This window comes from Spinacia oleracea, chromosome 4 (genome assembly GCF_020520425.1).
Source record: "Spinacia oleracea cultivar Varoflay chromosome 4, BTI_SOV_V1, whole genome shotgun sequence".
Classification (NCBI taxonomy): Eukaryota; Viridiplantae; Streptophyta; class Magnoliopsida; order Caryophyllales; family Amaranthaceae; genus Spinacia; species Spinacia oleracea.
In genome coordinates, this window is record NC_079490.1 from 182,403,955 (window position 1) to 182,461,086 (window position 57,132).

Here is a 57,132-nt window from a genome sequence, read left to right on the forward strand (position 1 = left end):
CCTGAAATTGTTCATTTCAGGAATAAAATATTTCATTCCAAGTACACCAACATAGGATCTCTCGAGAAAGATCGATATAGAGACCACTGATATTTTTGTGAGAAAGTGGTGTTTAGATGTGAGTATCTTGCTAGGATTCAAGAGCAACCCAATTGTACTAAGTGATCATGAGAATGAAATGGATTATGAGTCTGACATTGATAGTTACACCAGCTTTGAACGCACAATGCGTCATATATTAAGAACAGGAGACCCTGATAGGGATGAGGAAACCCTTCGTGAATTTGACCGTGCTAGAGGGCATACTAGAGTTGATATCTATAATGTAGTGATCCTAAGCTAGAGGATGACCTCAGTCTCAGAACTACGAAGATCCACAAGGCAGAGAAAACTAGCTTAATATTTTAATACCGAGGATGAATTTAGATACGAGCCCTTTACTCCAGAAAGCTATAAGAAATCAAAGAACAAGATTGATAATGTTTCCCTCTAAGATTGTTTCATTATTTATTTATGTTGGGAATAATGTGGGACAAGTCGCCCAACGGTAGTTTAAATTTATTGCATAGTTCTTTTATTTTATTTTGGGACAAGTATGTTATTATGGTTTAGAAAATTATTATTAATATTCTTTTGAGGAATAAAAGTTTCTTTTGAGGAATACAAGTTTTTTTGAGGAATTAAAGTTAAATATTTAATTATCCAAGTGGTCAATGGTTTAGTTTGGCCACGCGAAGAGGAATAATTTCTTTTATTATTATTATTATTATTATTATTATTATTATTATTATTATTATTATTATTATTATTATTATTATTATTTGTGATGATTGAATTTGATTTGTTTTCCCTCGATCGGATGTCCTTTATGTGAATGTCGTTCACGAATGATCGATGATGATTATTTTGCAATGATTATTGCACCTTTGTAAATGATTGTTGCACCTTCGTAAATGATTTTATGTGAATATTGTTTATTGAGGCGATCTCTATGGTCAAATCAAATATTGCTTTATATAGAATGACATGTAAGTGAGGTTTAGAACATAAGATAGAGTATATTAATTTCAGGTCGTGTTATAGAATGACCAACAATAATGACTTAGTTGTTGCTATTCGCCTCTTGGCGGAAAAGCCGATCCAAGAGAGAACTGAGCGTTCCGATTCTGCCGGGGACATGTTCGAGAGACTAGCCAAAGTTAAGTCACCATACTTTAAGGGGAAAACTGATCTTACCTTTTTAGAGAACTGGGTTAGAGAGTTTGAGAAACGGTTTGGGGCTGTGAACTGTCTTGAGAACATGAGAGTGGGTCAAGTTGTACTGTACTTGAAAGATGAAGCTGATTTATGATTGAGAGAAAATGGGGCTAGACTTAGCGCTGTTGAGGGATTCGATTGAGATTCGTTTGTTACTGCCCTAAGGAAAAAGTTTTATCCTCCTTTAATGAGAAAGCAAAAGGCACAAGAATTCATAAACCTTAGGATGGAAGTATGACCATTGCCGATTACTATAGCAAACTTATAATATCGTCGAGGTTTGCACCTGAGATTGTAGCCACATAGGAGCTAAAGGCTCTGAGGTTTAAGCAAGGTTTGACTGAGGAGATCCAATTAGGATTAGGTAAGGAAACCTTTACATCTTTGGATATTGTGTATGGGAAAGCTGCTCACATTTATGGTTTGCTGTCTAGAAGGGACAAGAAAAATATCGTTGTTGGGGAGAAGAGAAAAGAGTATAATGTTGGGGAAAACCAAGGAAAACCAGGGTTTAACCAATCCGGAAATCGGAGTTCGAAGCCTATAGGGTCGCAGAATAACCTAGGGAACCACAGTAAATCTGCCAATGAGAACAACAACCATAATAAGGCACCAGGTAAACTATTCTTGATGAGTCGAAACGAAGCTGAACATTCTGCAGACGTAGTTCATGGTACTTTTTCTATTAACTCTGTGCTATTTAAAACATTATTTGATTCGGGAGCAACTTATTCTTTCGTTTTGTCATCTGTTATTAAGAGTCTGAAGTTAGTAGCTTTTGAATGATTGATTTACCTGCTATTATGTCTACTGGTGTAACCTTAAGGTGTACCAAGTTATTTAAGAACTTGTCTTTGAAGATAAAATATTGTGTTTTCCTTCTGATTGGATAGAGTTTAATCTGGGAAACCTAGATGTAATTCTAGGAATGGATTGGCTAAATTTGTACAAGGCTAAGGTAGACGGTGAAATTCAGAAAGTAAATTTAAGGAACCACATTGGAAGATTGACCTCGTATAGATGTTTTGAGAAGTCCAAGAACCTTTAGTTATTTCTGTAATGCAAGTGAGAACTTGATGAATAAGGAGTGTGAACTATTTTTTTCCGATAGTGTGTTAGAGGTTAGTAAAGAAGTTGGAGTGAAAATCGAGGATGTTACCTTTGTGAATGGATTCATTGATGTATTTCTGAGTGAAATTGCGAGCATGTCACCTGCTAGAGCCTTTGAGTTCATTATAGAGTTAAATCCTGAAACGACACCTATATCCAAGGAACCTTATAGCATGACACCTCCTGAAATGAGCTAATTAGGACACAGTTGCAAGAGTTGTTTGGCCAAGGAATATATTAGGCCTAGTGCATCACCGTGGGGAGCTCCTGTGTTGTTTGTTAAGGAGAAAGATAAGAGTATGGAATTATGCATTGATTTTAGGGAGCTAAACACCATCAAGAACAAGTATCCCTTGCCTAGAATAGATGACATATTGGACCAATCGAATTGGGCGAGTGTTCTCGAAGACTGATTTGGGTTTAAAGTACCACCGATTGAGAGTAGCTGATAAGAATATACTTAAGACCTCATTAGGATTCGTTATTGTCATTAAGGGTTTAGAGTAACGTCTTTTGGGTTAACCAATGCACCTGCATTAATGATGGATTTGATGAATGAGATTTTCTACGAATTCCGAATTAAGTTTGTTATTATGTTATTGATGATATCCCGATTTATTCAAGGAATGAGAAAGAGCATGAAAAAAACTTGAGGATTACTTGGAGACGCTTAGAAAGAATCTAGTTTTATTAAATGAAGTATACAACTCTTGAAGTCATGTGTGTATAAGTGACACCGACGGAAAAGTGAAGGACTAAATTGATAGAAAACTACGTTACGTAAGGGAATAAATTTAGGAGAAGATTTGAATGATCCAGGATCGTTAGAAATCATTTGTTGTCTTGAAAAGATGGGAGGAAATATATGAATTGGTGAAAGAGCTAAGATTTAAGCCCAAAATTTATACATCTATGAAAGACATAAGGAGGTTTGGTAAAAAGGAAAAGTTGACTAGAAAGAGTCTCTGTAGATCCTGCTAAGATTCAAGCTGTGAGTGAGTGACCTATTCCAAGAACGTGTCTGATATCTAAAGATTTCTAGGCCTAGATGACCATTATAGGAGGTTGTGAAAGACTTTTGGAAGAAAGTAAAACCAATGACCAACTTGTTGAAAAAGGAATCGAAATTCAAGTGAAGTGAGAAACGTGAGGAAGCTTTCTAGATTTAGCTGTTGTCGCGTCAATTGAAACCTTATAAGGCTAATTACCAAACCCATGACCTAGATTTAGCTGTTATGGTGTTATCTACGAATATTTGGAGACATTACCTTTATAGGGCAACATGTAAGATCCTTACCGAGAAAAAAAAAAAATCTGAAATTTTGGCAATAAGGTCCAGTTGAATCTTGGGGACAACATTGAAAATGATACTGCTTTCCACCCTTCAACCGATGGTCAGCCTGAGAACACTAACCAAGCCATGGGAGATATGTCGAGAGTGTACTATTGGCTTTAAAGAGAAGTTGGGAGATCATCTAGATTTGATTGAATTTTCGTACATCAATAGTTACCATGCGAGCATTACAATATCACATGTTGAGGCGTTGTGTGGAAAAAGTGTAGAAGTCCATTTGCTGGAACGATTTTAGTGGAAACATAGCATTGGGGAGATGATTCGATGAAGTAGAAATATCCAAAGTTATTCCCTGAGATGAGTTACGAGGGCGTAACTCGTTTTCTTTAAAGGGGGTAGAATGCGATAGAAATTCGCGCTTTTTACCTATTTTTATGGCATTTTTATGCATTTTATGCTTATTTTTAGCAACCTTTACATGTTGATGCAAGTAAATAGATTCTCCGCATAAGAAAATGTGGTCTTGAGCATTACAAGTAACGCTTAGTTGGCAAAAGAGTGCACAAGGGTGGCACAAAGTACTTCTACAATAAGAATAAGTTGAAAAGTTTGGAAAGATATGTGAATTTTCGTGTCAAGTTTCGGGACGAAACTTCTTTTAAGAGGGGTAGATTGTAATCCCTCGTAATTTTATACATTTTATTTATATATTTTAACATATAGTTAATTACATTTAAATAAGAATTTACGGATTTTAGAAATAAATATATATATTTAACGTATATTTATTTTATTACATTTATAAAAAATTTAACGATTTACGAAATCAAAATAATTTTAGAATTTTAAGTTGAAAAGAAATTAAATTACGAAAACTAATTGAATTTAGAAAATGATCCTATTCGGTTTTGATTCAAATCCTAAAACTAAATCCTAATGCTAGCCCAATTGGGTAAAGCCCAAATAATAAGACCCAAACTCCTCCCTTCTCAACCTCTATTCCACGTGAAAACAAACAAAACTCAAAACCCTCCTCCTTCACGTGAATTGCGTTCTCATACTCTCCTCCTTCACTTCGACGTTGCTTCCCTTACTGTTGCTGTTCACGGTCGCCGTCACCACCCACGGCGACCACCCTCACCGTTGTCCCTCCGCCGCCCGGTAACTCTCTTTCCTCCTCTCCTTCTTCTCTTCCCTTTTTGTTTCGTAGTTTCTTTTGTTTCTCTCATAATTGGTCATTTCCGTTGTTGCGACAGCCACCACCACCTAGTCGGCTCTCACCGCCGCCGTCCGTCGCCCACACCTGTTGTCGTCGCGTCCCAGTTAGGCCAGCGCCCTTCTCTTCTTCCCCCTCGTTCGTTCTATTCTTGCTTGCTGCACAAGTCCACCGCGACCACCACTGCCGCGCAACCGACGGCCACCACAGCCCTCGCTGCTGCTTTCCCCTCCGGCCGGCGTTCTCTCTCTCCCTCACTTTTTGGTTTACTCCTAACCCTAAGCTAATTTAATGTTTTAATTGTGTTTAATTAATTTAATTTATGTTTTCTTGAATTAAATTTTATAGTTTTATGATTTAATTATGAATTTCAGATTATATGTTTTGCATAATCAAATTATTAATTTTCAGATTATGTAATTGAATTGGAATTAGAATTTTAATTATTTAAAGCATGAAATTTTAAGGTTTTAATGATTTTAATAGTTTTGAAATCACGATAGGATGATTATAAATTATTAAAGTTATTGTTTCTATGATTTCAAAGTTTTGGGAGTAGTTTGAAAGTAGTTATATTGCTGAAAATTTAAAGTACGATGTTTGCAAAGAGTTTTCAACGAATTTCAATCACTAATTCAAGAATTGTTATGCTAGGAAATCAAATATTCAAGTTTTGTTATTGGAGAAAAGTTCTAAATATGTTTAGGATGTAGTTAGAATGTGTTATTATAGCTGTGAACGATTAGAAGTTGATTGGGAATCCTTGTTGGTTGTTTTTAGGCGGAGAATTCTCTGTAGGCGACTTTTGAGATTGTTAGTGGCATATCAATTTGTTTACACAAGGTACGTACATACCTGTGTGCTTGGAATGTGTGTTATTGGTTGAAACCATGTTGTTATATCTTTGAACTTGGTTATGTTATGCCTTTGAACTTGGTTGTGTTGAGATTTACATGTTTAATGTTGTTGGATGAACGTGTTGAACATGATTTTATTATGAGAATTATAACATGTTAGTATGGATGATTGATGCAAACATGTTGGTTGGGAACATTATATTATTTCACATATATTGGTTTAGATCGATTGATCGTTGTTCCCTTTTTAAGCATTTCATCACTACTTTATGAGGGCCGAGGACCTTGTTTAGTAAGTTGATCCTACACCTATATAAAGGTGGTTAACCATTGGTAAAGGAAAGGTTGAATTAATTGGAATGGGTTCTTGATTGATAACTTTGTGATCGCTTACTTAATTCCAAGATAAAAACAGTTGTGAACGAATGTGGATTGTATGCCTTATGTGATTGTTGAGTCATAACAGAGTCTCAATTTGTAAATCATGTAAAGTGAAACTGAGTAGCAATAGCTTTAGACTGTGCACGTCTAAAGTGACGGACAAACAGGAGTTGGGGTTCATGGTGGTAGCCCATGGCCTTTTCTGGAACCGGATTGATCACCGTGTTCTATTTTTATTAAAACGTTCCTCGATATCGCAGGTCACTGAGGTTACGGAGTCGCGCCCGTACCTCGTCTTCCTTAGTGAAGACTTCTGGATGGACAACTCGGTCCATTGTCTATTTCAACTAAAATAATATTATTGCTAAAAGTCTAGCCTAGTCTAGTCTGGTCAAGTATGGTCGTCAAACTATCATGTTTTGTCTGCCCTTATTTGTGTTCATTAGTATCATGTTAGGGTTGTTCGTTTAATAGAATCATGTTAGGATTATTATTGATTTAGTATGTAGTACTCAGCTTTGCTGATTACGTGCTTTTGTTTGTGCATGTTGATCATGGCTATGCCTTATTGATACTGTGATGACCCAATCTTTGGTGAGCAGTCTCTAAGGATCAATAAGCATTGTCCATCTGCAGGTTTGAAGATATTGCATCATTGGGATCGGGAATAGAGAGCTTGTATTTAGTTTTGATTTGCTAATTTGACTTGGGTTTGTTTAATTGGACTTTAAACTTGTCATACTATTTATATTTCCTTATTTCTGTTGGTTGATTTTTGGGACTAAACCTGTAATCGATTATTTATAAACCTAAAGTTAGTTTTATGTTTTCCGCTGCAAAATTCTGAATAAGCCGTTACGTTTTCACACGGGCGATAATGCCTTGATAATTCTCTACGTTTATATTAAAAGGTTATTTTAGAAAAGAGAGAATTGTCGGGGTGTTACAGGAGTCATCTTCAAAATCCTCGCGTGGAACGCGGGGACGGGATGCCACATTCTTCCTTCTTCTAGGAGAATGAGCCGTTCTAATGGCCCCGTCTCCTGTATTATGGGAGGAACGGACTCCACTCCTACTTCCTTGGGACAGGTTCGAAAAAGGAACCCTATCGTCCCCCTCTCGCGGTAAACCCATGCACGCAGGTTAGCTGTCTGTCTAATTCGAGCCATGCCGTCCTGCATAAGGGACAGGACGTCTGACTTTAGCAAAAGAATGAAAGGGATAGGTGTCATAACCCCCAAGACGCCTCCACAGAATACTATAAACAATAAACAAGAGAGGTCCCACAAGCATACAAAAAACAAGGTTTTGATAGAAAGCTTACCAGAAAATGATCAAACTGATGAGAAGTCTTGGCAAATCCTCTAAACCCTCAAGAACACTGGACAACAAATCCAAGAACACTCAAGCGCAAGCACCAGCAGATCTTTGGCAGGACGAAATTTACTTTCTCTCTCTAAAGAAAAAATCGCTCTGAAGTAACAAAAGAAAAATGAAAGAGGAATTGAAGCTTTTAAAGGAAAAACCAAGCTCTGAAAAGCCCTCACACGTGGCGCTCCCTCCGATCAAGCAGCCTACCCCACAGTGACAAGGGGCATCCTCCTTGAGGGGCAAATGATGTGGCCTAAAAAATGCCACCTGACCGTACTATCAAAGCCCAGAAGAAAGAGCCCAAAAGCTTGCCTACGGGCATTTCTCAAACTTCACAGGGCCCAGGCCCAAGCGATTAAGAGGTCCACCTTGGTCCTAAGCAAGCCTCCAAAACCAATGCGGGACACGTGTCCCAATCTTGCGTAAACACTTAATCATGCAGGACCAGTTCCCGGGAAACCCTAGCACTATAAATAGTGCATATCCCTAGGTAGAAGGGCAATCAATTCATTCCCTCCAACCTAAAGCTATCTTTGCTCTGCCTTCTCTCTACAAATTACTTGTCTCTCTAGCTTATACTTACTTAAGCATCGGAGAGAATATTCCTACGGGAATATTCTTGTTTTGCAGGTTGTCAGAAGTTTGTACCAGGTCATACTTGATACCTCCGAGGAGCGCGTGCCACGTCAGCACCGTAAAAGATCCCACAACAGTTACCAAATCCAACATATTCAAGTTCATACTTTAAAACCATTTTACCAGTTTGGTCAAGTACCAAAGCACAAGTAAAGTGTCCATTATTTGGGCTTCATTTATTAATAGTGTAAGGTGCTCCTAATGTGCAAATAAAAAAGGGCAAGTTTTTTCCTTGTTAAATTTGCCCTTATTGATCGAAGTGGTGGTTGTGAATATTTTAGTTGAGCTTGGACTATTTCCGTTTGGATACTTCTCAAACAGTTTGTCTAAGAAGCAACGACACAGCTCGTTTCATATATACAACCGATCCGGATCAAAAAATATACATGCGCGGCACCAGACTCGTGAATTCAGGTCTAGTCCGGCCCCGGTCTTAACAAATTAGCGATTCTGAATTTTCGGTCATCTCCGGACAAACCCGTTTTGGCTGGTCCTGACAGGTAACCCGTCTATATTTTTATACTTAATTACCGAAAATTATTGAGTATTCCGCACAATATAAGCTACTTAAACTAAGTTGAACCTTCATATAACATTTTTATAAATATTATGAAATTTATGGATATATATTAACATTATGCACTCAGATTTCAACTAGTTATTGATAAACTTTACGTATAATTAAATCCCGTAATAAACAAGCATATAATTAAAATCGCTATATATTATGAAATTTATGGATATACTTCCTCCGTCCCGGAATACTCACAACGGTTTGACTGGACATGTTTGCCAATGCACAACTTTGACCATCAATATCTTCAATTATATATTATAAAAACTTATAAAGTATTAATATTATGAAAATATATATTAAGATGAAGTCAACAATATATTATATGCTAACACTTATTTTCATATACATAAATAAAACGATTTTTTCATGAAATGCCCCTGAGGTTTCACGAAATTCACCAAATACCCCTGCGTGTTTCAAAATACATAATATACCCCTATTTTTCCGTACAGTTCATAAAATACACTTGGATTTAACGTCCGTTAGTCTTCCGTTAGCAGGATTTTACGTTTTTGCCCTTATATGGCTTTCTTCCCCATTCATCTGCAAACGTTCTCTCTCCTCCCACTCAACCCACCTACCAAAACTCTCTCTCTCCTCCCACTGAACCAACACCACTCCTCACCTCACCGCCGTCACCATCTTCAACCCCGCTTCTGTCGCCTACCACTCCTCACGGCCTTTGCCTACCTCGCCGGAGCTAATGAGAGAGAAGTAGAACAAATTGGGTAACGTAGAAAGAGGAGTGACCGTCGTTGGGCGGAGATGACGGAGGAGGGACAACACCCGAAACTTCCGTTGTTGACGCGGGCAGAGGTCATGGTGGGCGAATTCGACGGCGATTTCGGAGGGAGAAATTAGGGCTTTGAGAGCGGTTTGATCTTGTTGTGGTTGTTGGTGGAGGGGGAGGTGATTGGACTGATTGAGCTCATATATCAATTGCTACATCCCTTGATATAATTACTTTAATTCACTATGAAGTGAGGAACTGCTAGAATTACTTGTAAAACAATCTCGGAAATCGAAGATTGAGGTCAGCTTGAATGACCAATGTGCCATGGAGAGGGTGATTTTGATCTTAAACCAATTTGAGAACGAGTTTGAGCCCGAAAAGGGACTGATAAAACGCGTTCTTGATTATGTGTTAAAAATTTAACAATTTTGGTTGCTAACATTAGGACTTGCGATTTTGTGCGTTTATTTTTTAAAAAAAATTCCTGATTTTGCTTGAATTTTTTGCGTTTTATTTTGTATGTTAAAGGAGTGAAATTCTTTATTTGTTTAATTTTGTCGATTGAAGTATATCCAGCTTATTCAATTTTTCGAATTGATTTAGCTCAAATTGATTTTGTACATAATCTTCAATGTGTATAATGAATTTGATTTATTTTTCGTTAGTTCTTTTGGTCTGACTGGTTTTTCTGGAGGAAACTTTCTGACATAAACAATTAAGCTCGAAGTGTTTAGAAGACAGTGGTTTGGCTTTGAATTATCACTCCGTACTCGATAAACTACAATAGTTTCCTTCAATGTTGATTGGCTGTAAATAAAAAATAACACTGTTTCTTTCATTCTGATCATTTTGTAAAAGAAAAAGTCTGTAATTGGGCCTATTCATCACATTGGCCACGAGCCTTCAATAAAAATGCAGCCAAACTTATCAAAAAAAATTCACTTAGGAAATGGGGAATGAGTGTTAGACTATTAGTTGCAGGAGTGAGAAGAAATAGACCTAGATATGACGCATAGGAAAGGCGATGCGAAGGCCTTGGGTTTAGAATTTTGTTGTCGGAATCATTGTTGAAGGATTCAAGTTTTTGATTCGGTTTGGGATGACAATAGATATGACTCTTACATATGATCAATTAGGGATGAAAGATGATTCGTTTTTTGAATTAGAACTCATGTCTAATTAGGAAATGAAAGGGTAAACATGCAGCAATTCGAGTGAACACTAGCCTTACTTATAAGCAGCAAGAACATAACGGCTATATTGTAATAAAACTAGCCGTTAGATTCAAATTCTGCAGTTTAATAGGAGTTTGGGTATTTGGTGCAATTTTTTTTATAAATAGATGTATAATATGCAAAAATTTTATATATAGGTGTATTTGGTGAATTATAAACATGACTTAACGGAGGACTAACGGAAAACCATAATAGGGGTATTTGGTGAACAGTACGGAAAAAATAGGGGTATTCTATGAATTTTGAAACGCGCAGGGGTATTTGGTGCATTATTGCAAACCTCAGGGGCATTTCATGAAAAAACCGTAAATAAAATATAGTCAAAATGAATTATGTGAATAGTGCAAAAAGTTAAACCGTTATAAGTATTCTGGGACAGATGGAGTATATATTAATATTAGGCACTCAGATTTCGACTAGTTAATGATAAACTTTACATATAATAAATCCCGCCAAAAAAAATGCGTATAATTAAAATCGCACCGTTCTCTTCGCCTTCTTCAATTTTAATACCGCAAATACAACAAGTAAACAAGTTTGTACTCCCTCCGTCCCGAAATACATGCGTCGGTTTGAATTTTTGCACTATTCACATAATTCACTTTGACCCTATTTTATTTCTAGTATATGAAAACAAAATTTAGCATAATATATTTTTGGCTTCATCTTAACATATATTTTCAAAATATTAATATTTCATAAGTTTTATAATATGTAGTTAAAGATATTGGTGGTCAAAGTTGTGCATTGACAAGCGTGTCGACTCGAACTGGTGCGAGTATTCTGGGACAGAGGGAGTAGTATGTAGCATGGGTTGGTAGTTTAATCTTGCAGAAGACGTGGGTAACCACTAACCAGCAACATTACGCCGTTCGCAATCCACTAACTATTAAAAAAATACGCCACTATCAACTAACACTCATTACATTAATAAGTCAATTCAAATGCCTTAAACTCCGCATTGGTCAAACTGGTGCGATATTAAGAAACGGAGGGAGTAATTCGTAGGAAATATGCTTAACCTACAGCCTACAGGCACAAAGGTTCCCCATGTACACAAAAGCAAAAATCAGGATTTTTTGTCAATTAAGAAAAATTTCAATCATTTACCTGTTTGCCATTGATATGTACAACTTTGTATATTGAAATACTTCGTATTCCTTAGAAATTTCTCCATAACATGCTCACCAAAAAAAACACATTTAAAGAGAGGAAAAAAAGGACTTACCTTACTGCTTATAATACCAAACTGTTTACTTGTAGGAAATAACGTGACAAAACCAAAACATCAACCAAATTAAATATAATCAAATAGTTAAAACATCACCTTGTCAATCCAATACTAGCAAAACCTGGAAATGAAAATGTTTCTTAAGACATTGTTAATCACTAATTACCAACCAACAATTAATAATTATTTTCCTAAAGATCAGATTTTTCACTATATAAATCCTCTATATAGCCTCATAAATCAAATTAAACCATCCAAAAAATATCGTAAGTCACAAAATAGAGTGAAATATATTCACAAAAATATGGGAATTTATTGCATTGTTGTTGTCATCGTTTTACTGCTAAGTATTGCGGTAAATGGACAACCAATTGTACCGGCATTGTTCATATTTGGAGATTCAATAGTTGATGTGGGTAACAACAATGATCTTGATACAATTGTTAAGTCTAATTTTGTTCCATATGGTAGAGATTTTTCCAACCATGAGTCTACTGGAAGGTTTTGCAATGGCAAACTTGCAACGGATTTCACTGGTGTGTATATAATTATATATATGTTCTTTTGTTTATCTTGTTTAATATCCGATTTAGTTTTAGTTTCATACTGCCTCTTTTTCATTAAGTTCTTTAATTACGCTTTGAAAAATGTGTCAAACGATCAAAATTTTGACCATAAATTCTCACTATTATATCTATTAAAAATTATCATGAGATACCTTGTTAGATTCATCTCGAAATGTATTTTATAAATATCAATATTTTATATATTTTTTTCCATACAGAATTGAATATATTAACGATCAAACATTGCACTGGAATCCGTGCAAATAGTAAGTGTAAAGAACTTATTGAAACGGAGGTAATACACTGGATATTATGAATCAAACAATATGAAAGTAAACGCAAATGATTATCGCAAAAAAAAAGAAGTAAAAGCAAATTTATTCCCAATTTACGTTAGTTTAAAAACTAATTTCAATGGTACCGTTCATGTAAGTTCAGGCACGGGCTTTGGTTTTATTTTTTATTTAGTTCAGTTAAGAAAGGCCAACATGCATCTGGAACTGTTCTAGCTACATATAAAGTAGGATGTTTATTAAGTTTTTTTTCCGTATTAAATGAAAACCGCTAATAGGTATTTGCACTTTAACCGATAAAACCACTATCTGTGTTAGTTATTTTATATTTTAAAGCAATACATTAGCGGTTATGTGCTCAATAATTAAATAAGAAAAGAAATTCGTATCCAAACCTACGTATATGGTAGCATACTAGATATCATGGTGTCATGTGAAGTAGTTTTTAAACCAATGCAAATTGGGAATAAATTTTGATTTTAACCATTTCTAGAAAAATCAAAAGTTACACAAGGTTGATTGTTGATATTCTTTTGATTTATGAACTACTACCTCCGTTTCAAAAAGATCTTTACAGTTACTATTTGCACGGACTCCAATGCAATATTTAACTACTAATATATCCAATTTCGTAAGTCAAAAAATCATAAAAATTTGATATTCTGAAAATACATCCCGAGACCAATGTAACAAGATCGTACATGTAACGTTTTGATGTATATAATGGTGAGAATTTACGATCAAAGTTTTTATACTTTGGACACATTTTCCAAAGCGTAAAGAATTTTCTGAAACGGAGGTAGTAGCTTTTTAAATCATTTGAAAGAAAAATAAGTATTCCTATTTCCTAGAAGAAGGTTTTTCATGCTTTGTAATGTGCTATATATACTCCGTATTATATATACTCCGTCAACATCTATACCTAGTATTTAAAAAGCAAAATCATAGCTAATAATATGACATGTGTCATGCCTCCCTCAACTCATCCATCATTTTGGTTCTTTTGATTTTTTTTTTTTTTGTTTTTTATATTTCTAACGCCTCTTCTACTCATATTTCTCATCCATCATGTATATTCATTCAATCTTTTCCACTTCATCTCAATCAATATCAATATTCCATTTAATTTGTATATATTATTTCAACCTTCAGATTCCACCTATAATATTTAAAATTTCCACCTATAATATTTAAATCATATTTTCCTACTAAAATTACAAACTTCCAATAGCATTAGGACTTTAAAAGGCCAATAAACAACTACTATTATATAACGGCCCGTTCTTTGAACGGGCTCAAGAGCTAGTTATAATTAACTAGCAACCTGAAATGTTGTCATGAACTCATGAAGGCAGGACACTAATTAATGATTTATTCCATGATAAATTATATGACCAATAATGTCTTTCAAAGTTTATGCTTATTAAACAAGAAAACTAACATTAATTTGTTTTTATTTGGTGGTAAATGACAGCTGAAACTATAGGATTTACGTCTTACCAAGCAGCATACCTTAGCATAGAGGCAACAGGTAAAAACCTGCTGATTGGAGCTAATTTCGCCTCTGCTTCTTCAGGCTATCATGCCAGTACACCCAAAATATATGTAAGTCTCTACTAATTAAGGATATCATCATCCTTTTTTTATTTTTATACAACAAAAACATAAATATTTTTGGTAACAATGATTTTATTGGTTGAAGAGCGCAATTCCTTTGAGCCAGCAGCTGGAACATTACATGGACTATCAGAAAAAATTGGAGTTAATTGCAGGAAAAACCAATGCAACGTCAATAATCACAGATGGAATTTACCTGATTAGTGCTGGAAGCAGTGATTTCCTTCAGAACTATTACATTAACCCTCTTCTGTACAAGCTTTACTCTCCTGAGGCGTTCTCTAACGTACTTGTTCAACAATTTGCTCAACTTGTTCGTGTATGTTTTCGTTCACTTCTTTACTTGTCTTTTTTACTTCTGCTAAGAGGAAAATAACGGGTTTGGGCACAACATTTTGGCCCGAATCTTGTCCCGGCCCGGTCCGCCATTTGATCAGGTCTAGAAAATACATTTATATTAATTTGGAAAATTCTGGTGTTTTGATTTATGGGGTGCAGAAATTATACTGGGTTGGAGCAAGGAAAGTAGGAGTGACCTCGTTACCGCCCCTAGGATGCTTACCAGCTGCAATTACCATATTTGGAGAAGACAGCAATGAGTGTGTTGAACACATAAACAAAGATGCAATTACATTCAATAATATGCTTAATTCAACTGCAGAGTTGCTGCAGACACAGCTCACTAATCTGACTTTGGTGGTCTTTGATATTTACCAGCCACTTTACCAGTTAGTCACAAAGCCTCAAGACAATGGTACTTCCTAATTAACCTCTCTATTATACTTAATTTAGCATAAACTACTAGAAATGATCATATTACTTACAACAAGGCTGCGGTTCTGACATCTGATTTCAGATCATATATTTTGATGAGATTGGAAATGAAATGCAGGGTTTATTGAAGGAAGAAAAGCATGCTGTGGAACAGGATTGCTAGAGACATCATACTTGTGTAATGCAAAGTCACCAGGAACCTGTAACAACGCGTCCGAGTATGTGTTCTGGGATGGTTTTCACCCAACAGAAGCCACCAACAGAATTTTGTCTGATGATCTTGTTGCCGCTGCCATTTCCCTCATCTCTTAGAACTTTCATTACAAATTACATTTACAATATTTTTCTATAAAAGATCTATCACAATTATTGTGTACTTTTCATTTCATTTTTAAGTGTGCAGAACTGTTAAATTTAATTCCACATTATAAAGGGTTTATTTTGATGAAATCAGAAATGAATTATAATCAATTTCGGACTTAATTGATTACTTAGCATTTTATGTACTTGTTTTTTTCCATAAGCCTCCCTTTTCTCGGACACTATGTTAGTATTTAGGTAACACACCCTATTTATTAGGGGTGAGCACAACAGGATACCTCTTAAAATTTCATAAACTGGAATCTTAATTTGTTGCAACCGGTTCCTGGAAATGGAAACCGGAACCTGTTGCAACAGGTTCCAGTTCACGGTACCCCGTTAGTTTAAAATTTTGAATTTTTTTTTTCTACTTTAATTATAAAAATCTAATTTATGGTTTGGGCTTTAATTGTTTTATAGTTGGGGCTTACATTATACTTATATATTTATATTTTGCAACAATTAGCTTGGATTTTTTTTTGGTATACGAATCATTTCCTGATTTTGAGTCTTCCATATTAGAACTGATGTATATAGGGTACCCAACAGGGTACCTATTCCGGAAATTTGAGAACCGGAATCGAAACCGGAACCTATTGCAACAAGTTCCCAATTTTGTTACCCGGAACCAGAACCTGAACAACAGGATAGCAAATAAATAAAAATATAATTAGAGATTTTTTTGGGGGAAATTTTTGCACCAGGAAGTGACACGTGTCATTCATGGTGTCTATTTTAGTAGACTGTAATAGATAGATAAGAAATAACACATACTTTATAAAAATTACGGGAGCTTAAGCCTTTCAAAACTCAAACTATTACATCTCAATTAGACAATTACTATCCATTTGCAACGGTACAACTGAAAAGTATAAAATGTCATAAAAAAAACTAAAAGATAACACACAAGAAAACATGCATTTTCCAAAGACAAAATTGGAAATCTTATAAATTATGCTATCTGACGATTAAGATTAAGGATCTGTGTACAATACGTCACAACCCCTCTCCCTATTTGTATTTGAATTGTCATTAGAGCTCATTTTGACCCAAATAAAATAAAAAATATTTGAAAATCCTACATTGTTGCAATAAAATAAAAAATATTTCATCGTTGATAAAAATTTGGCGCCAACGCCAGCCCGCGAGATTCCATATAAAAGTTTTACCATTAATCAGAACTAGCAAAAAGTAGAATTAGGAGAGAGAAAGAGGAGGATGGATTTCAGTTTAGCAGCGCTGAAGTTGATGTGTGCACAACTGAAGCAAGCCAAACAGATTCCTTCACAATCTTCTTCATCTTACACTTACAGTGGCATCCTCTTCCAACGCGCATGGGTACAAGGCCTTCTTATCTCCGTTTCCGACTCTAATGAGATCGCCGAAGACGATAACTGCTCTCGCTTTCTTCTCGATGACGGTACAGGCGTTGTTGAATTGTCACTCTCACAGGAATACCTCAACCAAAATCATTGGCGTACTGGTATACCCTACTATTATCCTTCCAATTTTCCTTTTTATTCTCAATTTGCTTCTCTTTTTAATTTGCCTATTTTTATAAGAAATCAGATTTACTTACTTGCTCTCTATTATCGTTTCAACTATTAAGGGATGTATGTAATGGTGATCGGAGGTTATGTTGTTCGTGCCGGCGAAGTTCCACTTATAAAGGTATACTATTCATCCCATCTGCGAATCGCCCACCACCTGTTTGTTATAATTCCTCTAATTCAATTTCATTGTATATTTGTATTATCATATTCTGTTGAGTATAAATTACTCACAGGCCAAACAATTATAGGTAAAACTCATATCTTTAGAAATGACCTAATTCAAATGGGGATGGGGACTTAGTTAAATGTGAACCTTATTTAATTGTTTTTACATTTTTGTATAAAAATTTTCGTCCATATTCTAATTTGCAGGTTCACAAGATAGTTGATCTTTCAGTGAATCCTAATAGAGAGGCAATGTGGTATCTTGAAGTCATCGAAGCCTTCAAATTGTTCTACCACCCTATTAGTGAAGATTGATCGTGAAATGAACTTTACAAGTCTCAAACTTCAGCTATCAAAGTTGATGTTTCTCTGATTTCTACAGCTTAACAGAATGTTATGATAACAATTGCCCCTTTCCCCTTTTGTTGTTTGCTTCACGCTGGCTGTCTTAGTAGCATCACCGGCTGTTAATTTAGCCAGTTATTGATCTCCCTGTTAGTTCATTACTGGATTTAGCAATGCATAAATTTGATCCTAATGTGTATAAACAGCAACTGAGCTCAAGTTTACAGTGCAGAAAGGTGGGAATGCCATTGTTCTTCGTGCGACCGTACATTGCTCTGTTCTCAATTAAACATGGCAACAATATTCCTCTACATGTTTCTCTTTTGTATTAATCTACAGATTCTACACCATACGTTACACATTGAGGCTTAGATAGACTTCTATTGCTGTACAACAAAACTGTTATAAAATTTTTCAAAAATTCCAAGTATACATGCTCCTAGCAGAAATTTCAGACTCAAGGCCGCTTTTCTCCTGGCCAAAATTATCTTGAGGTTTACTATTTCGAAGTGGAAGATCCATGAGTTCCTCGATGATGCAACTTGTAAACAGCCACAAAATCCCAGTAAAAGCAATACAGGCAGATTCTGCAGACAAGTAAGATTTGTATTTCAAATATCATTTCAACCAAAGACAGCTGTGTGAAGGACCATGAAGTTCATTACATAAGACAAGGACAGCAAAAACTCACTGAAAGCCTTTTGGTGTACAAAATTTCCAGTTCTGTGGTAAAAGTATACACTGAACCTGCATTGTTAATCCTGAAACATGCAGTGAGGTCAGTATTAGTTTCATGATTGCATATCTTTGGGATGCCTGGATTTTATATTCTGCCATGCGCGACAGACAAAGTAGATGCTCTTTCAAGGGAATATTTCACCATTGTTGTCATTTACCATGTAGCCCAACTTGGTCACATCACAAGGGCTTTAACTAGTAGCCAATGTACCGGTACGTGCATACATTCACAAAAAATGACAAACCACTAGGCCTTTGATGTGTTCCCACCAATTGAATCATGAATGGAAAAAAACAGAGCAAACATGCTGGACATACATTGTGGACTGCTAAGGTGGCAAGTTTGTAATTGGCACACCAAACAACAACAATCCAACAACTATATTAAGTTGAAATTTGGGAACAGTTATGATATGCAATTGAATAATTGATTGCAGTGAATCAAAATCTTACGGTGGGCATACAAAATTACACTGCAATTGATTGCAGGTTTGTGGTGAATCAAAATCTTACAGTGGGCATAACAAATTACACTGCATTAAGTAGGTACAGTGCAGTGGGAACTGGGAACTTATCATATAAAGGATGGTTAAACACAAAATTTAACAAAATAAAAGAAAAAAAGTAATATCTGGATTGAATGACTAACATGCACTGACACCATATTTGGGAGGAAATAGAAGTATGCATCTTGAACTCGGGTGGCATCTGAGGGATAAACATCTCAGTAAGGGTCAAAACGAGCTTTGGTTACAGTTACAGAACATCATACAGGCAAAATTGCATGGCATGGGATAAAACAAGTCATGAACATTTTAAATAAAGACCAGTCGCACTCTGAGCAGGACATTATTATAATTTTAGACCAGGACCTAGGGCTCAGTCATTTAGTTGGTTTTCCAACAACCTGAGCATGGCAATAAAATGCAAATGCTACAGCTACTTCCTTTGGTGTCAGGTAACCATGAAACTATTAGCAGTTCTGCTGTGAATTGAGTGTCTGAAGTGACTAATCGTCAATCGACTCTGGATACTTCCCATAATGATGAAGGCATCTGATCCTCTATGTGTAAAGTTGCCAAATCTTCCTTTTTGTTAACGTGAAGACTCTTTGAGTTAGATACTTAAACGGGATGTCAATAAAGCAGTAGTCAAACAAAAAGTGATGCAAGTGCTACAGCTACTTCCTTTGGGGTCAGGAAACCATGAAACAATTAGAAGTTCTGCTGTGAATTGAGTGTCTGATGTTATTAATCGTCGATTGACTCTGGTTACTTCCCAGAATGATGAAGGCACCTGGTCCTCTGTGTGGAAACTTGCCAAATCACCCCTTTCGTTGGAGTGAAGACTCCTTGAGTCAGATGGAAAGCCTTCTGGGTTACTCTATTCGTGGAGGAATGCTCTGCAAGGCATCTTTGCATTTCTTTTGCAAGAATGCTCACAGAAGTGGACATTGCAAAGCCCTTAAGGAAATAACAAATGAAGATGCCAAAGGCAGAATGCTAATTAGACTCCTCCATTTGTAATCTTTTGCATTATTTTTGTTTTTAAAGGTTGTTAATATTCTGTTGTTTCCTGCCGAAACAAGTTGTAATGATTCTTGGTTTCGGACTGTTCTTACTTCTTTCTGTGAACTTGCAGGTCTTGGGCCTCTTTTGGGAACCATATGAAGCATCTCCCTTGGGAGGCCACTTGCCTGGGAACTAATAAGTTGGAAACTTGGCGTCCCGAACGAAATTAAGGAAAGGAAAGCTAGAAGTGGAAGAAACATACAGAGAGCCTTAAAAGATGGTCATCAATTAAGTATTACTGAAAGGAGAGAGAGGAGAGGGGGGGGGGGGGGGGGGGGGTTCAATCAACAGTTAACCTCACATGAAGAGGAAAAATAAACTTTTCCAGAGAAGAGACTGGAAAATCAACAACAGCAAAAATAAAATGGTACTTACCTAGCTTGCGTGTTTGAGACAGCAGTCAAGTAATTTCTGAACATCTCTATCATCAGGATAACTTTTCCTTACACTGTCCTCATCAGTGCACACTACAGATACCTCGTCCTTCACCAGATTCCACTGATTCAGAATTTTAACAATGCATTTAATCTTCTCCATTAAGGAAAATAAGACAACAGCAATGCACTCATGCAACAGTTTGGTTTAGGGCATTTTCTTTTATGATGGAACCAGTAAAGAACACTTATTATGCTATGAAATTCAGATATAAAATATAGGATACAGCTGCAGTACTTGAGTCAAACTTGGCTTCTGATGTGGTAAGGTTATCACGTTTAGGAGATTTTTCCCAATCGCTCTCAAGGAGGGCATCTTCTAACATATCTGATCTGTCTACAAGCATCAACACAAATTGGCTGAACCTTGAAGAGCTCATCTCTGCTTCTTGGGCACGAACCAGAAGTCTGGCCAAAATACTCCATAATGCATTTCTTGCCTCAAATTCTTCTGAGGTAAAAGGAAATAAATCAAGGAGAGACTGCAATAAAAGGAAATCTGCATGTACATATCACCAAATATGTTACATGGGCCTTAACCAATGGTCAAATACTCAAGTCGTCTGAGGAAATTACGTTTTTAAGGAAAAACCACCCATTTAAATGTCTCTTATGTGATTTTTCTTGAATGGACGCAAACCCAAGAGTAGAATAGGACATTTTGAATTATGAGTTTGGTCCTCCTCTGAAGTTTGGCCCTAACCAACTGAGTACAATCCCTGATTTGATAATTACATTCCTTTTTAACTTTTAGAGAGCCAGGGGTAGATAGGGATGGAAAGAGCCTGATGGGGTAAACAATACCAAATAATAAACACGGACAACTAAAACAAAAATACAATAGGAATGAAACGTTCACCTTCTGACAATTTGAAAGCCATATCAGGAGAATCAGCCAGAATGTTTGCTAGCAAAACTGATGCAGTTACACAGGAACTGGAGATCTGCAATTAGATGTCAATTGTTATTTGTTAACAAATGAAGCCTGTGCTTGACAGTCAGACGGAAAAGCATGCAGTAGCCTTAACCTTAACACAGTTGTTAATAAAGTTACTACTTGGTCAATACTAAGTAAAGGTACTTACGGAACTCGTTAATGGTTACTCTGAATAAATAATACGTTATACGACGTCTGTGAATTGAGCAGAATTTTTTTAAGCGTCAAACTGTCTTTTTGAGCTAGTATCTTAGGCAAACAACAATGAAACCAAAACAATATTCCTAAAAGGAAGGGTCGGCTGTATGAACCTAGAATCTATCTCCTGTGGTCACAAAGGTCCTCTACTTCCATTTGCTTCTGTCAAGTGCTACATCCATCTAAAAAGATAGATGGGCTATAACAAAAGAAGATATGATACTGAACTTTATGAAGAACAAACTAAATTGAACACTAGGGAGAATGGAACTCTCTTGAGATCCAAAATGTCTTAGCATGCGGCCTATTGAATTTCTTTACAGATTGTTTTTAGTGATGAACTACCTCGATCTTTTCAGGGATTTTGATCAGCTCAATAGCCATCTGAACAACTTCCTTCTTTGAACTTATCCGTTCTGAATAATCATCAGTGACAGAAAGGGCTTCAACTGCACGAAGAATAGAATCAAGTGCAGGATACCTATGACATAACAGATATAAAACCGCAATTCAATTCAATTCTTTGATCTGATTCAGCGCATAAGAGAAGTATAAATACATAACTGATTAGTTGTCAAATACTGAAAACTAACATAACAAAATCAGTACAAGAACCTTGAACTTTTGGAGTAAATAAAGAGGAAAATGTCTTCAAACAGTGTAGGTGTTCCAACAAGTATGTCACATTGTCACTCCCAAAGACATTTCTGTAAATGAAAGTTAAGCTAATTGTCATAAGTCATAACACATACGACGTATTATTTTTTCTACTTTACTTGTTAGTTTTGATGGTGAGGATTGACTTTATGGTCATCCATTATCAGAATAAGAGCCGGTAAAAGGCCAGCCTGAGATACAGCAACAAAGAACATTTAAGTATCTTAGTAATTTTGTATTGTTGATTACTGTTTAAATCATCTATCAAACTTTTCACATGGAAACCTATATAAATTCTCAATATTAGCCATATTCTTCTCATTAATTCAAGATATTATGCAATGTTACAATTGTTATTCTCCAATGAATCTACTAATCTTACGCATTTAATATTCTAAACTTGAACCCCTAATATTGGTAAATCCGCATATATCACTAAAAAAATCTTATATTCACAAATATATTTCTAGCACCCCCTCAAGTCGGAGCGTGTAGATCTCAAACGACCTGCTTGGACAATTAAAAAAAAAAAAAAAATCAAATTGCATAATATTTTTGCAATATTCTATTTTATTGTTCTTAATAGTTAATACTAGACTCCTCGATGTATTTCACAATAAAATGTATTACATTGAACGACCAGCTTGGACAATAAAAAATAAAAAATAAATTGCATAATATTTTTGCAATGTTCTATTGTAGTATAATATTTCCTCCATTCTTATTTACACGACACAATTGGTTTTTCGACACTATTCACACAAGCTCTTTCGACTTCCTTTTGTGATTTATACTTAAGAAAAAAACATAGTCATGTGAGGTCTTATTAGATTTGTCTCAATAAATATTTTTTAAATATAAACTTTTTATAATTTTTTCTTATCAATAATTAAAGATATTTATGTTTGAAATTGTGCATTGGCAAAAGTGCCTAAATAATTGTGTCATTTAAAAAAGAACAGAGGAAGTACATTTTAAATATTGTGAAATACTACCAGCAGTTTAGTATAAAGAAAAATAAAATAAAATAAAATAGTAATATTACAAAAATAATATGCAATTTGATTTTTTATTCTTTATTGTCCAGCTAGGCGTTCGAGATCTACACGCTCCGACTTGAAGGGAGGGTGTTAGAGATATATTTGTGAATATAGGATTTATTTAGTGATATGTGCGGAATTACCAATATTAGGAGTCTAAGTTTAAAATATTAAATGTGTAAGATTAGGAAATTCAATGGAGAACAACTGTAACATTGCATAATATCTCGATATTATAAATGAGAAGAGTGTGGCTAATATTGAGAATTTATATTGGGTTCCAATGTGAAAACTTTGAGATGTTATTTATCATGGTATTAGAGCCAACGGTCTTGGCCCATTGTTTGTCCCAAAAAGGGAAGTCCCACCGACATTGAAGAATTTGCAATATGGAGAAGAGTAGAAGATTTTGTTTGGCACAAGTAGCCCAAGAGAAGTGAATTCCACTAGTAAAGGTGGTTCACATGTGAGGGGGAGTGTTAAGTGTATAATCCACATGTGAGTACTGGATTAGTTATCCCACATTAAAGAGTTAGAGAGAGATTGACTAACATATAAGATTAGTGGGCTACTCCACCCATCACCAATTGGTTTTAGGATGGAACCCTACTTAGCTTATACTCCCTCCGTTCCCTTTTGTTCTTCCTGTTCGAATCGGGGAGGGGATTAAGAAAATTGGAATCTTGGTATGATTGGGTGTAAGAGAAAGTAATAAAGAAATGAAGTAAAGATAAGATATTTTTATTAAAGTAATAAAAAATAAAAAAAGGGAGGTGGGTGGGTGAATGGGGAAATGTAAATGAATTAAATAAGGGATGGCGGAGAAATTTAGGGTAGAATATGTAGAGGTTCTTAGGTATTTTTGGTAATTAGAAAGATAAATAAGGGTATTTGGGTAAAAAATCATGTCCAAAAATAGTATAGATTCCAAACAGAAAGAACAAAAAGGAACGTCATTTCGGGAAACAGAAAGAACAAAAGGGAACGGAGGGAGCAAGTGGTTAGACCCTCCTCTCGTTTGGGCTCGTGTAAGGCCCGATGAGTTTATCATTTACTTCTCTTTTTTTGTATGTGTATATGGGGGTGGGTGGGTGGTTGGGGGGAGTATGCATGAGTTCATGCCAGAGAACCAAGCCTACTCTCACTATGTATGGATAGACGTAGGAGCTGGGACTGGGAGTGATAGACGACAAATACAATATTAAATAAATTAAGTACATTTTTCTTCTTTTTACAAGCTATAAAAACTCTATAATTTTTCAAGCTAATTTGATCTTGACCAATTCTTTCAGTTACATCAAGCCTGCCCGTCCAGTTATTCAGTTATTGTATCAGCATTTGGAGGTTGTTGGCTAACTCCCTTTATTAGCTCTTTGATTTTCAACATCTACTAAGACTAAGTAGCTGACGAATCTTCCAGCAGCTAGTTAGTCGGCATGTGTTTTAGCTAATCTCACCAAAACTTTGCATTAAAAACTCAGTTACCTCAACTGCGAAATCCAGTACTTATAGGTTAGTGAGTAACAAGCTTTCTGAGCAGATTGCTGTCTACTTCACGAGTGACAGTTAAATAGTCTCCACTCTCCATTTAAATTGAGAGAGAATTATCGAAACAGACATATGAGGACTCTTGCAACAACAGGACCAAGAGGCCAAATTGACCTTTGTTAACCGCTAATTCAAATACTAAAGTGCGAAGAAGTATCCATGGCAGGCAAAAGTGATGCACAATATTAGACAAAGACAGTTTAATCTCAGGGATCTTTTTTAGAAATTGGAAGGTATCAGAAGCATCCAGTTTGTGACCAGACAGACTGGTTTAACTGCTAAGTTTGTAAACTTGTATTGGATAATACCAAAGCATTCAAATCTTGAAATATCGAAATGTCTCCATCCCATTGTTACTCATCTACTACCTAGAAAAGCTACCCAAAACATTCACACCTGGAAATTTTTAACTCATTGTGCCACGGTTGAAGGTTTCAATTCAATTGCTACCTGTATCTTCTACTTAAACAAGCATCCCAAATACAATAATTCGACATAAATAAGTGATTGTATGAAGTACATTATTCATGTTGAGATATTAATGATTTTCACATGATTTTTTCTGAAAGCTCATCTGGGTGATGAACCCAGCAATTAGCATAGCACTACAACGGGGAAGAAAGCTTATTGCATGTTAAGAAGATACATATCATACAACCCCCATAACAGGAACAAAATATTCTATAGAGTAAGCTAAATTACGAGTACAAGGACCAAGAAGACAATACAGTCTTGAGCAGCTAATCTACACAGAAGTACGGAACTATGGAAGCAAAATCAAAATAACTTAGTGTATATCAGTTTGCATTAGAAACGAAAGGGCACTGCACATTAAAGATAAAGGCGAAAAGGAACAACACGGCACATCAACATAAAGCATAAAATGCTACAAGAGCTCAGAGAGTTAAATCTTCCAACATTAATGTACCTCATTCTTATACAGAGGATTGAACCGACTCAGGAAGTCTTACCTCTCAGATGTTCTGTCACTTGTTAATTTGCCCAACTCCACAGCCAGGAGACTGACCAAAAGGTCTGGCAGCCCCAAGTTCATAAATGTTGGAAGAAGAATAGGCACCACATGTTGGTTTTCCATAATAGCTAAAAATAATCCAATGCTCTGTTCAAGGCAGTGGCAAAGAGAAAACGATTAAACCAAACATATTACTCCTCGAGCCTTTAAGCGTGTATTACTAATATGAAAACAGTCTCAAGACACCTGTAACAATAACAATACAGTTTCACTTATCAAGAGAGTATTAACTGTCACAATAGACGCGTTAATGCTGGGTAAACTCAAGAGAGTTGCATTTATGTGAAAGTCAAACACGGATGGAATCCAGTCCCACTGGTTCAGATATTCACTCCAGAAACTTCCAACAGAATGGAATGAAAGGAAATTCATTTAGCCCAGACGAAAGCTGTAATCTCTTGGAAAAAAATATTCCTTTTACTTCAGATCATAAATATAATGCGTTCCCTGTTTATAGTGACCAAAATGTTAAAAGAAAAAGTGACAAAAGAAACTTCCTTCCATAAGAAAGTTAACACATAATGACAAATTGACAAGTGCTGTTGGAGTATACTTTCATGCTGTATATACGCATATATCAGACAGGAAAGTCCTTCGTTTTGGTTTTTTCCGGAAAAGAAAACAGTTCTACACCAATAGGAGTATTTATGTGCTATATATATACTAAAAAACATCCCCTATATAGGGGTGTAAATGAGCCGAGTCGAGCCGAGACCGAGCCTTTACAGGCTCGGCTCAAGCTCAAAGCTCGTGAGCTCAGGCTCGGCTCGAGCTCGTCGAGCCTGGAAAATTGGGCTCGAGCTTGAAACATTAAAACCGAGCTCGGTTCGGCTCGAAGCTCGATAGGCTCGGTTGAGGCTTGATTGGCTCGTTCGAGATTGACCATCAAATGTTTAACTAAGAAACATGTTTATCATATTTTCCATATTTTATATGTTTAAAATAAATACTTCGTATCTATTAAAAAATTAATTTATGTAAAAAATTATTTATAAAAAAACATGTATTAAAAAGAACTCGAGATTGTTCATGAGCTTTCGAACCGAGCCATTGATAGCTGGGACTCGGCTCGTTAAGATCTCCAGCCGACCTGAGCTCGAGGCGAGTTTTGTCGAGCCGAGCATCGAGTATTCCGCGAGTAGGCTAGGCTTGTTAACCCCCTACTCCTATATAACACCAAGTATACCATCAATACTTCAATAGCAGTATAGGACATAAAAATTTATGCATAGGAGCTAGGAATTTGGAACTCTTGGAACGGATGGGAAGAGAAGGCAATAAGATGGAAAATAGGCAGTCACAACTTTACAACATTGTCTTGTTCAGAATGAACACTGTTCACAATTTGCAAAGAGTTTTTCGCCCGCTCCTAATTTTGACAGAAACATAGGTAGGTTATTTAGTTTCCTCTTCTGTCTTCTTATATTCGTTCTATTCAAATTTAAAGGCTTGATATTACACTTTTCCCATCAGCCAGTTGATCTTTTCCATGCCTCCCTCTCTTAGTATCCTGTCTATAAATGGATAGGTGTTACTCTCCCCTACTAAAGTTACTTTTAACTACCATATTAAGTTCCTCAAGCCTTTAGAAAACTCTTATCTCACTGATTTCATCAATTCCAGCAAAGTCTATTACAGCAAGCTGGCACAAAAAAAATTACTCTCTCTTCATTCATGATTCTTCAACCCAGAAAAGCAACCAATCAGTCCCTGCTCTCCTCCCAAACAACTGTCTACCCCAAAAAATGAAGGAATAATATATACTGTAACAAAAAGACAATCCAAGAGCACAGCTTATTTTATAGGCAAACAAAAATGACAATAACAGAAATCCAATTGAGAGCTACAAACCACAATCCTTAATAATACATTAAGACTGTACGTCCATAGACATAAAGAAGTATAAGCCACATCACTTCAAACAGCATCCCAAGTTCTTTTTTTTTTCAGTAACAACTTCCCAGCATTAAAATGATCCTGTTTTTATAACTTCCTGGTTTCTATCAACTTGGGGAGTATTTTTTAATGAACTAGGAAAAGAATTGCTCGGATCTTAAAAGCTCGTTATGAGGTTAATGGAGAAAGATTCATGCCAAGCACAGCTCATAGGCTTACACCCATTTAAGGCAAACTTAGGGAAAGTCCACCTCAACTTCAACACGGTGTCCAAGAGAACAAAGGAAGCGTACTTGGTCCAATAAAGTTCACGGTTTCACACTTCACAACCAGCACACCTACTCTTTTCAAAATCCCTGTACTTGGGTCCAATATAATTATGCCTGATCTCATTTTACTCAAAATTCATACGAAAATGCCCATGTCTTGTTACCACTTTTCATTGTACAACTTTATCAATTTCTGTCTATCCATTTCTGATGTATAACAGATGTACACATGTCCGATTTGACATCACCAATAGATTTCTTATTTATTAAGAGTCTGAGACGAACACAAAATTGGGAAAAGAATGAAAGAAGAAGAAGAAGAAACAGTTCACCTTCTCAATGAGAACCGGATTTAAGGTATTCCCCGCAACCCAAAGAACACGGCTCAAAATGTGGTCCAACTGTAGTGCTCTTGCCCACACAACAGACTGGGAACCTTGAAGACCCAATGTAAGCAACCTACACAAATACGGAGTAGAAAATAAATAGTGAAAAATAAATCCAATAAGCTTGCTTATTCACGGCATAATTTAAGCTGCTCATACAATACAATACCAGAATTCAGAGCACACTAAAGCTTAACCAATGAAAGAAACCTTATGAATTGCAAAATGATACCATGCCTAGAAAAAACTGATTTCCCAATATCATGCTAAAACTGCCACAACGTCACGTGAATAATTGACATATGCCTAGCATTGTTCAACCTTCTTCAGTGAATTCATGCTGATTCAAATAAGGGTTATTTTTGGTGCACTTTCACATTACCAATCAAGTTAAAGGAAAACGAGAAATTGAATTCCAAAACAACATTGGTTCCCAGAATATCACTTCTCAACTTACAACCTCTCTCCAGAATTACTAATAAGGGTTTGAAAATCACCAAGATTAAGAAAATAGTAGAGCGTGTAAGAAATGCACTGCCATGCCATGCCATGCCATATTGCATGTAACAACCCCGTAACATCATGTGCGGCAATAGAAATTATTTGCAGTTGCAATTTGTTAATGTTGAAACGGCATATTGCAGGTGAAACATTGCACACTGTGACTTTCACGGTACGAATAGACAAGTTAGGAAATTTGTTTTATACGTCATCTTGAAATTAAATTACTTTCAAAATTCTTTTAAATTCTGACTGAAAGACATGAAAGCATGTTTCTCCCAAGTCCCGAGACTCCCAACACCTTACTCATTATTTTGTAAAGAAATAAATGGTTCATGACAATTTATTAGTATAAATATACATAAAACAGCATGGCTTAATAATAGATTATAGCAGCCTAACGGATATCACAATTTTAAATGTGACTTGTGAGCCACATGTTGCAGCACAAAATTCCGCAAACTACAAGAAGAAATATTATTATAGAATGGAATTATTGTGACAGACGACCAATATCCACTAATTCTGTACCTGCTGCAAGGTCAGTATCACCAGCCAGGCAGAGTTCAAAATTTTCACCTTCAGCTCACCAAAAAGCCTCAAATTTTGGAGCATAACTGAGAAAATTTTCAGTCTCCCTAAGTCCCAAAAAGGAAGAGAATCATGACCCATCAAACCCTCCACCACTCCACCATCAACGTTGTCTCCAGACTCCCCACCATTTTTTACTTTAGACATCCACCACAACATAGGAAAAATAGATGACAATAGACAACTTTCTAGAAGCTCCACAGCAAGAATAGAAGAACCACACGCTGAAAATTAACCTTGAATTCATGCCTCCATCATGTCAATAAGCCCTTCCTCTTAGAAAACTTATGAAGGAAGCCTCACCCTAAAAATACACGGGTACGCATCCTCTATCTCTTCAACCATCCCATAACAATCAAAGATTCAGAGCAGCAACTGAATATGGTCTACAAAAAAGAAGAGATTACTTCGTATATATGATTGCACCTCCTAATCCATCTCAGCAAGAACTTAAGTTATCTAATAAAGTTTGTGCTCATGAATTAAACATTAACTTTAGAATATCAGTCTTCTCGGACAATCGGACAAGGGTAGAAAGTTTTGAATTTAGTAATCCAAGAAGGGAAAGAACTACATAAAGGCCTTTGGAATTTTATATGAGATTTTCCCTAGTGAGAGGTAACCTCCAACAGCTAGGAAAAATAGCCATAATATCCTATCGTAAATTTATTCATATCATCTAAAGGAGCTTACAAACGTGCATAATGGTAATTATTGTTACGAGCTGTTATTAGCATCAATTAGGAAGGTCTCATGGAACACCACTTTTCCTGGTTCTCAAGTTAACAGAATTACCACTTTCAATTTCTATCTCTAAATTTCAGTTCCCTCATAAATGACATAACCACAGGGAACCTGTGCATCACACTCTCTCCATCACTAACTAATCGTCTTGTAAATTTCAAGATGGGAAGCCGTTGTCAGAGGAAACAGAATAATAGATTAGGTTTATATGGGAATAGATAAGAACGCGTGGACATAAGAAATTATCAGAACCCGGTCCAAACAAAATCGGACAAGGTCAAGATAGTACTTGGTAGTTGGTACTCCTCCAACATATTAGTAAAGAGAAAGCGATGAACTCTAGATGAAACATTCCCGTCATCAGCCACGGACCTTCTAAACTGTACAGCCAGAGGGCCCCAGCCTCTGAAATTATATTTTCGAGCAGTGTATCAAAGTTGTGCACAGACTGCACACTATCAGTAATATTGGTTGGATTTACTCACATATGCATCAAAAAATGTATTTCTTTTCTCCTCCAAAACTCTTGCTAACTAAAAAAAATTGATTACCAATTACACAACCTTATAGATAATTTTAAACGAGAATTATGAGATTCTTTACATAAAGAATACTTTTTAATATACAGACAGCAGAAAGTACAAGAACAGAGGACAAGTTGTCCTCTTAACAGCCAAAGAAAACAAATTACACTTCAGCGTTTTGTTGCATTTCCCCCACCGAGTAGCTACTTAAAGCCCCCACTGCCTTAGCCCACAAAGAAGATAAATAAGCTATTATATATATCCCACACCAAACACTAGAAGCGCATTATGTTCTAACCACAGACACCACAAAATAGCGTTTAAAGTATTACACCTAGGGGTGCAAATGAGCCGATACATTCGTGAACAAGCTCGGTCAAAGCTCGTTTAATAAGTTAATAAACAAGCTTGAACAAAAAATTTAAGCTCGCTAAGTAAACGAGTCAAGCTCGAACAATTTCATGTTCAACTCGTTAATATCCATGAACTAACTCGTTTAAGTTCTTTTGTAAGTGTAATTATGTTAAAGTATAACTCGTTAAAACTAGTTCAAGCCCGAAAAAATATGACATTTTATAACCACTTTAGTTTCTTTCTACATCTTTTAATTGAAATCAAAATTTTCGTTACGTATAAAAATTTGGCCATAACAAATTTATTGTACTTTTAACATTTATTGTAGAAAGATATGAAAAAATTAATAAAATTAAATGGATGCATATATATTTTTTTTGTTTTAAAGGTAACTTAAGGCTCCTTTGTTTTTTTTAAGCTCGAGCTCAAACTCGAAATGAAAACAAGCGTGTTCGTGAACAAAGCTCGAACAAACAAAATTCTTAACGAGCAAAGCTCGAACAAGAATTTTTAAAAGGTCGTCCAAGCTCGAGTTAGCTCAAACACTAATAATCCTTATCAAGCTCAACTCTAACAGACTACAACTCTGCTCGACTCGACTTGTTTGCAACCCTCAATACACCTCAACATCTTCTTTTCATTTGCACTTCCAAAGCCCAAAAAGTGAACTTGCAGCAGATCCGACACAGTAATAGGGAAATTACAGTACCTACCTACACATCAAATAGCTTCCTCCAAATATATTTGCCATCTAATAATGAAGACAGTGATGTGAGCAAGACTCGCTACTCGCTATTGGCACGACACGAAATACACATATTTGATTAAAAAAACATCTTTGGAGCATATCACTAGCTTGTTTCTACCCAACGCCAAAGTCACGCAAAAGCTCTCACCTTAAGAGGAAATGTAGCCTTCCAAAAGAAACTTTAAGCTGCAATTGCTACTATCCGCCGTTTAATTCATCCTAAACAAACAGAAGTATACCACTATTGATCCCTACCCAAATATTTCATGCAAAAGTGGTAGCAAGATATACAAGAACAAAAAATTCAATGGAGGCCCAGAAGACCAAAATGTTCCCTCGAGCACCTGACCAAGTCATTGAACCTAGTCTCCGAAAGACTTGTAAAGAAGGAGGTATCACTTGACCATCCCTGAAACCTCAGATGAAAATCACACCAAGGAAAGAATTTTGTAGCCAACCATAAACCATATTTGCTCTAATACCCAAAGTCCCAAAACACTTATATATCATGAGATTGCACTGCAAGTCTACAAAACTCCTTTTGCATTGCACGCCTACATATATCATGGTTTCCACAGGAGTTAAGACCCCCAAAGTCCCTTACCAAATTCGTTCGATCCCCAAATTTCAGTCGGATGGACTACAAACACCTTCACCTTTCGTCAAATTCGAACCAACAAATCTACAACACATATTATCTAGGTCAGTGTTTAAAAAAGCGTGCTTAAGCGCTAAAGCGCAAAGCTCTAGGGAAAACCGCTTAAGCAAGTTTGAGAGAAGTGTTTGTGATTCAGCGCGCTTTTTGGCGATTCATTGAAATTCTTTTTTTAATTCTTAATTTACGTTGAAAGCTTTTTTTAAATGTTGTTATGTTTGGACCACATCCTATTAATCCTTAACAATAGAAAGTGGGTCAAGAGTCCAAAAGAAAAGGAAAAGAAGACAACAGTCACAAGCTTCTTGATAAAGAGTATGTTATATGGTTTATTTTTGTTAAAACAAAGAGTAATACTTCCTCCGATTTTTAATACTTGCAACGTTGGTAACTTTCACGCATGCCTATGCAAAACTTTGATCATTAATATCTTTAATTCTCTTTAAGCAAACATTATAAAAAGTTAATATTTTGAAAATACAAATTGAGACGAATCTAACAAGATCTTACATGATTATGTTTTATCTTACGTGTAAATCACCAATAATAGTCAAAATATAATATGTGAATAGTGTAAAATACACAAGCGTTGTGAGTATTAAAAATAGGAGGAAGTATATTTTTGGAAGCAAATCTGATGTTTATATATTTTTGTGATTATTTTAGTAAGATATATATGCATAACAGTAAAAGAAAACCTTTAATTCTTAAAAAGTGCGCTTCACTTCGATGAAGATCGCGCCTTGTGCTTGCGCTTTGCGCTATGGCTCCAAGACTCATATCGCTTTAGTGCGCATTGCGATTTTTATTACACTGATCCAGGTCTTGCAATAAATGATGTGACAGTACCCAATAACCATGGCATAGCAAGTCAGTATGCTTCGGTCCAGCCCCTCACATAATCGAGGAAATAGTGGCAACACATTATAAGTAGCATAATAACAGAAGTCACACGGTAATATAATGGGCAGCAACACAATGCAGAAAGACAATTGAATTATGTGGACCGCTTCACCGCTCACATAAGTTTTAGAAATTAAAATAGAACATTACTTTTGCGGTACTCAACCTGATGTTTTTTTTTAATATGATAAAATTGATAATATTATTTTTGTTGTCCACTTCCGATGGAGCCCATTTGGCTGTGGGATGTAATGGACTAATTGACTAAATCAAAATGGCTCTTAAAACCTCTCCGCTTCCTTTCCATGAAGTAGAAAATGGTCGTTCGGTTGTCGTCCCGTTATCGCTTTTGGGTCAATTGGAAACAACCTCTCTGCAATTGCAGGGATAAGGTTGCGTAAGTCCGACCCCCCCTTACCCCGCTTTTTGCAGGAGCCTCTTTGAGGCAATGGGGTAATTATAATGATGATGATAAAATTGATAATCAAGTACAGGTTAAACTAAACAATTATAAAATAGTAATGCAACAAAATAGCCAAAATCATGTTAATTATGAGTCAAATTCGTCAAGTTGGTCTGAAGCTATGCTTCCTCTTTTGAACCAGAGAAGTTGAGAATGAACAAACAAATTGGTACACATAATAATTCAGAATTTTTATTTTAAAAATGCCGCATCAAAAAAAAGAGCAGAATTTACAAGCCCTTGCCACTCTTGTACAACCTAAAGAAAAAGTCATAATATTCAACCCTACAATCACCACTCACCGGTATCACCATCCCCTTTCATACACTCCCCAAAAAGAATATCGAGAAAACACTATCTCAGTTCAGTTACTTTCCTAAAAAGCCTCAAGTTGTATTTTTATTTCCCTGATTCTCAAATTCTGCACAAATTCTTTGGGGTAAATCATTGTGCATTTAACCAACCGGTGAATTTATCAAGCAGATTTGAAAAGCTGAATTCCAAACGACTAGTTTACATATTGAAATTTCATTTTAAACAAAAATAAAGTTCTGTCAAAGCGCACTATACAGTTTGTACGCTGAGAATCACATATGGGACAATATACTCAATATTTGCATTCTCTCGCATGCGAATAGAGCAAATTTGATTCAAAGCTATGTAAGATCACCTGCAGACTTCACATAGGCAAGGAGGGTCATCTGAGAACACTTGATCTACGATTGTCTCCAACAATTTATTAGTGGAGGTTATCTTGTCCATAAGAACTTCATGGCAGGCAAGGTTGCCTATAATTCCAAGGCTAATTTCCTGCAGGATTAATTCCACCTGTTATTAATGTTGTGAACTTGTGATGGACAACTGTGACTACCTCACAAACGCAATCAAAGATGAATTACAATTTACAAAAGCCAACATTAGAAACACTTACTGTAATACGGACGGAGTCAGATGTCAGAAGATTGGCCAAAAGGACTTCAAGCACGAGGTTCTGAACCTGAAGAGAATATATAGTTAGCTTTATCTTCTTTGCAGTTTGCAGACGGACCAAACTTCTAAATGGCATGCGTTTCCACTTTCTGATTATTTACCCGCCGAAACATTTCATGAAGGTCCTAAGGAGAAGTATGTCAAACATGTGGGTTCTATACTCACTTCTGCCAGGAATGTTTTGCTAATTATACATAGCTTATTAGTTTTTTCCCTTGAAATTTTACATTTTTCACACCGAGGCAAGTACTATTCCTCGCCCGTGAAACAATACTTCCACCAGACACCCCTTAAACATCTTCCACTTATCTTTCACTTTATATGAATCAGGAGTCTGCTCTCAACCCCCTAGCCTCCTCTACATCTTAAGATCTACTAACCTTCCTTTCCCATATGGACCGTATATATGGACTATACGGTCCACTTCTGCCAGATTTTAAAAATAAAAATAAAAAATAGCCTGCAGCATGGAAGCATAGGAGGAGATCAAAATCAAGTACCATATATTCTGCATGTTCCTTATTAGCAGCGAGGTCCCACAAAACGCAACCACATTCTTCCCAAACCTCTTCTCTAGCTGTCTTCTTAGGAAGGCCAGTGTCATTGTCATCAGGACCTGCTGATCTTGAAGGTTGCTCAAGACCAACAGGTTGACTTTCCATAGTCTCTAAATCACCATTTAAGTTGTTCAGACCACTATTTCTCTTTGGAGAGGACGCACCATCTACTATTTGATCAGCATCTGATCTTTGAGTGGAGTTGTTCCATACAGACAATCCTAGAAGATCATCACCTTGTCTTTCATCAGCAGGTAAAAGCTTGCGTATCAAAGAAATTATATATCTAGGATCAACCGTCGTCGAGATATCAAAAATCTGGTTGAAATCATGAAAATTTATTAGGGTAACAATAACCTATAGAAGTCAGAAAACACAAGAACAACAAGGAAACCACCAGAAAATAATTGATCTTAAAACTTCCAAACTATGGCTCCGTTTGTTTTGACGAACAACGAGTAAATTGTTTTTGTTAAGGGTGGAAAATAATTTTTCCAAAGGTGGAAAACATTTTCCTTTTGTAGAGAAGTAATGCCACATTTTTCTCTCTACTCCATTTCTTTTTCTCTCCTCCCAACCACTATTTTTCTTTTTTCTCAACTTATCTTGTAAGTAACAAACAAAGGACAACTATTTTAACATTGTGTTTTCACTTCCTTGGAAAATCATTTCCATTGAAACAAACGGAGCCTTCGTAACACAAGTAATTCCAAGGACTAAAGATATGTAGCATGTAAATCAAGGCATGAAACGCGATGCTTTGTTTAGTCATCCTATTGTGACTATTGCTTTTGCATCGCATTCTCATTTAAAACACTGAAAAACCTCTTAGTCTAACATCTCGTTACTAGTTCCCTTAAACAAGGGAAGAGAAGAGACTACACTATACAAAGCATAAACAAATATTCAATTGAGTTTTAACATTCTTCTCTGTAGCTTAGAGTTTTTAGTATTGGCGGGAGCTTTCTCATATAATGTACGGGTATTCTGAATAGCTAGCAACTCATCAATCAGACAGACCTAATTGCAGTAAAGAAAACAACCGAAATTCATATCGATTAACAAACGGCATGAAATATTCCATCTCCGTGTGTCTAACAACTAAATACAGCAAAATTTGTAGTTGAATGTAAGTTCTGCAAAGCTATCAATTTCAAATAATGTCAAGCATAAACGCCATGAAATTACAAAAATAAGCAATTAAACGAATGAAGGACGATGATAATCCGAGGTGCAGAAATTCGATTTTGAAGCTTAACCAAGCAGCAGAAGTCAAATTAGGACTATGTAAAACCCTAATCGAAAATTTTAGGAGAATAATGGTGAAGAAAACCTCATCGGGTGGAGCAGAAGGATGATGAGTAGGGCCATTTTCATCAGCGTGAAGTTGAAATCGTTCTTCTTCTGCATCGTTAACTTCAACTCCATTTTCATGGCAGTGTTCCAGCCACTGAAGAGTGTTTATTACTGGAGATGCTTCCAAGTTCGATTCCGGCGCCATTTCTCTATCTTCTCCCATAACTGGAGTCCGGAGGTGGAATTTTGTTGCCAGCCTTAGGCGGTTAGGCCTGTTCTTTTTATATGAAATAAACTGAATTAAATTGAACTAAATTAAACTCAATTGAACTAAAATAAATGCTAAAACAAATAACAAAATATAATAAATAATAATCCTGGAGTAGTAATCTATTACTATATACTCCCTTCGAATTTAAATGTTATTCCCTGTTTCTTTTTTTTAGTGTCCCAAAATAATTTTTCCATTTCTTTTATTTCCTTTTTAATCTCTTCCTTGTAATTTTAACTTTGTAATTCTATTGGTTTATCAATAAAAACCTTGTAGTCTCATTGGTTGGTTTAAGTTTGGATGGATTAATGAGTTGGCATTTTTATTCCTTAAATTCTATTGGTTCAACTATTTTGTTTTCTTGTGAAAATGGAATAAAAAAGCAACAATTCCCCATAAAACTACATTAATAATAGTTAATCTTATAATATATTTTTTCCCCTTAATAACCGCGTAAAATGACAAATGGGAATAACATTTAGGTTCGGAGGGAGTACTACAAGAGACACCAGGAATGACACGTGTCAATTCCTGGTGCGATTTTTTCCCGCTAAAAAATCACTTTCCCAGAAAAGTGTATATGTTTTATTTTATTTTTATTCTCTACCTTTTTTTATAAACTATTCCTTATTTATGTATGGAAATAAATTTTAATTTATAAATTATGGCAATAATAGATACGACGTAATAATAATTATTCTAAATTGGTAATATTTAAGTCAAATCGCTATATTAATAATGGAAAATATATCACTCAATATTTTGGACAATTGTCATATTAGCATTTTAAATATGCATATCAGATGAATACATTTAAACGAAATAAATTTAAACGAGTATGTTAAAAATGTTATAACTATGCAGTAGTTTGAGAGATATTCAGTTAAATATTTTGTTAAAAAAAATATCAAAATCCGTGCGTGCACGGGATCTAATCTAGTAATAATAATAATAATAATAAATAATAATAATAAGTTGAATTGAATAAAACTAAACTAAACTGAATTGAACTGAATTGGAAAATAAGCTCTGAAATTGAAAATAAGCCAAAAAGAACAGGGCCTTAGTTTTTTTGTAGGTTTTTTTTTTTGACTACTTTTTATTGATATGATTTTTCTAGAAATGGCTAAAATCTACCAGTATTCTCAATTTACGTTGGTCTAAAACTAATTCTTGTGGCATCGTTTGTGTTTCAGCTTCGTTGTTTTAAATTTTAATTTAGGGACGAAATGCTAACACAAATAGCGGTTCTATACCTAAACGGTTAATAGGGGGTTGTGATTTTATATGTAGAACCGATGACGGTAGTAGCGGTTTTCAATTACTAACAAAAGCAATTAAAACAAAGTTTTATAACCTACTTTCTCCATAGTATAAACAAAACATACATTAAGCTCCCTAATGAACAGTTTTTCTCTGTTGTATGAGTAAACACGCATTAAGTTCGAACCTTTAATACGTACAAACGTACAGTAGTTGATAATTATATTTGAACTTATAATGTCATAAGCAAAAATTCATACATACTGACATACTGTAGTAAGCATTTAAGCTATGTTCGATCTCTACATTTTGTTTTAACGGAAAGTTTTAAGATTACATAGCATTCAATTAAAGCCTTATCATATAAAGATAAGAGGGAAGTATCTATGGGACAATCGTCCATCCAAACCAAGACATCTTCAAAGAGGAGAGATGTTTTAGCAAGAGAACGAGCAACAATGTCATAGTTCATCTAGCAAAAGGGAAAATTATTAAGATGAATTTAATAAGAACTTACTAGAAGTATGTCATTATCTTCTTATATAAAATGCCGAACAAACAATCTTCAGTTTTTGCGTAATTTTCCTACCAATTATACCCTTACTATTGACTTTTAATTACTTAAAACTGCCCCTCTTTATTTACGGACACATATCATTTTTCTTTTTCCAATTGATAGAAGACAATATGGTATTGTTGGTTCAAAGCTAGAAACTTACCATGTTTGTGATCCCTTTCTCATTCTGCCACCTCTATTACTCTATACCAACGTCTACAACAACTACTACCACCTTTTCACCGCAAGCACGCTAGCCATCAGGAGCAACCCAACCACAACAGTACTCTTGTGCGCCTGTGCTCCATTCCGAGGGCCACAATTTAATTGTAATGGGTCAACGATTTTATTACCATAATCCAAGGGCCGCTGTAACACCCTAATAATTTCTTGCTTTTATAAAACCATTTTCTAACTTAAAATAAAGGAATTACTAAAGTATTACCGCCACCGTGATAACGGTTAAGGCTATTACCAGAATTACGCAGCGGAATTAAATGTCAACTAACTTTTAAAAACATAACAAATGAAATATTGAGGCCTCCTACAATTTGGAACCATAATGGCCCAAAACCCAAAGTTTAAATAATTCAAACGTTTCAAACATAATTAAAGTAAAGTTAAATAGTTCAAAATACGAAAACATGCAACTCTCTCGATCATCCCAAGCCACACGATTCCGATCTACCAACCTGCTATTTTATTCTACTCCCCATCAATGCAAGTGCAAATGATAGATCATCATAGGGTCATTAAGGCAAAGGTCATGACCAACACACACAAAGCACGTAGTCAGCAAAAGCTGAGTACTTACAAGCATAGGGTGAATGAAACTAAAACATGCATCACTCACTAAGTGTTAATCAACATGCGAAAGCCATATAATAATAATTAATAATCAATCATGAATACAAGACTCGACTCTTGACTCACAATTTAATTAGAATAAGCTTCGAACGGGCCAAAAGAATATTCCATAAAGGAAAGGTGATGGGAGCCAACCATACACCAAATATAATAATAATAAAATCGGGCCATACAGACGGAATTCCTGCGCATAATATAAATGAAACAACGTCTTGTATCATTAGTAGGAGTACGAGCTTTCCGGCAAGACTCCCCCCATTGTTCATACTCAAGGTATATACGTTCCAAGAGTTTTGAAGCTTGTTCGGGTTGCACTTTACGTTTATTAATATTTTATTTAAGGCGAACTCAAGACTCGACAATGTACACACATACAATTAATAAACGACAACCAAAACAATCTTATTTTAATGCTTTAAGACTTGTGATCAACCAAGCAAGACACTTGTGATATTACTACCATGTTCCTCCTCACCAAAGTGAGACTCCACATCATGCACATTAACATGAGGGTTGTGCCCTTGCACGACAAATCCTAATTCATTTCATACATAATATTCCCAACTGAACCCTACATGTGCGGTGGCTTACGTGAGCTAACCCTTCACACGTGGTAAAATAAATAGTACAACGAGGTACGAATAAATGGCTCAAAGTATGCTAGACATCCCGTACAATAGCATACAAATAAATAATCCATCCCTTGCATGTGAAATAAACCATACATGCATAAATATTGAACAACATGATTGACAATGAAATCCATACTCATAATAATTTCAACATGCTTGTTCAACAATTAATCCAATAAATCCAACATCACAAATCACATGCTCGTTCACCAAAATAAACATGATTCCACATAATGTAATTCACATCATCAACAATCGTGTAATGTCATTGACAAAAAGGTGTGGTCGCCCTAGACTTGTACGTACCTTGAATACCTAAGCGTAGGGGCCACTTTGCAATAATGAGCACTCAACTAGAAATCACCTCCTATCATCAAAATAATGAAACTTAAATTATTTCCATGTTCATTAAATTTCCAGCAACTTTATAAAAATTAAAACCTCCTTAGACTTTAGAATTCAATCGTTTTTCAATAATAAAATCGTCTCAATTTGCGAAATCAAACCCTAGTACAAAAACATACTTCTTCCGTCTTAAAAATCAATAAAAATCAACACTTTAAACCTTTATTCAAATCTGAAAATATAATTGATTATCATAATTAAAATCATCACCTAATTATGCTAATCAATTGACTCATTAGGTCTAGGTTAAAACCCTAACTTGAAAATTCCAATAAAACTAGTTTAATATCATAAAAATCAATGCTTTATTAAATAAACAAATCTGAAAATTCATCCTTTGATAACTAAAACAAATCTAATGAATCACAACACACAAATCCTCAAACCACGGTATTCATAACCGGTTCCCAGCATTCTAATTACTCAAAACAATATTAATATAATAATTTAAAATACGGAATTTAAATAGAATAGGTAAGGAAGAAGAGAAATATACCAATCCGGCCTATAGCACGGAACAAGCACGAATTAATGTGATTGGGCGAAAAAGAAATTGAATAACGAGCACGAACACCCACACACAACACACGTCCGTGTGTGCGCGCGCGGGAGAGAGGGCGACGAGCAAGGCTGGCGCGCGGGACAAGGCAGCAGGGCACGCTAGGTGCGCGGGGGACAAGGCAGCAGGGCACGCTAGGTGCGCGCGGGACAAGGCAGCAGGGCACGCTAGGCGCGCGAAGGAGGGGCGAGCAATGGTCTGGCGTGCCGCAAGGCACAAGGCAACAATAGCAGCAGCACACGCGCACAGCAGCAAACAAGGGGGGGGGGGGGCTGTGCGTTGCGCGAGAGGGAGTGGGCGAGAGGCAATGGGCGAGCACGAAGGCACGCAACACTCGAGGCCGAGTGTGGTGCTGGGCGTGCGGGACTGCCGAGCAAGGAAAGAGGAGAGGGAGTTAGAGTGAGGGGCAAGAAAAACAAAAGAGGGTTTATGAATTTTAGGGGCTCATTTAATGATGGGGGAGTCCTATTTATAGGCTCCCTAATCCCTTGATGGGCTAGGCTTAGGATATTTGAGTTGGGCTTAGGAATTAAATGAATTGGGCTAGCTTAGGATTTAAATTAAACTCTTTGGATTGGGCTCGATTAATAAAACGAATTGGACTTTTTGTTTAAAACCCGAAGCTTTAAAAATCATTTGCAACTCATTTAATTTCCCGACTCAAGAATTAAATTCGTTTCGTAATTAATTAAAATAATAAATATTCTAATTAATTAAAATACATTAAATGCAATGCGTTTAAATATTATTTAAATGATAATAAATCGTAAAATGCTTTATAAATATAATAAAATATACTTATAAATATTATAAAAATACGAGGTATTACAGCCGCAATTTGAAGATGATGGACAACAATTGGGGAAGAAAAGTTGGGGAACAAAATAACAGTTGTTTGAGAGAGCATGAGAAGAAATAATCTATCTATTACTTTACTATATACTAAAAGAGACACCAGGCATGACACGTGTCGATTCCTGGTGCGATTTTTTCCCGCCAAAAACCACTTTACCAAAAAAGTGTATCTGTTTTATTTTATTTTTATTCTCTACCCTTTTTTTATAAATTATATATGGAAACAAAATTTAGTTTATAAATTATGGAAAAAATAGATACGAAGTAATAATAATTATTCGATATTAGTAATATTTTAGTCAAATAGCTATATTAATAATGAAAAATACATCACTCAATATTTTGGTCAAATTACCTTATTAGCATTTTAAATATGCATATTAGATGAATAAATTTATACGAGTATGTTAAAAATGTTATAACTATGCAGTAGTTTGGGAGATATCTAGATAAATATTTTGTGAAATAAATGATCAAAATCCGTGCGTACACGGGATCTAATCTAGTAAAGAAGAAAAGGGGACCTGATTGTTTTAAAAAAAATCATTTCTAATTGTTTTTTTCCTCCCCTTTTAACCCCTTTTTTCCTTTTTGTTTTCCCATCCTTTGATTTTGTAAAAAAGAACGAATTCAGATGATCATGATTAACTTCTTCTTGAAAAAAAAAAATGATCTTAATTAATATACCTCTAATTTGTAGGTGTTAGATAAACTAAGTGGTCAAATTTCCATTTAGTATTTATTACAAAGGTTATAATTTTTGTAAATTTAATTACATATATAAAAGCAGTTGTAATTCATACTCCCTCCATATTTATTTAAGGGATACACTTGCCTTTTCCGGTCGTATTTATTTAAGAGATACACTTGTCATTTTTAGTAACTTATCAACCCCTCCATCTAATCAAATAATACATCTAATTTATCTAATGACCCACCATCCTATTAAACAAATAATTTCATAAACGCACCCCATCTCCCACCCCACAAAATGACATGGTCCCAACTTGTTTACTTATTAAAATATCGACCTCACTTGCTTTATTATTTTATTTCATCCAATTCTTCTTCTTAATACCCATACTCGCCCAAGTGTATCTCTTAAATAAATACGGAGGGAGTATATGATTTTCATAATTTGTATGTGAAAAAATGCTTGAGTAAAATGTTTGTTGTAATATGAACAAATACTTGAGCAAAATGTTTGTTGTTCTAAATGTATGTATGTTGCGGTGTCATTATTAGGATGTATTATGTATTCCTTTTATATGGGATAATTAATACTTGTAGCTCTTAACTATTCCATAATAAGATTACCAATTAGATTTTTAATAATAAAAAATAATAATGATAATATGAAGAAAAAAAACAACAACAATAATAATAATAATATTAAATAAAATAATGATGATATGAAAAGCTAAAAAAACTTGTTTTTAAAACTAATTAGTAAATTTGAGTTGTTCTTCTGCTCGTATCGGTTCAGGTTGATTTAAATTTTACACTAAAAAGACCCACAATACCAACATAGAGTTGGCTCAAGTGGTAAGCAGCTTGATGCCGCTTGAGGGAGGTCTCGGGTTCGAGCCTCGCCGTATGCAGAAATTCTTGTTGGGAGACTCACCCCCCATAAGCAAGGTGTGCGACCCGGGTCGGATCCAACTGGGTGTGCTATGCGTAAAAACAAAAAAAAGACCCACAACAAGAAGAAAAGCACAAGTGTTTGAATAGTTTTAGTCTAACTGCAAGGAACTGATGTTTATGGCCAAGAATCTAGCAACCAGCAACAACTGCAGGTGATAGTCCGAGATATCGAAGAAATGCCTCTGGTGAAGGTTCCCGTCCTCGAAACTCCATGAATACCTGAAATGATAAATATGTAGACGGACCAGATCAGAATCAGGATCAGCGCGCTATGAGAAATTCCGAACCATGATGCATATTACTACTGTAGTACTGTATGATGTATATTTAGATGTAGCAACTTTTATACCTCTTGAGGCGATTTTCCACCCCCTAAGGCTAGAACAGTGTCTCGAAATCTTAGACCCATTCGCTTGAGAGCCTACAACAGATACAGTAAACCAGTAAAAAGATGTTGGAAATTGGTCAATGGTCATGAAGAACATTACTAGCTGAATGTTGTCTGCATATCAAAGTGTCACTTATATTCGCAACGGCAATAGTTAAAACTCGTTATTTTGTCTGCATTTTTTTGTTGTTGTTTCTTCCTTCCGATCCTTTTTAGGCTAGTTATATATGCAGTTACGCTTCTGAAAGTCCAGGTGTTCTCAAAATACCATATAATGGCTTTAAAAATGACAGAGATATAGAGAAAACGCAAGAAACAAAATGTCAAAATCCATCCACTGATGACTTACAATTAGATCACCCAGCCCAGCTTCCTCAAAGGCTGAAAATGCATCGTATGACATTACTTCCGCCCACTGAAAATAGTTTATTTATTTATCGAGAAAACATGTTAACATAATTACGTTATAAAAGATGCTCAAAGACAAACATTCAACTGACAATGAAAAAACTTTTGCCTGAAATTACAAGATACTCGTGTATGTTAAGATTTGGTGTCTTGCAAGTATAAAGTAGACAGAAAAAAGACGGACTGTAGTAATTTGAAGAAAAAACATGCGTAAGGATTAATAGACTATTAAGATCTTAAGTAGTGAAGCATGCAGAAAATGTCCAACTTAAGCATAAATTTAGTAGAAACCTGCACATTTCGCACAAGCTTATTACTATAAGAAAGCAACTAACCTGATAACTGTAGTAACCAGCCGCATAACTATCTGGTATTGGAGGGGGAAAAAGATGTGAGAAATCGAGGGGGTGGTACAAGTGATTCCTCAATTGGGAGAAAGAAAATATTTATGCATAATCTTATTTATCTAACCTGCAAAAATATGACTGAAACTACAAAGAAACTTGTCTTCGTCGAGGAGAGGGATGATATTTGTTCTTCTACTTATTCTTTGATCAACATCGTAGATTGTTTCTGATCCCCCTGGAACGAATTCTGAATGGAGCTCAAGATCAACAGCTGCATATCGTATCTGCATATACCAGCTGATCCATTACAAGAAATTCTACACATTTGGTAACTTCCATAATTCTGTAAGCATTCATCATGCTTGCATTTACTACACATTTGCATTAGTGAAGTCTGGTAGGTAACACAAGCATCATATCAAGAGGCACCCGAAGAAAATTTATTATTTTTTTCTAATAAATTAGAACACCCTTGACTCCTTTAGTAAGCACTAGATCAGGAAGCTACATTACACTATTACAGAAAGTCCATGTAGCAACAGATGAAAGAAAAAACGAGCACATAAAGCTCAAATATCGACATCCAGAAGCAGTACTTATCCCCTACATTTGCTAAATAACTTTGTCAAAAGTTTAGAACAGAACATACCAGAACTCTAACAAAAGGTGGTTAAATATTAATAGGCACCTCCTGCATACAAACTCATATTAAACCAATGACAGCATTCAAATTACCTGACGAAGCATCAGCGAGCCAGCACGAAAAGTCTTTGCAGAAAGGAGTTTTGTGCATACTTCTTCTGGTAGATCCTCCTCAGTTTCGTAGTGTTTGGCAATGCCTGTCAATATGTTCCTGCAGTAGAACATCCCACGAGAAATCATCAAGATTATAAATGCATGTTCTTGGGGGTAGTTTCCATGGGTAGCCTCCCATACAAGAAATAACACTCTTGACGAGCATGCAGATAACACTGATATTTAGAGAAAGACAAGCAAGATTGGAAGAGCCTTAATCCTAGAAGGATAGGGTCGACTAAGAAGAAAGATAGGTTATATTTTAGTTGTCAGTCTTGTCACCAACATTGGCAGAAAAATTTTAAGCAAAAACAAGGAATAAACAGATTCTTTAAAATGAAGTTCATCAAGAGTTCATTGTAATTTCCTATTTATATGAGCTCAAAGGTTAAATAAATAGGTTGACAGACAAAGTGATCGGATAACATTTTGAGGCAAGATAGGAGAGAGTAACCAGATGCACTTACCTCTGGTAGCACCAATTTTCCATGAATGATGAGGGCAATTCAACAGCATCCCACTCTATTCCCTGACTACCAGAAACAAAGCCCTCATCTTCTTTGGTTAACATTATCTGAAGGGCATGACCAAACTCATGGAAGATTGCCTCGACCTATTCAGTATAAAGTAACAGACACAAACTATAATTTAGTAACATTGCTTTTAATGGCAGAAGATTTATGCATGCACCTAAGTCCAACTAGAGTTTCCAACTAAAATCAACTGAAACCGGAAAATCAAGCAATAATTGAATGAATAAACTCTTGCAGGAATTTATACATGCTTGAGAGATTACATCATTACAATACACGAGAAAAAAGCAACATTGATCAGTTTCCCTCAGAAGCTGACATTTTGACTGTTTGAGGTACAGAACATAATATCAGCAAGTGCAAGGAATTTGAGATATGAAAACTTAACACACTGATATAATTTCTTCTGTATTTGCAAAAATCACCTCACCAAATGTCATCAGGCTTGGTTTGTTCCCTAGTGGGGGTGTTTGATTACACACCACGTTCACAATGGGCAATCTGCTAGATTTTCCATCACGAGAAAGGGCACGGCTACGACCAGAAACAAGAGATACCCATGCTCCACCTCGTTTTTCTGATGGACGAGAATATGGATCAAGATAGAAGTAAGCAATTGGACATCCAGTAGGATCCTTGACACAGTAGAACTTAACATCGCAATTCCAGACCTACAGATAAAGAACCATAAGTCTGGCTGTAAGATCACCTGCAGTATCAAATCTACAACCAAAAAATAAAAAATCAAACCAGTAATTGTATTGGAAAGAAGCTATTACAGGAGCTTGCCCATCTGCAGGATGAATATCGACATCAAAGAGCATTTTTGCCAGGGAGAAAAGGCCATCTGTAACTTTTGGCAATGACAAATAAGGACGTAATTCTTCCTGCAGATTTGAAAATTAAAACAGTTCAGTTACGTATATGAAAGCAAAATATGAAGAGACTGAAAAGTAGTTCCCAACACAATCAAGAAGAGTTCATGCAACATCCAGATTGAATTTCTCTCAGCAACAGCAGCAGTCATAAAGGTCTGCATTGCACGTCCAACACATGGATCATGTTGCTTAAGAACGATCTGGTAGTAACCTGCCATTCTACAGGTTCCTCAGGTGGACGCTGGACAGTGCCAAACCATTACTTAAAAAATTAAAGCTCATACAGAATTAACTCACTAAGGGCTGCTTGATTTTGTCCAACATCTGACTGTTTTCTGGCTTTATTGGTTTCTTTTATGTTAGCTTGATAATTTTGTTTAAGAAAAGAACGGCCAAGTTTTTATTTTTATTTTTTTATGATGACTCCACATAAGCCTCCTATTAAATTGACGTATGCAAAGCTCAAGATCACGAGCAATTAAATCAACAAACCATTATTCTGTTAGGGAGAATGTTGTTTCAGTAGTTTGTCAGAAAAAGATAGAAACGGACGTTAATAGATTGGGGAAAGGTAGAGGGAGAAAGGATCCAGGTTATGTGAATCGTCTTTCTTTCTTAAGGAGTGTGGAACTGCAATGAATCAAGTGTAAGGGAAGGGCATAATAGGTAGCGAGTAATATTAGGTAGAAGACGAATAAGGTAGGTGTAATAGAATGGTTATACTACTTCTGTTTCAAAATGATCTTTACAGTTACTATTTACACAAATATTAAGACAAAAGAGGAAGTGTGGGTAAAAAGGTAGGTGAATATAATAAAATATGGATAAAGTAAGAGATATTTGTAAAAACGTGGGTGGGTAAAGTAAGAGAAATTGAGTAGAAAGTTTTAAATGTTGTACGGTAATAAGGGTATGATAGTAAAGTTTCATGTCCAAAAATAGAATAAATAACAGTGTAAATAACATTATGAAACAGACTAAAACGGAAAGTATAAAAATCATTTTGAAACGGAGGTAGTAAATAAGGGCACATTAGGTTATGAGAGGCATGTTGAGAATTTAGTAAAGCTTAGGCTTTGGAGAGTGGTGACCTCAAGTCACTAAACCTGGAGATTGGTGGCCTCAAGTCACTACCTTTTGTATCCCATTTTGTGTTCATCATCTTTCGAGCAAATTAATATATTTTCTGCCATTATTTTTATGCTCAAGAATATCATTTCTTTACAGGAACCTAAGTTAAGCTTAGAGCATTTTAAGCATTTTCCTACCGGTATACTCAAAATCTCTCTTCTGTATATTATCTGGTATCCTCTGTAATTCTTCATCTCATTGTTCTTACTTTTTGAATTTCATATCTCAATTCTTCACATGTTTACGGCTTAATAAGTGGCTGTACAGTAGCATCATATCTCATTTCATTAGGTTGTTTAAGATTAAGGTTGGATGTTTCATTCCTAGCTAAGGAAGAGTTAGTAGGCATATGATCTTGCTACATAAAGAGCTGGATTATGTGTTTTAGTTTTATTTCACGCTTTTCGATTTTGTTGTGAGCATAACTATATGTTATTGCTTTACTCTTTCTGGGTTAGGAAGAACCAATCTAGATTTCTTAGCGAGTATAAGAGCTCCGTTAGCATATCTTCTTGAGTATAAACCAAGGCCCTGTTTGGTAATTAGCGGTTAGCGGTTAGCTGTAGCGGATTGAATTAGCGGTTTTGACTATCTGATTGAATTAGCAGTTTTGACTAGCGGATTGGATTAGTAGTTTGTATAAAAGTGTTTGGTAAATAGCTGTTAGCGGCTAGCTGTTTAAGTATGTAAAATGACAAATAAGGACATTGTCATATTGAATTGTTTAATTTAAAAGTACAAATTGTTAATATGATAGATATACATGTAATAATATATATTGGTATATTTTTGTGGAATAAAATGTAATATATATGTCACGAAAATAATTGAACAATTTTTTTGAGATAAACTTTGGGGTTTTTTTTTTTTTTTTTTTGAGGGAAGATAAATTTTGGGTTGGATATACCTTAATATTGTAAATATTTGTTTTAAAAGAATTACAAGCAAATTTTGGGGATAATGCTCAGTTTCTCACGGTTTTCAATTATATCAATATGTCTGCCTCTCTCTTCCTATTCCATCCCAAATCTCCAATTCACCCCACCTACCGCCATAACCAATTAACCATCCCAAATCTCCCGAAACACATCTCCGTAAACAAAAACCAAAAAACAATGAAATTTCAAATCAAAGATAGTGGATCTAATCTCCTACTCTAGAGTCTAGACACCAAGATTTGAAGAAATTAATTTCAAAATATCTTCTTCAATCCATGAGCAAGTATAAGATTTCTCAAATGGTGACCTGCATATTTTTATATGAAATTATGATCTCATTTTGTGAATAAAGCTTTGATGTACTTGTTCACGGGGGAAAGTTTGAGAAATATGCTTTCTTATTTTTTTTTCTTTTTAACAAAAATTGGATGAAGGTTGGATTGCAGATGGAGCCATGGAGTCATCATCCATGGAGGGGAAGTTAACAAAATAACAGAGAAGGAGAAGACACAAATACTTGGGGGCAAAGTCGTCTTTCTATTCTCAAATACTAAACCACTAGATGAAAACGCTGCTATATCCAGCATTTTCATAATTAGCGGTTCAAGTACAAACCGCTAATTGAAACCGCTAACAACCAAACACCTTAATTAGCTGTTTCAACTGGTCAAACCTCTAACCATGTAGAATCCTCTAAAAATTTATCAATCCGCTGTTTACCAAACACCCCCCAAGTTTTCAGTTGTTCAAATTGTTTTCTAAGTGAGGCAATTTGAACTCAATAACCAGTATGTATGATTTTTCAGTCCTGCTTCACTTTTTTAAGAATGCTTCCAAAATCAAACCTTTTATTCAGGAAAAAAAAAAATCTGACAAAGTTTGATCGAAGGGGCAACAAATTTTCCGGTGTTATACCACAATGATCACACCAGACGCTAGGAGTACATTGCCTGCCAATAAACTAAAGAAATTGAAAAATGATGAACAAAACTAATGTTTGGGAATGGAGTACCATTACCATGGATATTTTCCATATTGATACAAGCTATTTTCTTACAAATTGCAAATATATTTACTGGAAATTCTATATTGTCGTTACCCTTCTACTATAGACAATTCTACTAGGTACCAACTGTTGCTTAAGGTTTCAGTGCAAATGAACAGATTTTCCATACAAGTAACGTAACTGACAAAACCCAAGGGACAAATATAACTAGAAGTATGGAGAAGTTCCTTAAATTTCACCAAAAGAGCAAAGAGAGTTACCTCCTTGATGTCATAGCTCGATTCACGAATTCTCTCACTCCAGAAGTTTAGGTCCCAAAGGTTCAAATCAGCAGCCTCCTCAGCACCTTTAGCTTTAGCGAATTTTTTTAGATCTTCCATTTCTGGGAAGGCAAGAAGATATAACTAAGAAAAACACCTTAAAATTAAACAGATAAAAATAGTGAAGAGGTAATTTCTGGGAGACATTTGAAGAGAATGTAAATGGCTAAGTAGGAAACAAAACAACACTAAAAAGTCCTGTTAAAATTTCGCCTTGAGAAGATAGTCATATTCACTCATACGAAAGAATGATCTAAGTGTGTTTCCCGTTTGCATTAAAACTCAAAGCATAGAAGTTGCTATTTAAAGCAAAACCAAAATGAGTAGGAAAAGTTTTGTGTGGTTAATAATCTCTAACAAACTTAAAAATTAAAGAATTGGATACGAAGTGTATAAAGAATACTTCAAGAGTTACCATGAACTGCAGCATCCCATGCAGAGATGCGAAGGCTTTCTATGAGCTTCTTAGCTTGATCAACAGTGGCCATTTTTGTTTCCATGCTCAACTAATATGTATTAGATCTATTAATAAGGACTGGGATACGAAGGGTGGGCAGACAGACAGAGGGATATAAAGAAAAATAAGGCACGAAAGTTAACACCTCAGCATAGTTACTGAAACCAAGAAGCTTAGCCTTCTCTGACCTAAGTTTAAGTATTTGCTCTATTATTGGTGTATTATTAAAATCTCCAGAAGAGGCACGTGAAACATAAGCACGGTACAGTTCTTCACGCAGTGATCTCTCCTGAGAATCCTGCATTACAGATCGATATATCGGAGGATTCAGTGTGATGAGCCATGGTCCATTTTCTGCTGTTGCATTTTTATAACCCTGCAGTGGAAAGAGTACATACTGAGGACTTGAGCAGACAATGTGACATTGGAATGTAAAACAAAAAAATAAAGCCGGTTTAGAACTTCGTCAGAGAATCTAATAAAGGGAAACCTTAGTTGTTGCTGCTCTTGCTGCCAGTGCCAATGTTGTAACCGGCAAACCTTCAACATACTTTCTGTCTGAGATCAACTTCTTATAGCTTTTTACGGCATCCAAAATATTTCCCTCAAATTTCAGGGCAAGTTTCTCCAACTCCTGCAAATGCAATAAGTGTGATATGAAGATCAAGACTACCCAATGAAAAACTAACATTCTAACTTTCTAAGACCAACCTCGTAAATTTACTGACAAATTCTCAACAATTAGAATTTATATACTTATTCAAGCATGATATGTCAAACTAGTATACCAGGACCTTTAAAAGTATGCAGTTCAAAATGAACTTGATGGGCTATCATTTTCAAACTAATAATCCCTCTTCCATAAAGCCCGTACTATGTTGGTTCGCCTCAAAAGAAAATACCACTTCTAGTTTATTCGTACTTTTCCAGTATCTAAGCTCTATTGAATTCACTCTACTGAGAAAATTTACAGAATGCAGAAAAAATCACATTTGAATAGGACCCCTTTTCTTCTTGGAAATACCACCATTAATCTTGTATCAAATTCACTGATAAACAACATCCCTTAGACACTTCAAACTGACGTACGTATCAGCATATGTGATAAGCAAAGGAGGGTTATCTAAAATATTTTGTTATTATCCTGGAAATTCTTCCCAGCAAAAGGTACACCATTCACACCTGTTGAATTTCATTGAATCTTTCTCTTTCAATATCCTGAAGAGAAACACCCCCAAGAATCGCCGTCTTTAATTGACCTGCAAAAGATAAGAAAGCAGATTACAATATTACATATCATTCAACCAAACCCAACGGAAAGACACTCTATTGAATAGATTAAGATAAGTTGATAACATCCAGAATAAAAAATCATGAGCCACCAATATTACTGGCCATAGCTAGAGAGTTGCTGCCAAGTTTCTTTCACATATTGTTCTATATTTCTTACTATTTAGCTTGGCAAAGTGGGGAGTGGGAGGAGGAATACACTGAATGTGACAAATGACATTCACATATTGTATACGAATAGCATGCCAATTGAATCAAGACTTTCACAAAATACATCATCTTGTGAAGCATCTCCATCACTTCATCAAATATCCAGAGATATGAAACTGTCTAGTTATATAAAAAACATTACAAAATAGAAGAACTGATACATTAAGGAAACTCTGATGTTATTTTGTGGAAAATCACATGTTCATTACAGCAAAGTTGTCAAAGATAGGATCATATTTGACTAAAACCCGGGCAGAAATACCAACTTTAATTCCAGTTTGCCACATAAAACATTCATTATCATTATCATTACCCCATTGCCTTAAAGAGGCTCCCGCAAGAAGCGGGGTAAGGGGGGGTCCGACGTACGCAACCTTACCCCTGCAATTGCAGAGAGGTTGTTTCCAATTGACCCAAAAGCGATAACGGGACTACCACGGGATGACCGTCTTCTACTTCATGGAAAGGAAGCGACCGTCTTCCAGTTTGCCACATAAAACAATTAAAATTAAAAGTTCACTAATGTAAAAACTCTGTTAGTTCACTGTCTATAAGTCAAAGATACTAGAAGCACTAAAAGGCGTGAACATACAGAAGGTTTCCAAAATCAAAAAATCTAGGTTTTATCCAAAGAAGATACAGAAGGTTCACAATATCCAAGGAGCTAGAACTTTCAATAGGACATACTCAACATAGCCTTAAGAAGTGTGATGTCATGTTCTTCCTACCACACAGTGTTTCTTGAGAATCTATTTATAAGACCTAAGCCTGTCATGTTTCACTATAGGTAAAAAAAGTGGGACAAGAGTAGGACCACAAGCACGAGATGGTGTTAAAGATGGCTGTGTAGCAAAACCTGAAATCACAAGAAATATGCTAAAACCAGCAGATTATGTTCAAAGTACAGAAACATTCCGTGTTCCACATACCGGGTCAGCTAGAGATTGTGGCTTACATGTTACAACACCACATATTTTCCTTAAAATGTCCTACTAAGGTGGGGACTGGGGAATTATCCTCAACATTTGTCAATACCTCCCCAATGCCTCTAGATATTTTCCACAATGGAAGGGAAAGAGGGGAATGTGGGATTAACTGATCACGAGTGTACAGCCTTATCCATAGAGGTGAAAGAGGCTACTTCCTACAACTATCCGCAAAACTCATGATGCATAAATAGTTCATGAAGGTCACACTTTCGACATTTCTGAATGATTAATGATTTACACAAACTCATAAAACTTTAGGAAACACATTCTTATAAATTACTGACCTTATCTTTAGGTTCTTTCTCCCAGCCAACTTATACATTCCAAGGTCACCTTTGCCCACTCAAACTCTCTTATGATAATAAAACTGTCAGTGGACCCGAATTTACACCAATTATTCATAGAACTAGCTTTCGTGCTAAGATATACTTTTTTTGGCAATTTGCTAAGATAAGTTTTTGTTGTACTTATGATTTTCTAGATGTTCTGATACACATTACAGTCACTGTTCAATAAAGCTTGATATAGGGGCATGCAGGTCCTTATCCATTGCACGAAGTATGAGCATAATAAATACTCATAGAAGATTCATGAATTTTGTGTTATTGTGATTGCTTCCTACCTTCAACAACGCGTTTACGGGCAGTGCTCAAACTGTCCCAGTCTGAAGATTCATGGATTGCTTTGAAGGCGTTGTATATTGTTTTGCTCTGGCTCAATCGGAGCTGAAACTCTACCTTTTCTGGCTGCAAATATATCATGTAAAACAATAAAAATAAAAAAAAATAAAAAAAATAAAAACAGAAATCTTATCAATATATGTACAAGACTACAAGCCATATAATACATTCATTTTAACTTTAAAGGATTCCTCCTTCCATGATAACACCATAATAGAGACATGAACTCTCTCTAAAAAGAAAAAAAGAAATTTGCTCCAACTTACCCTAGTTGCGGTTTTCAAGTCTCCACATACTTTAGATACGCAACTTTCTTTTACAATTACCACCAATCATCCATTTGACATTATAATTCCTTAAGGTGGCGAACAAGTTGTTCGTTGGGGTCATATTAGGGTGATGGGTCATTCGGATCAGTTCAATCAATTCGGGTAAATTCAAGTCTTTAAATCAAGATTAGACTAATAATTGTATTAATTTTTCCGGTCCAGTGGTGTGAATCGGGTACAAAAAAAGTTGGGTTCTGCATCAAGTAATCTAGTTTATTATCCCATGAAATCTAAAAACCCCACTATTTGATTAACTTGATTTCCACCAGTCAAAACAACACAATTACTTTTACAATTAAACAAATTCAAAGAACATTACAAAAAAATATGAAGGGTAAACATTAATCAAATAAACAAAGACAGAAACATATACTACCAACCTGAACTTGCTCAACAGCAGCTCTGAACTCAGGAGAGTCCTTGACACATAACAGATGATCAACAACACCCCAAACCACCCTTAGTCTATCTGTAATCCCCTCCAACGGCACAACCAACTTAGGCCATGTGGGTTCAACTTTATTCTCCAGTTCAACCAACTCAACTACCTGCAATTCCAACAAAATATAACAAATATCACAATTCCAAATTTAGTTGTGACATTGCACATTTAATTACACTATCAACGCGAGAGTGATGGATAGCTCAATTGGTTAGAGCTTCCATCCCGGTTCCAGGTGATCCTGGGATCGATTCTCATCCCCCGCCCTTGTGGCTCATTAGCACCAAAAAAAAAAATTACACTATCAACGTGACTATAAATTCGGGATGGAGGGTTAAAACTTACCAGCTGCTTAAGGAGGGATTGAATTCCAGGGACTATATGGTTGGGTTGAATAATATCATAAGGAGGAAACGTGAAGTCCAACAACAAGGGGTTGTTGTTGTTGTTGTTGTTGTTGTTATCCTTTGGATTTGCCATTGCCATGGGTAGCGGAGAATGAGGATTTGTTATCAGAAGTAATAATAAATTGATATTAATTGTAGAAGGCTATCTTTTAAGAGTTTGAAAAGTCAGGATTAGTACAACTATTGAGGAAAATGACATTGACCAACCATTTTCAGGCGTTGACTCGCGAGTACCTACCATGTTATTGCTTTCTCTTCTATTTGCACCCTATTATTCTCCCGAATGCATTCTCTTCTCCGCTTACAACATCCATCTCTGTGTTTTCTTGAATCGGAGCTCCAAATTCTCCCAAAGCTTGTTGTTCTTGCAATTCACTTGCCGCCTCAACCCAGGTCGAAGCAAATAATGATTGTTTCTCTCCCTATTTTCTCTTAATTATTCTTGATTGAAGCTTCACTACAAAGTTAGGGGTTTCCAATTCAATTGAATCTACTACTACTTACCATTCACTTCAATCAAAGCAAGGTTAGTGTTTTCAGTTAAAGGCTACCCAAGAAACGCCAAACCAATCCAACTACGGAGTACCGCACATTCACACAGTTGACGAATTACAAAACAGAAAGAATTTACACAAGCTTTTACCTAGAGTCCTACACCCAACAAACTCCAACCAAAATGTCGAATTAGAGGCTTTGGAGTTTGGGGTTGCGATGGTTATATGGCCAACCATCAACAGGATTACAGGAGAAGAGCAGCGGACCATTTCAATACCCAGAAGATCAAAAGGGGGTAAAATCCAGTAAATTCAATTGTTGTATTACTATCACTTCTTTAGGATAATTGAAGATTATGATGAAGATTCCACCCAGCAACGAGAAATGAGTGCGAATTTATGTTCCTTTTATTTCTGAAGAGAATTTGCAATCAATTGGAGAAGAAAATGCGGGAAGCAAAGTATTTGTGTTGGGATTTGAAGGGGCCGGAAAAGAGTGAAAATAATTAAGTAATAACAGATTTTTTATTTTTTTTTTGTTTTAAAAAATACTCCCTCCGTCTCTTTTTATTCTTTACGTTTGATGTTATTCATGCGATTTAACGACCATTTAATGTGCATAGAGATTACTCTACTTTTTTTATTTAAACAATAAAAATTACGTTTATTTATAATGTTTTCACTTTTATCAAAAATCTGACATTGGAAAAATGAGAAATATTTAATGTCCAATGGATTTAATTAGTTGAAATAATATTTGGGCACAAATTCTGATAGAATATTAATGTATTATGTGATAATATAAAAAGAAACGTAAAGAACAAAATGAGACCCCCGAAATGGAATACGTAAAAAACAAAAAGAGACGGAGGGAGTAGTTGTTTACGGCCTATAAAAATGGCAAATTTGTTAAAAAAAGACCTTTTATAACCCAAATTTTGCGAGAAAGGATCTTATATAATTTTTTTTGTAAAATCACACCTTAATGTAAATTTTTTTGCAAGAAAGGACCTTATATAAATTTTTTTGTGAAATCACACCTTAATATAATTTTTTTTGCGAAAGACAACCAAAAGTAAATTTTCGGCATTGACTGAGCTTTTTCGGCCATTGACTTGCACGTGAGAATCACGTGTGACTTTATTTTTCTAATCACATCCAATTTTCCTCCAAAATTCTAAGTTTTAAAACCTAAAGTTGAAAAAAAAAAATCGAAATAAAATCAAGTTTGAAAATTCAAGACTCGGGAAAATCAATGTCTTTAGCCAACGTAAGCCACACGTGCTGCTCACGTGCAAGTCAATGGTCGGAAAAACTCAGTCAATGTCGGAAACATCCCTTAGGTCCTTTCTCGCAAAAATAATTACTTTAAGGTGTGTTTTCACAAAAAAAATTATATATGGTCCTTTCTCGCAAAATTTGAGTTATAAAAGG

The 57,132-nt window shown here is 35.6% G+C and overlaps 4 protein-coding genes across 7 annotated transcripts; 2 read left to right on the plus strand and 2 right to left on the minus strand.

The window, feature by feature from the left end:
• Positions 1-12,151: 12,151 nt before the first annotated feature.
• LOC110783673 (GDSL esterase/lipase At5g22810) lies at positions 12,152-15,645 on the plus strand. The gene is made up of 5 exons (XM_021988018.2): positions 12,152-12,434; positions 14,232-14,362; positions 14,460-14,693; positions 14,873-15,128; positions 15,267-15,645. The coding sequence occupies exons 1-5, from the start codon at positions 12,203-12,205 to the stop codon at positions 15,458-15,460; spliced, it is 1,047 nt and encodes a 348-aa protein (XP_021843710.1). The 5' UTR covers positions 12,152-12,202; the 3' UTR covers positions 15,461-15,645.
• A 752-nt stretch (positions 15,646-16,397) lies between these two features.
• Positions 16,398-17,717, plus strand: LOC110783703 (uncharacterized). The gene is made up of 3 exons (XM_021988047.2): positions 16,398-16,991; positions 17,118-17,179; positions 17,434-17,717. Exons 1-3 carry the CDS (start codon positions 16,727-16,729, stop codon positions 17,539-17,541), a joined length of 435 nt encoding a protein of 144 aa, XP_021843739.1. The 5' UTR covers positions 16,398-16,726; the 3' UTR covers positions 17,542-17,717.
• A 69-nt stretch (positions 17,718-17,786) lies between these two features.
• LOC110783701 (uncharacterized) lies at positions 17,787-36,874 on the minus strand. 3 transcript variants are annotated; one of them, XM_056843159.1, is made up of 12 exons: positions 36,642-36,874; positions 35,252-35,626; positions 34,693-34,758; positions 34,432-34,571; positions 28,225-28,351; positions 25,666-25,814; positions 21,795-21,930; positions 21,174-21,258; positions 20,553-20,813; positions 20,256-20,378; positions 18,263-18,332; positions 17,787-18,158 (listed from the first exon to the last, which is right to left on the minus strand). In XM_056843159.1, the coding sequence occupies exons 1-10, from the start codon at positions 36,825-36,827 to the stop codon at positions 20,338-20,340; spliced, it is 1,566 nt and encodes a 521-aa protein (XP_056699137.1). In that variant the 5' UTR covers positions 36,828-36,874; the 3' UTR covers positions 17,787-18,158; positions 18,263-18,332; positions 20,256-20,337. The 3 variants fall into 3 exon arrangements, with proteins under 3 accessions (XP_056699137.1, XP_021843738.1, XP_021843736.1); XM_021988046.2 differs by having other exon boundaries at positions 20,256-20,408; positions 20,542-20,765; positions 36,642-36,873; XM_021988044.2 differs by having other exon boundaries at positions 20,256-20,408; positions 20,542-20,813; positions 36,642-36,873.
• Positions 36,875-43,386: 6,512 nt separating this feature from the next.
• LOC130472397 (probable cytosolic oligopeptidase A) lies at positions 43,387-56,214 on the minus strand. Of its 2 annotated transcripts, XM_056843161.1 has the most exons (18): positions 55,443-56,214; positions 55,143-55,262; positions 54,736-54,903; positions 53,969-54,092; positions 52,040-52,116; positions 51,348-51,491; positions 51,003-51,233; positions 50,816-50,906; positions 50,341-50,462; positions 46,907-47,014; positions 46,553-46,798; positions 46,062-46,207; positions 45,535-45,652; positions 44,924-45,083; positions 44,788-44,819; positions 44,394-44,459; positions 44,006-44,077; positions 43,387-43,875 (listed from the first exon to the last, which is right to left on the minus strand). In XM_056843161.1, the coding sequence occupies exons 1-18, from the start codon at positions 55,443-55,445 to the stop codon at positions 43,786-43,788; spliced, it is 2,118 nt and encodes a 705-aa protein (XP_056699139.1). In that variant the 5' UTR covers positions 55,446-56,214; the 3' UTR covers positions 43,387-43,785. The 2 variants fall into 2 exon arrangements, with proteins under 2 accessions (XP_056699139.1, XP_056699138.1); XM_056843160.1 differs by having other exon boundaries at positions 55,143-56,214.
• Positions 56,215-57,132: the final 918 nt, after the last annotated feature.

Coding starts and splice junctions, on each gene's coding strand:
- LOC110783673 (XM_021988018.2), top strand. CDS start 12,203: ATGGGAATTTATTGCATTGTTGTTGTCATCGTTTTACTGCTAAGTATT. Junction 12,435..14,231: donor ACTTGCAACGGATTTCACTG/GTGTGTATATAA, acceptor GGTAAATGACAG/CTGAAACTATAGGATTTACG. Junction 15,129..15,266: donor CACAAAGCCTCAAGACAATG/GTACTTCCTAAT, acceptor AATGAAATGCAG/GGTTTATTGAAGGAAGAAAA.
- LOC110783703 (XM_021988047.2), top strand. CDS start 16,727: ATGGATTTCAGTTTAGCAGCGCTGAAGTTGATGTGTGCACAACTGAAG. Junction 16,992..17,117: donor CCAAAATCATTGGCGTACTG/GTATACCCTACT, acceptor TCAACTATTAAG/GGATGTATGTAATGGTGATC. Junction 17,180..17,433: donor GCGAAGTTCCACTTATAAAG/GTATACTATTCA, acceptor TCTAATTTGCAG/GTTCACAAGATAGTTGATCT.
- LOC110783701 (XM_021988044.2), bottom strand. CDS start 36,827: ATGGGAGAAGATAGAGAAATGGCGCCGGAATCGAACTTGGAAGCATCT. Junction 34,759..35,251: donor AGGAACATGCAGAATATATG/GTACTTGATTTT, acceptor TATTCTCTTCAG/GTTCAGAACCTCGTGCTTGA. Junction 21,259..21,794: donor AAATCCCTGAAAAGATCGAG/GTAGTTCATCAC, acceptor ATCTAATTGCAG/ATCTCCAGTTCCTGTGTAAC.
- LOC130472397 (XM_056843160.1), bottom strand. CDS start 55,283: ATGGCAATGGCAAATCCAAAGGATAACAACAACAACAACAACAACAAC. Junction 54,904..55,142: donor AATCCCTCCTTAAGCAGCTG/GTAAGTTTTAAC, acceptor TTGGAATTGCAG/GTAGTTGAGTTGGTTGAACT. Junction 46,799..46,906: donor CTGCAGATGGGCAAGCTCCT/GTAATAGCTTCT, acceptor CTTTATCTGTAG/GTCTGGAATTGCGATGTTAA.